The sequence below is a fragment of the Arachis ipaensis genome, chromosome B7, assembly GCF_059453495.1.
Source record: "Arachis ipaensis isolate K30076 ecotype BB chromosome B7, ASM5945349v1, whole genome shotgun sequence".
Classification (NCBI taxonomy): Eukaryota; Viridiplantae; Streptophyta; class Magnoliopsida; order Fabales; family Fabaceae; genus Arachis; species Arachis ipaensis.
The window spans coordinates 122,972,262-123,042,597 of NC_142442.1; the positions used below are offsets into that span (position 1 = coordinate 122,972,262).

The 70,336-nt window shown below is 35.8% G+C and overlaps 6 protein-coding genes and 1 pseudogene across 11 annotated transcripts; 4 read left to right on the forward strand and 3 right to left on the reverse strand.

Moving 5' to 3' along the window:
- The first annotated feature begins 610 nt into the window (after window positions 1–610).
- LOC107610106 (uncharacterized) lies at window positions 611–10,432 on the forward strand. 4 transcript variants are annotated; one of them, XM_016312181.3, is made up of 17 exons: window positions 611–1,004; window positions 1,899–2,019; window positions 2,397–2,806; window positions 3,646–3,778; window positions 3,911–3,963; window positions 4,109–4,205; window positions 5,474–6,426; window positions 6,767–6,892; window positions 7,184–7,256; window positions 7,565–7,610; window positions 7,738–7,810; window positions 8,264–8,329; window positions 8,820–8,897; window positions 8,983–9,155; window positions 9,288–9,334; window positions 9,471–9,666; window positions 9,792–10,432. In XM_016312181.3, exons 3-17 carry the CDS (start codon window positions 2,439–2,441, stop codon window positions 10,148–10,150), a joined length of 2,841 nt encoding a protein of 946 aa, XP_016167667.1. In that variant the 5' UTR covers window positions 611–1,004; window positions 1,899–2,019; window positions 2,397–2,438; the 3' UTR covers window positions 10,151–10,432. The 4 variants fall into 4 exon arrangements, with proteins under 4 accessions (XP_016167667.1, XP_016167665.1, XP_020961835.1 ...); XM_016312179.3 differs by having other exon boundaries at window positions 626–1,004; window positions 1,894–2,019; XM_021106176.2 differs by lacking the exon at window positions 1,899–2,019 and having other exon boundaries at window positions 866–1,004.
- Window positions 10,433–11,279: 847 nt separating this feature from the next.
- On the reverse strand, window positions 11,280–13,241 carry LOC107610108 (uncharacterized). The gene is made up of 2 exons (XM_016312182.3): window positions 13,044–13,241; window positions 11,280–12,635 (listed from the first exon to the last, which is right to left on the reverse strand). Exons 1-2 carry the CDS (start codon window positions 13,108–13,110, stop codon window positions 11,326–11,328), a joined length of 1,377 nt encoding a protein of 458 aa, XP_016167668.1. The 5' UTR covers window positions 13,111–13,241; the 3' UTR covers window positions 11,280–11,325.
- Window positions 13,242–14,296: 1,055 nt separating this feature from the next.
- Window positions 14,297–16,722, forward strand: LOC107610109 (uncharacterized). The gene is made up of 5 exons (XM_016312183.3): window positions 14,297–14,619; window positions 15,226–15,368; window positions 15,595–15,779; window positions 16,262–16,375; window positions 16,468–16,722. The coding sequence occupies exons 1-5, from the start codon at window positions 14,323–14,325 to the stop codon at window positions 16,593–16,595; spliced, it is 867 nt and encodes a 288-aa protein (XP_016167669.1). The 5' UTR covers window positions 14,297–14,322; the 3' UTR covers window positions 16,596–16,722.
- Window positions 16,723–31,658: 14,936 nt separating this feature from the next.
- LOC107607582 (protein PALE CRESS, chloroplastic-like) lies at window positions 31,659–36,591 on the reverse strand (annotated as a pseudogene). The gene is made up of 7 exons (XR_015891991.1): window positions 36,366–36,591; window positions 36,154–36,236; window positions 35,044–35,235; window positions 34,541–34,627; window positions 34,224–34,274; window positions 32,827–33,015; window positions 31,659–32,006 (listed from the first exon to the last, which is right to left on the reverse strand). The product of XR_015891991.1 is annotated as a protein PALE CRESS, chloroplastic-like (transcript).
- Window positions 36,592–53,161: 16,570 nt separating this feature from the next.
- On the forward strand, window positions 53,162–58,315 carry LOC107610112 (glucose-1-phosphate adenylyltransferase large subunit 1). 2 transcript variants are annotated; one of them, XM_016312187.3, is made up of 14 exons: window positions 53,162–53,745; window positions 53,846–53,971; window positions 54,047–54,220; window positions 54,340–54,432; window positions 54,514–54,597; window positions 54,692–54,747; window positions 54,895–54,988; window positions 55,060–55,245; window positions 55,457–55,537; window positions 55,798–55,884; window positions 55,965–56,069; window positions 57,529–57,635; window positions 57,784–57,844; window positions 57,940–58,315. In XM_016312187.3, exons 1-14 carry the CDS (start codon window positions 53,542–53,544, stop codon window positions 58,039–58,041), a joined length of 1,560 nt encoding a protein of 519 aa, XP_016167673.1. In that variant the 5' UTR covers window positions 53,162–53,541; the 3' UTR covers window positions 58,042–58,315. The 2 variants fall into 2 exon arrangements, with proteins under 2 accessions (XP_016167673.1, XP_016167676.1); XM_016312190.3 differs by having other exon boundaries at window positions 53,239–53,745; window positions 53,855–53,971.
- Window positions 58,286–61,143, reverse strand: LOC107610113 (mannan endo-1,4-beta-mannosidase 7). The gene is made up of 5 exons (XM_016312191.3): window positions 60,560–61,143; window positions 60,277–60,474; window positions 59,906–60,028; window positions 59,626–59,819; window positions 58,286–59,041 (listed from the first exon to the last, which is right to left on the reverse strand). Exons 1-5 carry the CDS (start codon window positions 60,869–60,871, stop codon window positions 58,594–58,596), a joined length of 1,275 nt encoding a protein of 424 aa, XP_016167677.1. The 5' UTR covers window positions 60,872–61,143; the 3' UTR covers window positions 58,286–58,593.
- Window positions 61,144–64,591: 3,448 nt separating this feature from the next.
- Window positions 64,592–66,440, forward strand: LOC148553967 (uncharacterized). Its single transcript, XM_088492886.1, has 2 exons — window positions 64,592–65,390; window positions 65,482–66,440. Exons 1-2 carry the CDS (start codon window positions 64,592–64,594, stop codon window positions 66,438–66,440), a joined length of 1,758 nt encoding a protein of 585 aa, XP_088349012.1.
- Window positions 66,441–70,336: the final 3,896 nt, after the last annotated feature.

The following is a 70,336-nucleotide window of genomic DNA, read 5'->3' on the forward strand; positions in this document are numbered from 1 at the left end:
GAGTTTTATTGTCTGTGGTAATGGAGTGGGGGACTCCAAACCTTATAACAATGTTCTTATAAAGAAATTTTTGACTTTGTTGGGCTGTGATGGTCGCTAATGGTTCCGCCTCAATCCATTTAGTAAAATAGTCAATTCCTACTATGAGGTATTTTACTTGTCCTAGAGCTTGAGGGAATGGTCCGAAAAGATCGAGACTCCACTTTGCGAATGGCTACGGTGAGGTGATGATGCGTGAGAATCTTTTCTTTATTTTCTTATTATTTTAGATATGAATTTATTGAGTCTTATTGAGATTTTAGTGTCTGAAACCTATTTGGATGCTACTTTGAGTCGCTCTATTGTTTTAATTATTTCAGGTGAAGTTTGGATTAGTTCGGCAGAGTTCATGTTAGGGGTGTTCAAAACTGATCTGGACCGAACTAAACTGACGAGACGAACTGAAATAACCGAAAACCGAACAAACCGAAAAAACTTGTTTTGCTGTCTGTTGCAGTTCAGTTTGGTTTTCAGTTCTGACCATGAAAATTCCAACCGAATCGAACCGAACCGGTTTGAGTGCTACTGCTGCGCGAGTGCGCGTCCCTAACCCCCAGTCGAAACCTAACCTAGCTCTCTCTTCTCCAAATCTCGCCCTCTGCGCACCCAGCCACAGAGCCACCCACGTCCTTGAGCCTCGAGGCCGGCGGCAGCGGCACCCCCGTTCCTCCCACCACCTCGAAGCTTTCCTCCCAAGTCCCAACGCCGAAGCCTTCCTCTTCGCGGACAGAGCAGAGATCCCCCACCGCCGGTGCACCACGAACACGAAGCCGTCGCACAACAGGCCAGCACCCACTGACCCAGCACCAGCAGGCCAGCACCACGCCACCACTACCCAGTCTCAACAGTTCAACACAGCACCCACTGACCCAGCACGATCAACAGTTCAACACAGCACCTCCTCTCCCAGTCTCCCACCCAGCCACCGATTCAAGTAAATAAAGGAGCCCGAGCCATCGATTCAGGTAATGTTTACCAATTGCTGTTTACTGATGCATTGTTGCTACTTGTCTACAGTGCCATACGTGATAATTTTTCTATATTATAAATAGATAGATGGTAATCTAGTGTCTAAGTTAAATGTGAAAGAAATCAAGAATATAGTGTTAATGAAAGTCAAAATATCAAGTAGTAGTTGAAGTATCAAGTATGGATATTACTACTGTTATTAAATTAAATTAAATTAAATAGGAAGTTTAGAAGGAAATATATTTGGATTTGGTAGGGGAAAAAAATGAGTAAAGCGAATCAGATGCAGACAAATCCTATAAAATAAACATGGGCAGCCAATAATTAAAGCTTGTGTTGGTTTTGGGTACATTCAACTTTTTCATTTTTTTTAAAGAACTTTTATTATGATTTTCATATATGAATTGCCTATGTCTTGGTACAATTTTTGTTCCACTCGTCCCAATGAATTGTTAGTGAATTGATTTTTGATAGTTTAGTTCATTTTGTGTGTCATGCACACTTCATATACAAATGACGCACACCATGTGCTTGATAAAATGTCTCAATGATAATTCAGTAATTGTTTGTGGCGACTACATAAGATAAATTAAGTATTTTTGAAATTGGCAATGCTGTTAAAATACAATGAATATTGTGAAGAAACCGGCTTGATCATATATGAATTGGTTTTGTCTTGCTAAGACTTTGGTGCAGTTTGTTTTAGTTTCTTTGATTCATGAGTTGTTAATAAATAGAATTAAGGGTTGGTGATGCTTTAGAGCTGGAATTGATTGATTGATTGTCTCTTTATCTTGAGAACATGTAATGCTTCATCCAATCTGGAACCTTCCTATGCTTTTTATCAGCCCTTGACTCTGTCTGTCTCTATATTTCTCTTTTCAGAGCAGATTTGGCAGATTGCTCATATATAACTGTTGCTGGGTGGGATCCAACTTGCTAATTTTCAGATTGGTTTCTCTTGTCCTATCTCACAAAAGTTGTACAAGGATAGATTGCTCCAATCAAGGGGTATACCATTGCAAATAGAGTACATGTCTTCAATAACTTGCTGGTGCTCTGGGCTAATGTCCAATTCTTCAATTACTACTGTTTATTTTGTTATCCTTCACATGGCTTGGCCTTAGCTAATTTTTCATTTTTTTTGGTGTGTGCTATATATTACTTATTTTGCTACAGTATTCCTTCTGTTTTGGTGTTCCCGCCCTTCCCTGCTTGAGATGGCTCCTTGAACTCCTGTTCCCTACCTTATTTACATACCTTTATATTTTAGTAGATGTTGGCTTTTTGGTGTTATTTTAGTAGATGTTGGCCTTTGGTGTTTTTATACTTTTGTATATTTATTTAATAATGACTGGGTTACCTAGTAACTATGTTAACAACAACAGGGGAACACGTTTAGAGTTCAAGTCTCTCTAAAATTTGAGGGAATGGAAGCAGAAGAGCTTTGCATCGCTGAACTTTTTGGCCTCAAAGGAAAGAAGAACACTAAGAAGAACATGAAAACAAAACCAAAGAAGGATGGAAATGTTCCAGAAGATTCTGCACCGGCAAACAATGGTGCTGATGCTGGTGCTACTGCTACAGCTGTAGGCATTGACAATGGCAGTGGTAACGATGTTGGCGCTAGTAATAATGCTACTACTAGTAGCGGGATTAGGGTTTCTTCGTTTGACTATTCTGCTGAGAATTTCTTCAGATACATTGATGACATTGCAGCACTATGCGGGGAAGATCAGAATACTGATTTTCATCACAGTGAGGTTCAGAGATTCTCTTCCTCCCTCACATTTTTAAGGTACTTAATTTCAATTTTTGAAAAATAAATAGAATTTGTTGTAATATGTTTAAACTTTATAATTATTATAATATTATTAGAGGTATGTTTATTTTAATTGCATATGAATCAGATAGAAACTGTTTTGAGTTGCTTCTAGATTGAAGTTATACCCATTGATAATGTTAAGAGCGTCTTAGTGAATAGCTGAGTTCTCATTTGTAGCTGAGTCACCTATCTTAGTGCTTGTTAGAGTTAGTTACTTGAGCCATTAGAGGTAGTTATTTGGTGATGTTTCAGCTACAACTCTAGCTATAAACATGTACACATAATCTCAATATTTATAATCATAATAGGGTACATTTTATAAGGAAACAATAATTTTGTATGTGCTTGTAGAATATTTAGGTGCACTTGTTTTAGCTTCTATATTTATTTTTTATTATTTAAATTTGTTTTGGACAAAGTGATTTTTAACTACTAAAGGAATCACTTTTCAGTTTAAGAGAAGTTAATTATTTCATCTTTTGCTTTAAAGAATGTTTCAGAAACTTTTAAATTTTTGAAATAACAAGAGTTGAAGTTAAGTGGTTAAGATAAATATTTTCTAAAAAATTTTTATTTGTTTTGGTAAAAGTGATCACTATTTTCAGTCAAAAAGAAGTTGAAACAAATGGCAATACAAGATTTCTTTTGAAATGCATGTAAATTGTTTTGAACTTACTTTAGATAGAGATATCCCGAGAATAGAAAATAGTGATGTAGATGCTGAAAACAGCTTGATAGTCAGAGTTTGTTTGGATGTGTTAATTTGAATGAAAATAAGTAGTTCTTAGCTTGTTTGTTTTTCAAATGTGTAGAGAATGGAGAGATTTTAGGTATCCACCAAAAAGCATTAGGTTTGGTTACATAACTGAGAGATGTCAGAGCTCTGAGGAAAAAGATGCTGGAGCCATAACATTGCCTCAGTTCTCATCAGCCACTGTTCCCCAGGTATAAGCTGTTTGTATCCTTTTATTTGTTTCCTCTTCAGAGCTCATCTTATCAAAATTCTTCTTGATTAGTAACAATGTTACAGGTGTTGTGTTGCAAACAATTCATTATCTTTTTGTGTATCGTTCTTAGTGTGATGTGCAAAGCAAAGAGCATCCCGTGGATACCAAATTGCAGGAATCCAGGTATCACTAGTATGTTGCCTATCTGTGGTCTTTTGGTCCATTGACATCAGTATGGGCATTACTGCCCACTTTGAAGTTCCTGACAAATTATTGTATTCCATTGCTACTCATCATTTAACTTGGCCAAACACTTCAAATGCTGTAGATGCAGAGACTTTGTGATGTGTGTTGGAGGCCCTGTATGGGCGTTAGATTGGTGTCCTTGGATAGATGAAAGGCCTGATTGTTCAGCTAAATGTGAGGTACTTGGTTTCTCTCTCCCGCCTTTCAAGCCATCTATTTAGCTACTTTTTATTGGCTTACTATTGTATGGGGAAGTTTTTGAAGTTTGAACATGAGCTAAATGGTGTACTCTGTCTATTTGTTGGTTTTGACATCTAACATGTCAAGGTTCATTGTCTATTTGAAGTCTCATGGGATGGGAGAGGTTTCCCATCCCAGATTATTAAATAGGGATACGTATCGTGTATCAAAACATCAATTTTCTGTATCGTATATCATATCGTATTCTATTGTGTATCATAAGATATAAACAACAATAATAAATAAAATTAAACCTTTAAATAACCATATAATTCATGTCTCATAATAATATCCAGAAATAAAAATGACCAGAAAGTAATTAAACTATGGATAAGTTTTGCAATTCAATTTTCAAAATGATCAATACACAGCAAGCGAAGTACTAGGCATAAGGCAAAACAATATCAAACATAACATATTGCCCTCCAACAATAAAATAATGACAAGAAACAATTCCACAAGTCATTAGATATTAAATAATATAAAGAAAAGAAGTCAAAGATTCAATAAAACAAATAATAACGCATCTGAGGCCGAGTGAATGGTGCTTCACTTGCAGAAGAATGATGCCTGTGTGCTTGCAGTTGCAGAACGCCGCAAGGAAGAAATTTACAGTTGTTTTTTCCCTCGATTTTAAACACTTATATAAAATTGGAACTGAAGAGGTAAAGAGTCGGCTGCAATTGTGGCTTTGATTGAAAAAAAAAAGGAGCGAAAAAAATAATTTTTTGCAAACTGGGACGCGTTTGACCTGACCTAAAACTCCCGGAACCCAGCCAGTTCCTGAATCATCAGTTTGCAAATTGCAATATTAATTGCTATTCAAGTGATTCAGATGTGAATCAAGCGATTCAGGCGTGATTTTGATAATTCCAGCGATTTGTATTGTATTTATTGCGATACTAACCATGTGTTTTCCGTCAACTAGATTTATGAAATAGATGGATGAAAGGAGTAACATGTCTTCCATCATAGCAGTGCAATTGACAAAGCTTTTTAATGCATTGCACTATCATATGTTATATTGTTATACTTGATACAGATAAGTATTTGGAATTATTATGTTACTACTTTCTTGGATGTTAGTCGGCACTTGCATGAGCTTTGCTCTTCTAAGAAGTTATTAGGAATTTAGGATATAATTTTTGTACTTTTTTATAACCTTGACATATTGTATATTGGGTGACAATTTTTTATTCTGTATTAGTTTGTTGCTGTTGCTACTCATCCACCTGGTTCTTCTTACCACAAGATGGGTGCCCCACTGACTGGTAGAGGTGTTATACAAATATGGTGTCTTCTAAATATCCGCGAGCAGGATGAAGAAAAATGTTATTTAACAAATAAGGGGAAAAAAAGACCTAAAAAAGACAAGTCAACAAAGGTGACGAGGCCTAGAGGAAGACCTAGAAAGAATCCCAAAGGAAAAGTAATTGATAACACAAATAGTGAAACCCCCCAGTACATACCAGCCCTAGATGTTCAGTTTCCAGAAAGTTCTTCTGAGCTTCCTGCTTCGGATGGGGTTTGTTGGAACAATGAAGAAATATTACCTATCATTGACATGAGTAGAAGAGGACATAAAATAATTGAGGCCTCAAGTGAAAAATCAGCACAAATAAAGAGGCCTAGAGGAAGGCCTAAAAAGAGTTCAAAAGAAGCTACTGTATGTTCTTCAAATTCTGAGAATCAAGCTGTGCAAGCTCTTGCAGTTCAGGTTCCAGAAGATTCAGCTGAAATAAATTTTTCAGGTGCAGCTGATGGAAATCGCAATGAATCAGCCTTGCAACAGTGTTCAGTTGCAAAGCAGAAACAAACCAAGAAAGCTGCTTCTGCATGCAATACTGTCTTGGAAACTCATGTTAAAAGTAGTAGGTTGAAAGCTAACCATAGGGATGTGGGATGCAACGAAGATGCGGCACTATTGACACAGGTTGAGAATGACTCAAGTCAACCTCATGGCAGCTCTGCAATGGGTAATGTAGTCGCCCCTAATTCTATTTCAGGGAATGTGACTATGCCAAAACTTGTGTCTTGCCTAGCTCATAATGGAAAGGTGGCATGGGATGTGAAATGGCAACCGCGCAACATGTATGACCCAGTAAGCAAACACCGAATGGGCTATCTTGCTGTCTTGTTGGGCAATGGATCTCTAGAAGTGTAAGATATCTGATGCCTCATCTCCTATTGATATCATTGTTCTTGTTTAAAAATTTTACAGGTAGTTGAAAATTTGGATATTTTTCATAATTCAGATGCAATTTGTAGAATAGCACAGCCCCCTATCCTGAAATTTAATTTAGATTAGAAATATCAAAATCGGGGTGTAATTTATGTTTGGAGTTGTTCAACTCTATTCTATATGGTTATTCATCTCTTCTCATATGTTATGCTATTTCCTTTTGACATTAAATCTCTTTGTATCAGATATTTTCACAACTCTTTTATGGGATGCTCCTTGTTATTGTTGCCTTATCAACATGTCAAGTTTCAATTGCAGGTGGGAGGTTCCTCTTCCTCGTGTGTTGAGGGAGATTTATAAGCATAGGGAGGGCACTGATCCTCGTTTTATAAAATTGGCACCTGTATTTAAATGCTCAATGTTGAAGCATGGTGGAAAACAAAGGCATGCTTCCTTCTTCTTTCTCTTTTTATGGTGTTACTTAACTTGTTCCTTTTAGGGGAAAAATTGTACGAATTCAATCACTGAGGGGCAAAATAAATTAACATATTTAATTTTAACTTGGCTGATTATTGGATAAGTAAATTGGAAGTGAGCACATTTTAAAAAAGTGCTTCAATTTAAAACATTCATGCCGTGCTGCCTAAGGTAGTTGAACTTGCTTGATGCCGGTAATTATAAGTTTCCTTTTAGCCTAGTCACTGATTTAATTTCATCCATTGTTTGATATCACAGCATTCCGTTGACAGTGGAGTGGTCTGTCATGCCCCCTCATGACTATTTACTTGTGGGCTGCCATGATGGAATGGTATAATTTTTGTTAACTATTCTTCTATTTTCCGTTCTTCGCTTCTTCATTATTTTATTTTATTTTGTTTTATTTTTTCATAGTAGGTTTGTAAGATTAAGAAAAAAATTCATTCATGATGTTTTATTGGGAGGGATAAAGAGAATTCATTTTGATAATATTACCCTTATTTATTATATATTTTTGTAATTTTGTATTTATTGTTAAATTTGTTTCTCACCATCATTGTTCAGTTCAAACATAAGTATCTTGTCATCCCAATACTCTTTATAAAGTATATCTGCTAATGTATTTTGCTTTATATTTAGGTTGCTTTGTGGAAATTCTCTATAAAGACTTCATCTAAATGTGATGGTAATGTTTTTGTTGCCATACTCATGTTTACATATTTCGTTCTTAGGGAAGGTACCTGTGTTGAAAAACAAAGTCATCAGATTCACTAGACAATAATTATTCCACTGACCCAATTTTTTATATGCAGATACAAAGCCTGTGCTTTGTTTCAGGGGAGATGCAGCTCCTATTAGAGCCATCGCCTGGGCACCGTTTGAAGGGTTAGTAATGATTGAAACCAATTCAATAAAGACATGTTATTTAATTGCATTTAACATTTTTCTGTTGCTATGTTGTGTCTTTATAGGATTTGGAAGAATTAAAAGACTATAATTGAATATTTGTTCTATATTTTTATTTTCACCTCTGTATTTTCCCATTTTGTTAAACTGACAAGATTCTAATTGATTTCCAGCTTCAACCTAATATAATCTAGTTATTTACATAGTTTATGAAACTTATTGTGTTCGTGGGCTTTTGAAATTGTTGTGGAATTTTCCTTTTTCATTTACTGTGCTCAGACAACTGATTTCATTCATGTAACTGTCCCCTTTTCTTCTTGATGAAAGTCTAATAGTATGGTTTGTAAGTCTGCCTTATTCATTGTTTACCTGTGTAATGTTGATCAGGATAAGCAATTTTATTGTATCTTGTTTTTTGTTGTTTTATTTTAGTGATCCTGAGAGTTTCAATATAATAGTTACTGCTGGACATGAAGGCCTTAAGTTTTGGGACCTGCGGTTAGTGCTTTTTCTTTTCCTTTTTGTTTTTTTTTTTTTGTCTACTTTGTAACTTTTGACGCATTCAATGCACTAGAAGCACAATACCTTTTCTCATGAAAATTTTCCTTTCTTGATTCCTTGACCAGATTTTATTTAATTTTAGGTTTATTCTAAATTTCTGTCTTTTAATCGTTTATATCACCTTCATCTTAGAATATAATTTTCTGTATAGAGGATATTGTTTCCAAATATTGGGGCAATTATATTATACGTTGTAAAACTTATCTAAGATTGGCAAACTGGTGAACACTCTTCAAATGGCACATTAATTGCGATTTCTTTTTGTATCTGCGTGTGCATGAGTAATTAGTTCTCTCCTTGGGTAGAAAGGATGAATATTGACATCTCATTATGTCAAGGCGCATATCTCGCTACAAACGGTCTTTAGCTAGATTTGTGTAAAAACCTAGTTCAGTGTTCTGATTTATTAGTAAAAATGTGTTTGTAGTAATCCATTTCGTCCTTTGAGGAGTATGCAACCTGTGCCAAGAAACATATATAGTCTGGATTGGTTGCCAAAGCCAAGGTAATGCATAATTTCGACAGGACAGAATTGCTGTATGACCTCATCATGATGATTAACCTAGAGTTGTTTTGTTTATGTTTTATAGTTGCATCATTATGTCCTTTGAAGATGGGACAATGAAAACCATTAGCTTGGTGAAGGTTGCAAATGAATTCCCTGTAAATGGAAAAACGTACAATGGGAAAAGACAACCCTGGTTGCACACTTATTCACTCTCATCTTCTGCCATATGGAATGTTCAAGTGTCACGTAACACAGGTACCTTTTTAGTGGTTATATTCTTTGCAAACAAGCTATCAGTTAATGGTAATTTGTGACTCTCTAAGTTATCTAAATATCATGATGAACTACTTAAATAATGTGTTGTCTCTAATTATCATGTTGTGCCAGGCATGGTTGCATACTGTGGTGCAGATGGTACTGTCTTCCGTTTTCAGGTGAGTAACATTTTGTTGGATATTCCTCAAACATGATGGTATTCCTCAAATTTGTAGCAGTTCTTGACTAATGCTTTATACAAATTGATTTTCTTTGCCCTTCTGCCCATTTCTTACCTATGTTTTTTAATGTCAGCTTACGACTAAAGCAGTAGAAATAGGTGATTCACACCATAGTGTTCCATTCTTCCTCTGTGGGTCAGTAACTGAGGAGGACTCAACTCTTGTGATCAATAGTTCAGTTTCAACTGGTCCCTTTCCATTAAAGAGGTCCATTGAAAGGGTTCGGCATGCTCAATCTTTTCGAGACTTGCTGAGAAAACGTGCAACCGGTGAGATGGCGAAGGCTTGATTCTCAAATTTTTGGTTTGCCTTTGTAAATTTGATGCTATACTTATCTGATTTTCTGCAATAATTTCTCAAGAATATTTACCAATTCTTCAATTTGTTGTGGTAGCGCTCTGTGGTGATGACGATTTGGGTATGGCATCGGAATCTGAGGAAGCATTGTCTTCTGTGAAGCAGCCTAAAAGACGAAAACTGACTGGTAGTGACAAGAAAAAACCAGCAGAAAGTAATTCTCTTGTTAGCAAAGATGATGCGTCGGCAAGTAATCTCGGGGATGATACTGAGAAGGCAGATTTTGGTAATATACCAGAAGTCTTTCCTTCCAAAATGGTAGCTTTGCATAGGGTGAGATGGAACATGAACAAGGGTAGTGAGAGATGGTTGTGCTTTGGTGGAGCCAGTGGAATTGTACGTTGTCAGGAGTTTGTTTACACTGATATTGATCGGAGATGGGCCTTGAAGAGGTGACAGCATGTTTCACTTAAAATTTGAATACTTAAATGTGAATAGTAGTTGTAAATTTAGAATACATTAACAGTAGAGAAAATTAGGGAATAATATATAGTAGGGTAGCCATGCGGGATAAAGAATTTGCCCTGCTTAGTTAATTATGATTTATGACCAGATTGAACGAAATATCCAATATATCCAATCCAATCGAAACCACTTGTAATTGGATGGGTAAAAATATCCGATCCATTTCAAATTGTACCGCAAATAAAATTAGTGTTAATGAGTTTTTGATCCAAATCGCACCGCAAATACCTACTCTTTTGTCTTAAAATATAAAGTAATTTTAAATTATTTAATATAACATTTTCTAATAGAATTATTTAATCTAATTTTAAAAATATATTAATAATACTATATTATGTACAAATATGTCACCAAAAAAATATTATATACAAATATTCATAAAAATCCACATGAATAAAGTTTAAGAATAATATGCATAACCTTCTCAAGAAGGAGATTCTTGCTCTGCTGTGTCCAATTTGAAAACAAAAAGCAGCATAGAAGCGAAAGAAAAGCCTAACAATGATAACACTGCTGGTGGCGGATTTCTGGGCTTGGCATGTGCTAGTTTTGAATATGAAGACGACAATGACAAATGATACTTTTGATGGAAAATCACTTTGTTCATTCCAAGTTATTTAGTTTTATTATAGAAAGTTTTATTTCGTTTAGAACATTGTGTTATTATATTGCGTAACGAAGATGGCATGATAAGCTTCATGTATGAAGCATTAGTATTAAGGCTGAAAGAGAACAAGACGAAGTGATACTATTTAAGTGTACAATAAGATGGAAAATACAATTTTGAATGAATCTTTAAACTTTAATGTGGTAATTTTGTTTCTTGCCATAAAATTTTGTAAACATTTGGTAAAGGGCAATCAGGACACACTGTTGAATGATCTTTTTTACTTTCAATGACTTTTCTTTTTTGCCATAGTTGATATATTATACTCTTAATTTTTTAGTAGATGACTGGAATAATACATTGCATAACCTTCTCAAGAAGGAGATTCTTGCTCTGCTGGGTCCAATTTGAAAACAAAAAGCAGCATGGAAGTATCAGTTTCTACACAAACATCGAAACCTCAATTCAAATAAAGAACTGAGAGGTCATATTGATATATTCAAACAATTTTCTGCACAAATTCTTGAAAAGCATTCTCTCCTTTGTGCGTAGAGAGGTAATCTACAAGCAATTCCACGGTTGTAGCATCTGCTGCAAAACCTTTGTCTTTCATAATCTGAAAATATTTTATTGACTTCAGAACAGTATTTCGTCGTAGTAATCCTTGGATGAAGACATTATATGTGCAGGAATTGGGCAGGCAGCCATCCTCTTCCATATTCATCAGCAACTCTTCAGCATCAATCAGAAGTCCTTCACTACATAGACCTTGGATCATTATTGTATAAGTATATACATCAGGTTTCAAGCCTTTTGCTGGCAGACAAGAGAAGAGTTCTAGTGCATCATTAAGTTTTCCGGCATGGCACATCCCACGAAGCACCACATTGTAAGTTTCAATATTAAGATCCAAATTATTCTTCTCCATTTCTCTAAATAATGATATTGCATCAAAAGACAAATGACATTTGAATAGGCCATCCAATATAATGGCACAGCTGCATAGATCAGGATATTGACCAAATTTGTGCATTGTAAAAAACAATTCTTTAGCAGCTAACGGTTTACCCACTTTGCAAAATCCTTGGATAAGAGTATTCCAAGTCACAACATTCAGATTTAAACCTTTATTGATCATTTCATCCAAGAGATAAATAGCCTTATTAATCCTTTTGATCTTGCACCACCCATGGATTAATGAAGTATAAGTGTAGACGTTTGGTACGCATCCCTTGTGAACCATCAAATCAAATACTTTCATGGCCTCCTCCATTTGATTTTCGGAACAATAAGCAGCAATCATTGAGTGATAGGTGACAACATTAGGCTCCTTTCCCATTCGAACCATTTGACCAAGTATGGCTCTAGCACTCGAAATCTTTCCCTGTTTACAAAGAGAATCCATTAAGATATTAAAAGTATGTGTATCGGGCATAATTCCCTTTTGTTTCCTCTCGCTGAGTAAAGACGCAGCCTCTTGCCATCTGCTGAAAGTACACAGTCCTTGAATCAAGCGATTGTAAGTGATAGTACAGGGTTGTATACCTTTCATTGTCATATCTGAGAATAGACTCAAAGCATTGGATACCAGCCCATCCTTGCAAAGACTATCCAGAATTGCGTTATAACACCCAACATCAACACTTGCTTTGCAGTTTCTTGTTTCCGTCTTCCTTAAAATGGCAATGGCAGCAGGGGTGTTGCCCATCTTGCACAATCTATTTATAATTGCTCCAAAAGTGTGGGCGTCGGGTTGATATCCCATGTAATCCATGTGGTCAACAAACCAAATAGCATAATCCACATTTCCTTCAATACAAAGACCATTAACAATTGTGTTAAATGTGACCACATTGGGCTCCAAGCCGATTTTGAACATCATCCCCACCACAGAGAAGGCAAAGGGAGTGTGATTCAAACGGCACAGGCAATTGACAACAATACTGAGTGTATAGATATTAGGTTTGAGTCCTAAGGAGAACAAGTGTTTGATTAACGAAATGGCAGCTGTGTAATGCTTCATCTTAACAATAGAGCTAAACAAAAAGTTAAAGTCATTCACGCATGGCAAGGGGTTCATGGAAAGCATTTTGTCAAACAGATGGAGAGCAGAATCAAGGTTCTGGAGATTCCTAATAGAATTTACGAGATGGGTCCTCTCCTTGATGGCATCAATATCAGTGGCATCAAGAAAGGGTTTGGGATGAGAAAGAGTACCAAGTTGAGATTGAGATTGCTGCCAAAAGAAGCGCAGAGAAGCTCTTGTTGATGAACGCAACATCATTGATGAGTGAAGAACGCAGTGGGCAGTGAGCACACCATACTTGTGAAATACAGCTGCAAACTTGGAACAAAAAAGAAACAACAAAGCTGATAGATCAAACTTTTGTCCACACTCTCCACACCATACTTGTATTCACTAGTGTGAGTTGACCAAGATTAAACTGATTGTTGGGACACATTTTTTCCTTCCCCACAATAACTGTTCAAAGTGCCCATCACTTCTTTTTAGCGTGTATCATTAATCATTATCATGCTTGGATTTATTTATTTAGGAATAGAGTGACAAATAAATATTAGAGAATTTATATTTTAAATAGATTAATTTTTTTAAAAAATAATTATAGAAATTAATTTAAAAATAGTGTATTTATATTTATTACTTTAAAAAATTTTATTGATATTTTTTAAATTAATTTATCTAAAATATAAATTTTAAAAATTTATTTATTATTTTATTCTTTATTTATTTCATGACTTTTTTTTTTGGTTATATAAAGGGAAAAATGAGTTTAGCTGTTCCCCTACAGTATTAAGATTATTTATAAAATATTTAAATTTTTATTTTAATAAACCTATAATAAATATATTTAAAATTAAACTTTATATATTTTTATAAAAAAAATTTAATTGACAACTATAACACGTGTCTATTAAATCCGAAAAAAAAAAGAATGATCAAAATACATTTCTATACATAGTTTTTCATTCCGGCAATAGTTTGGATAGATGCATTAATTTTTATTTTTCAAAAATACATCCTTATCTTTTTCTTTTTTTGTTTTTTGGGACACAGATCCTCTGAAAAATACATCCTTATCCTATATATATTATTTTTCTTTTTGGATATTATACAATTATTATTTTGACTCAGAACCTTGGTTTTTTTTTAGTGATTTTTTTTTTACTCGGTTGTAATTGGTAGAATTTGAACTTAAAACCTTTGAGGTGGGGGAGAGAAAGAAATGCCATGTGAATTATGGCTCATTGGCGTTCAGAACTCTGGTCTAGACTCTAGAAATGTGTCAATTTGCCATATTGTTCCTTCTCCTTGGATCCAATAGGCTTTTTTAATTCTTTTTGTACATCTAACTGGGTTTTATTTTTTATAATAATTAAAAAAGGCCTTTTCTCAATGACCCAAAACTAAAACAAAAAAAAAAAGGAGAAAAGTGGAACACTGGAAAGTGGAAACTGCAAAGTGGAAACAAATGCAATGCGTGCAAAGCGCAAACAAATTACAATGGCCAGCAATGAAGCAGCAGAAGTAAAAGAAGAAGAAGAAGAAGAAGAAAGAGAGGATGCAACAATGGCGAAGTTGGGTTCCTATGGTGGCGAAGTGAGGTTGGTGGTTGATGGAGAGGAATCAGCTGCAGAAGAGATCATGCTTTTATGGGGAATCCAACAACCAACCCTTTCCAAACCCAACTCCTTTGTTTCTCAGTCTTCATTGAAACTCTCCATCGACTCTTGTGGACACTCTCTCTCCATTCTTCAGTCTCCTTCTTCATTGGTACCCCTAATCATCTCTCTCTCGGTGTTCTTCCCTGTAATTTATTTTGTTTGGTGAAAAATCTTTGATTTTTATGTGGTTATGAGTTTTAACTTGATGACCCTTTTGTATTTTTGGCTCAAATTTGATGACCCTTTTGGTATGATGCTCTGTTAGGGATAATTGGCGGTTAAAGTTTGAAGCTTGTGATGATGATAATTTATTGTGGATTGTGATGTTCATTCATTGATAATTTAGTTGTAAGCTATGCTTCTGTCTTCATGCATAATCCACGTTTCTATGCTATGATTATGATGTGATTTACAGATAGTTTGATTTAGTAGCCAATCAATATTGAGATGTTATTATGTTACTGTGTACCAGGTTGGAATATCAGTTTTTAGATTGATCAGGAAAAAAGATTAAATAGCATGAGTTTAATTTGTGGATTGCTTCATATTTCATGGTTTGGGATTCAGTGTGTATAAACTTGGAGCCTCCTTAAACAGCTTTTATCTTTTCAAGCTACTGATTAAAATTTATTTAGTTAGTGAAATTGATGTACCATGAATTGTTTATTGTTGAATTAAGCTCACAGTTATACCTATTTAAACTTTTGATTTTAAGGGCACGCCTGGAGTAACTGGATCAGTGATGTGGGACAGTGGAATTGTATTGGGGAAGTTTCTAGAGCATTCTGTTGATTCTGGGATGCTTGTTCTTCAGGGCAAGAAGATTGTTGAATTGGGATCTGGTTGTGGGTTGGTCGGGTAATTACGTTCTTACTATCAATTTGTTGGTGCCGAATTGCTATAGTTTGTCATTTATTTTCTTTTAAATTAGCTTGTAACCTGTTTGACGAAGATTTATGAACTACAAAAGTAGAACTATGATCTCTTGTGTTGACTCTTGTCTAGAAACCAGTGAAGTATCGATTTTTCGGATTGTTCTTACTCAGTTTATAATAATGAACTGTTCTTATTTTGTATTCCTTAGTTGCATTGCAGCTCTTTTGGGTGGTGAAGTCATTCTTACTGATCTGCCCGATAGGCTGAGGCTACTTAGAAAGAACATTGAAGCCAACATGAAACAATTTTGTCTACGCGGATCTGTGACAGCAACCGAACTCATATGGGGAGATGATGCTGACCCAGAACTCGTTAAGCCCATGCCTGATTATGGTAATAAAGATTCAACTATTGGCACTAGAAAACTTGTAGGGATATAGCAGTCATTTTATGTTGCCGCATGATCTCCATCATTTCTCCTTCTTATAGTATCCCTTATTGTTCAACATCTGTGTTCTGTGTCTCATGCATTACTTAAAAGTTTTTGTTGGTAAAAATACTGTCATCGATCACTACTCAGTACTCACATATTTATTTGCAAATATAACTGTTTTGTGGTATTATTATCATGTAATAATTTCTTTACAACTTATGCCTCCATGGTCTTATGAATATAGATGTTACCAAATTCATAATATATAATTTTGCCTAACGCTAGGGGTTTATGGCTTTTGACATGATTAAGAAAGATCCATTTTGGTATATTAGAGCACTGGAGAATATAAAGATAAAGAGTGCCATAAGATGTTTCAAGATTTTGAGTTAATATACCAATCGATTATCAACTCAATACTTATTTGATGTCTTCTTTTCAGTGCTTGGATCTGATGTTGTTTACAGTGAGGGGGCCGTTGAGGATCTGCTAGAGACGCTAGGACAGCTCTGCGGGCCTAATACAACTATCTTCTTGGCTGGCGAACTTCGAAATGGTGAAGGATTTGTTCCTTTTAACTTCATTTTTGGATCCTAATCCTCACAAGTATTATGAGTTCTCAGATCTTTTTTTCTTTTCTGGTTTCAGATGCCATTCTTGAGTACTTCCTAGAAGCTGCAATGAACAAATTCAGAATTGGTCGCATCGATCAAAATCTGTGGCATCCTGATTATCGCAGCAACCGAGTTGTTCTTTATGTTCTTGTGAAGAAATGAAAGTTTCAGAATTAATGAAACTATGTTACTTTATAGTTTATACTCTACTGGTGTCTGGTGTGTGACCCTCCTATGCTAGAATTCATTGTAAAGATATTCTCCTTCCATATATATTTTTTTGATATCATGCTCATTTTGAGAAGCTTAACAATTTTGTTTTGACAGATAAAAGTGGACTGTGATCTGTGAACCATTTCCAGTGAATTCATTCACAACCACTGTTAAGAAGACACAATATTTTAATGCTTGATGGAACAACTAAAACTCCAATTCATTCACCTTAGAGACGAATTTGTATGCAAAAAAATGTTGGGGATGAAAATTTTTTCGGTCTATACCTTACAGACCAAAATCGTACTTAACCCAAATATTTAGAATAAATGACCATTTGTACCCATGAGAGATGAAAACGCTGACATTTGTACCCATGAAAGCTCGAAACTAATCTTGTATCCATGATAGATGCTGTCCGTCTGACAAAAGTGCCCTGACTTGGATCTGAGTTTGGTTCGTGGGTTTCCGAACCTACGTGGCACTCCCATCCCATCCTCCCGGCGCCCCAAAAGCCATATCTGAGCCAATCATTCACCATCATCATCTTCATCTTCTTCACCATCATCCCCATCCATCACTGTCTCTTCCCAGCCACCATAACCTCCATCACCATCACCTCAGCACCGCCATAGCCACCTCCCTTCACCACAACCTCCGGCCAACCATTCACCATCATCATCTTCATCTTCTTCACCATCATCCCCATCCATTACTGTCTCTTCCCAGCCACCATAACCTCCATCACCATCACCTCAGCACCGCCACAGCCACCTCCCTTCACCACAACCGCCGGCGACAACCCACACCGCCGCGCCTCTTTCTCTTCTTCTCACTTCCGCTGAGCCCAGAAACCACAGCGTCAGCTCCTCCTCTCCACCAAAGCCCAGAGCGGGAGCAGCCACCTTCTCCATTCCTAGGTCTCCTCTCGTCTGCCACCAAACAGCCGCGACACCCAACCTTCTCCGCAGCGTCCTTACGGCGTTCCAACCCGTCACCATTCCCCTGTCCGAACCCTAGCTCCACCAACCATCACCGTCGGCCTCTACGAGCCACCGCAACCCTCTTCCCTTTTCTCCCCTTTGCGTGTTCTCTGTCTTCCTCAGCCACACCAACGAACCAGCCACCTTTTCCTCCCTCTCTCTCACTGGCCGAACCGCCGTGCCGTCGACGAGCCACAGCGACACCGACGATGAGCCCCTTTCTCCCTTTCTTCTTCCTTCTCTGTCATCCCGTCTCACCATCGCGAACCAGCCTAGCACCGTCGCGATTCCAGCTCCGTTTTCCGTTCTTCCATGGAACGACCAGAACAGGGTGCAGCCCCTGTGTCTTTCATCCCCTCCGTTTTTTCCTGTTTCATGGCTGCGTTCACTCTCCGCTGCTGCAATTGAAGCAGGGCCACTACCAGGCCGCCGCTTCTGCCCCGGCCAATTCAGCCATCATCTTCCCTTTTGATTCATGCTGCTGTTTGAAAATTTTGTTGTTTTGATTCATGCTACTGTTTAAAAATTTTGGCTTGTCTGATGCTGCTGGGAGCTTTTGGGGAGGGGGTGGGAGTGCCACGTAGGTTCGGAAACCCACGAACCAAGCTCAGATCCAAGTCAGGGCACTTTTGTCACACGAACAACATCTATCATGGGTACAAGATTAGTTTTGAGCTTTCATGGGTACAAATGTCAGCGTTTTCATCTCTCATGGATACAAATGATCATTTATTCCAAATATTTAATATAGAACAAAGGCTACTTAAATTCTAACATGTAAATTGTAATACAAAGTAAAGTCCAGTGTTGATCAAAGAACTCCTAAAGCTAGATACATATTTACTTTCTAATTATCTATCAATAAGAATTCAAAATTAAAAGTTAGTCACAAAAATGACTAATTTATAGTTCAAATAATTTCATTATTGTTAAGTGTTTAACATTTCGTGACATAATTGGACATACTACCAAAACAGACTCCTAAAACATTTGACACTGTAGCAAATTCTTAGGAAGAAACGAAAAAAAAAAACTGAGATAGAGAACATCCAATGTTCTGAAAATCGAATCGGATCGGTCGGTCCAATCGGATTAACTGAAAACTGGTCACCTAACCAGTCCGATCCACCTACAAAATTGTTCTGCAAAAAATCGGTAGAAAACCGATCGAACTGATAATTAACCGGCGAACCGAGTAAACCGACCCGGTTTTTGAAAGTACCGGTTCTCTCCCCCAGGTTATGAAAACGGTGTCGTTTGGATTTAAAAAAAAAAAAACGCTGAAGAGCCCCAATGATACAGATTTTTAGTAAATAAAATATTTTTTATTTATTTAAAAAAATCCTCGAAACTGATATTTTTATTTAATTAAAATAGCAATTTTCTAATTTAAAATGGTACTTAAAATTACCATTTGAACATCTCTTATTCTCTTATTCAACTACTTACAGATCATTGAAATGTGGCATTCTAATTTCATTTTTGAGATTAATTATAAATCAAATATATCACACTAATCGTTGTCCTCTCTTAGTAGAAATTAGTTGTTCAAGCCCCTCCACTTTATCTACTTGTTTGTTTGTTTGCTTGAATCATTGATGGTTTTAGAAATGCATATATTTTGTTGAGGAATGCTAGGTAATCAAAGATTAATTATAATATAAAAATGTCACGTAAAAATTTTTATTTTTTTGATAAATAAGTTAAATTAAAAAATTTTAACAATTTTTATTATACAACTCATATTTTACATATAGACTATTAAAAATAAAAAATAAAAATAAAATACGAACAAAAATTAAAAAATAAATTTTTAAAAATAATTATTAATTCGTCATATTAAAATCAATAAATAAGCATACATATGAATATTAAATAAAAAATATTAAAATAATTAAAATCATAACCTACTAGTGTATATATGAGATAATTTAAAGAATACGATAAGATGCATAGTCTAAAATTTGGTAATATTAATTATAAAAATTTATTAATTATAGACATCATATGTATGAAATTATGAATATTATGAGTACAAAATTATGGATATTATTAATATAAAATTATGGATGTTATGTGTATGAATTTATGGATGTTATAAGTAAATTTATCAATTGAATAAATTAATTTAAGAATTTGACATTTTTTCAAATTCAATTATGATAAAATTTAAAAATATTTGTGTTAATTTGAAGTTACTTGTGCAATAACTAAAAAATGATATGTGTATGGATGTAATATCTAATAAATATGAATTAATTTTTAGATGTTAGTTGTATGTAATTATAGATGTTATATATATGAACTTATGAATGTTATATGTATAAACTTAGTTAGTACAGTATAATTATAAATGCACATAAAAACAAAAAAAAATTAAATCAGTTTATTACCATACCTCATCAAAGCTAGTGTGGTTTTTCATATCAAAAATTAGTTGAATGACAACAATCTCATTGGGTGAGTTCGTCTAGCCTATCCTAACTGTGCTTATAATTGAAATAGAATTGTGATTTTTGGCCTAAGGGAGTAAACGACCTTTATGATCCAGATTAACAATAATGAAAAACTTATTATACCAAGCTTTCACATTTGCCAACGCTTGTAATGATAATAAATGAATTAAAGAAAATAAAAATCAATTACAATTAAAATCATTTAATGAATATCATTATTACTGTTTTTCTATGATGCACTGACACGGACACGGGATACGATACGACACGGAACACGGGGACACACGAATTTTAAAATCTTTTAAGACACGAGACACGATATATATATATAATATAAAGTATTTTTTAGATAAATTACAATGAATTTTTGATATTTTATTGGTATTAAAATATAAAAAAATTAACTATTTTTAATGTCTTCTTTTAACTATATAAAAGTATTTAAAATATTTTTTGTTTAATAAATAATAATATATATTATTTCTAAACTCATTTCAAGAATACATCTTAAGAATAAGGCTAGACACGCTGAAACATGATGGTATTTAGGTGTGTCTAAGTGTGTTTGAAAAAGAATTTTTTATTTTTTATTAAGACACGGTTGGACGCGGCAAACACACATATCGGACGAGTGTCATGTTCGAAATGTGTCCGATATGCGGACACGGCAATTCAATAAAGTGTCCGTACTTCATAGTTGTTTTTAATTGTTATTAGTCTTTATTGTATTTTTAAATATAACACTCAAATTATAAGAGAAAATATTAAATAGTGATTACAAGAATGCCTAATAATTAAGAATATGATATTATAATTAATATCATTAATAAGTGGAACCGATAAAAATATGATAAGTGGATTGATAGGAGAATGAGATAAAAAATCAAAATATTATTAAATTATATAAAAGAAATAAATTATGAAAAATTTTGGCTAATTATAGCTAAAATTTTTTTGTTACCAAATTTTTTTCATTTTATTTGTCTTGTAATGGAACTTTATATTATATATATGATTTAATTAATTAAGCAATGAAATCCATGTTATTGACCATGTATTTATATTCCTCGTAATTTATTGATATTATAGATCAGGCTTAATTTAGTGAACATGATATATGTATTTGGTAAACCCCTCTCTCTCTTTTTCTTTCTCTTCTTCTCTCTCGTTTAATTATAAGATTGATGCCGAGGTTGATGACGATGCTAACATTAGGTGGAGAATGATTCTGAGAAGAGAAATTTGCTAAAAAAATTTAATATGGGTTTAGAATGTGATATTTTTAAATATATTTTTTTTATTTTTTCCTCAAAATGTAAAGGACTGGCTAAAAAAAATAAAATTAAAAGGTCTGATTTTAATTTTAATTTTTTAATTTTCTAAAACTAAAAATTAGAGAGTCTGATTTCAATTTAAAATTGTTAAATTTTTTAAAATAAAAAATTAGAGAATCTGATGGTAATATTTTAAACTTTTTAATTATATAAGAGTAAAATGAAAAAATTCAATTTCAACTTTAAAAATATTTTTATTTTTAAAATAAAAAATTAGAAGGTCTAATTTCAGTACTATTATACAAATATTTAGCAATTGAAATTTATAAGACACTTTTAACAATTGCAATTATCTAATATAGTTTGAAATCTAAATTCTAAACCTACTCTTCTTATGAATATCAATTTTATGTCAATTTTATGTGCATTAAATTCTTACTCTGTCAAAGAAGAAGTTTTGTAGAATCAAAATATGCAAAAGAGAAGAAACAAATTTTACTTAATAAAATAAAGTTAAAAACACTTCACAAAATTTTGAAGTGTGTACAAGTATAGGAAAACTCCATAAAAATTCAGAGTAAAAATTATAAGTTATAAAAGAGAAAGAACTTGATAAAGCAAAAACTAGAAAAGAAATAACTTTGATAGAAGATAAAAAATTAAAAAGTATAGAATTATAAGGGCAAAAAACTAGAATAAACCAAGGGAAGTTGCAAATTACCTAAATAAGCCAAAGTGAAATTCGTTTCTGCAATGAGCCAAACCCTATATTTATATAATTCAAACCAGTGTGGTTCGAACTCTATTCATAAGTAATTCGAACCAGAGTGGTTCGAATTATGAAGAGGGAAATCCATTCAAGTAAATCGAACCAGGGTGGTTCGAATTACTTGGGAGGAAAACATAGCACATAATTCGAACCACCCTGGTTCGAATTATATAGGGAGAAGCTGCATCAAGTAATTCGAACCAGGCTGGTTCGAATTACACTAAAAGAATTCGAACCAGTCCGGTTCGAATTAGTGGTAGACAGTGCAGTATATATATGGTTCTAAACGTGAGTTGCTCTCATAGAGGGTGTAATATGGCTAGTGAGGAGAGTTTCGGGGTTTTGGTTCACCATAGAGGATCCATTAAGAGAAAAACTCGCTCCGGTGTGAAGTTCACAGATAAGGATCCTCTCTGTATCGTCGTGAAACCAACGACGAGCTATGATGATCTTGTTAGATCTGTGCTGATGAAACTCGGTCTGGAAGGTGCGAAGCGAGTGAAGAAGTTTTTCTATCGCATTCCAATCACTGTCTTGCAGGATACGGTGAAGTATGATTGCTTCACGATTGGTAGTGATGAGGACCTGCAAGTCATCTTTCTATGTCGGAGGCAGTTTCCCGAGGTTAGGACACCAGAGTTGTTGGCAAAGTTGGTTGATGTGGTATCCAGCTCAGGGGGTTCGAACCGGAATGCCACCACTGAAGCAGCGGCAGCCGGTTCGAGTTCCAGGCCGGCCGTTGCTTCTTCGTCCGTCCCTGTGTACGAGCCAGCGGTCGAACCAGTCGCCTCCCCGTCTTTTGCTGTTGATCTGAATGATGGAGTAGGCGACGTGGTAGGATCAGTTGATATTCTGCCGAACGCTTTACAGGGAGTTCCACCGGTTGGCGTCGGTGACGGAGTGTTGGGTGATGTAGAGGAGGACGACGTCGAGCCGGATATGATTGAGGATGACAGCGGCGACGAGGTTGGAGCGACTGAGCCTGCATTGGTAGTCGGTGGTTCTAGTTCTGGCACACAGCAGTATCCACCACATTTTTCCTCTTTGGACCTAGATGCCATAAGGCAAGAGGGTGTTTCAAGGCACTCTGTTGGATTCGGAGCTAGAGATGCTGAAGGGACTGCTGGTTTGATAGAGTTCCAGGTTGGTCAGCAATTTCAGGATAAAGACGAGGCCCTATTAAGTGTGAAGATTTACAGCATCCGGCAAGGGGTACAGTACAAGGTTGTGGAGTCTGATCATCGCCGTTATGTGGGCAAGTGTTCTGAGTTTGGGAATGGGTGCACATGGTTGATTCGACTAAGTCTGCGGAAGCGCAAGGGCATTTGGGAGGTCAAGCGGTACAATGGACCTCACACTTGTCTTGCGACCTCCATCTCGAGTGACCACAGGAGCTTGGATTATCATGTGATTTCCGCGTTCGTTATGCCAATGGTTAGGGCTGATGCATCCGTCAGCATCAAGGTGCTCCTAAATGCCACGGCAGCACACTTCGGGTTTAGGCCGACTTACAGGAGGGTCTGGATGGCGAAGCAGAAGGCAATTGCCCTCGTATACGGTGACTGGGATGAGTCATACAACGAGCTCCCCAGGTGGGTTTTGGGAGTCCAGTTGACGATGCCCGGTACTGTTGCAATCCTACGGACGAGCCCCGTTCGAGTTAGTGGACAAGTAGACGAGTCTCAAGCTTTTTTCCACAGACTTTTCTGGACGTTTCCACCGCTCATCCAGGCATTTCGCCATTGCAAGCCTTTAGTTAGCATTGATGGGACCCATCTGTATGGGAAGTATGGGGGTACTTTGCTCATCGCGATTGCACAGGACGGGAACTCCAACATTCTACCCGTTGCATTCGCACTAGTAGAAGGTGAGAATGCAGAGTCTTGGTCATTCTTTCTCTCCCACCTTAGACAGCACGTGACACCGCAGCCCGGTCTTCTGGTTATATCGGACAGGCATAACGGCATAAAGGCTGCGCTTGAGGCTCCGGACGGAGGTTGGTTACCTCTATATGCATACCGTGCATTCTGCATTCGACACGTAGCGGCTAATTTTGCCCTTACCTTCAAGGGCAAGGATGCACGTAGGCTTCTAGTGAATGCCGCATATGCCAAGACCGAGGTTGAGTTTGATTACTGGTTTGATATTCTTCGGTCTGAAGACCCGGCGATGTGTGAGTGGGCGAACCGGATTGATTATTCCTTATGGACTCAGCATCGTGACGAGGGACGGAGATTCGGTCACATGACAACGAATATCTCGGAGTGTGTGAACTCAATCCTAAAGGGTGTCAGAAACCTCCCTGTTTGCTCTTTGGTGAAGGCAACATATGGAAGGCTTGCGGAACTCTTTGTTCGCAAGGGTAGAGAGGCTGAGGCCCAGATGGGAACCGGACAGCAATTCAGTCAGTACTTGGTGAAGTGTATAGAGGCCAACTTGAAGAATTCGAGGTGCTTCACGGTGACTTTGTATGACCGGGATAACTCTGAGTTCACCGTAGCCGAGACCACTCCGACGGGCTCTTTCTCATTAGGTACCTACAGAGTATCGCTTGCGTCCCGGACCTGTGACTGCGGGTACTTCCAGGCACTTCATTTCCCGTGCCAGCACGCACTTGCATGCTGCGCCTACTCACGGGTTACCTGGTCCTCTTATGTTCACAGCGTGTATCAGATTAGTTCAGTGTTCCGTGTGTACCAGATGGGATTCACACCGCCGATACCGGAGGGATTCTGGCCACCTTACGACGGGCCAACCGTGATCCCGGACCCTGCCAAGAGGCGTGCGAGAGAGGGTCGTCCGAGATCCACTAGGATACGGACGAACATGGACGAGGCAGATCCGAATCGGCCAAACGGAAGCCATCTGAGTAGGTCCCCATGTCCTCCAGTCTAACTACAAACGGAAGCCATCTGATGTGAACCTGGTTGCCCGACTTGTCCGCAAAAAGCTGCGTGCCCAACAACATCATGATGTACGCACGGGCATAACGACGCACAGTATCCTCATCAGCTCCCTCCGGGCACTCACCAAACGTCTCCTGAAACCAGCTGCAGTTGACCGCGTACTTCTGAACCTGGCTAGGAGGAGGTACCACTCCAAGCAACTCCTCGAACCAAACCCAGGCTGGACGGCCACCCTCGATGTATATATGGAACTCTGATAGGCAGCCGCTGACGTAACGCCCGTCCACTGGCAAACCCAGCTGGTATGCCACGTCCTGCAGTGTGATAGTGCACTCTCCGAACGGCATATGAAACGTGTGAGTCTCCGGACGCCATCGCTTTACAAACGCACTGACAAGGGCCTCGTCCAACCGGAACCATCTATCGTTCAGCCTTGCAAGATGGTAAAGACCAGCCATCTGCAGGTACGGAACGTATCTGTCATCCAGGACCATGCCCTGCTGCCGCCGCATGCTCCTGATGCATCGCTGAGGCTGCGGAAGAAATGAACCGCATTCTTAGAACTAGCTTAATTACCGGTGACAAACATAATCAACACGATAATTGATAAACCAAAAAATCTTACTATGTATAGCCGCTAAAAAATACCAAGAACGAGAACCATTTGCATAAGAAACTTAAATTAGAAACCACCATAGGCTACTGACATGAAAGATCTAACATTATAAAACCACAACTAAACCGCTTACATAAACCACAACTAGAAACCACTAACGTAAACCGTTAACGTAAACCGCTTACATAAACCACATACATAAACCAGTAACATAAACCACTAAGATAAACCACTAAGATAAACCACCAACATAAACCACTAACAAAAACCACTAACGTAAACCGTTAACGTAAACCGCTTACATAAACCACATACATAAACCACATACATAAACCACTAAGATAAACCACTAACATAAACCACCAACATAAACCGCTAACAAAAACCACAAACGTAAACCGTTAACGTAAACCGCTTACATAAACCACATACATAAACCACTAAGATAAACCACTAACATAAACCACTAACATAAACCACTAAGATAAACCACCAACATAAATCACTAACAAAAACCACTAACATAAACCATTTACAGAAATCACTAACATAAACCACTAAAATAAACCACCAACTAAACCAATATCTTACACGCATGCCAAACCACAAACTCACATGTACCAGTAAAACAAAGTTATTTCCGTACTAACCTCTTCGTTGATGACCCCAGCTATATGGGCGACTCCGTCCAAGCGATATAACCGCGCCGGATCGTCCCCCATGAGCAGAGTATTGCGTTCAGTTCCTTCGCGGAGAGAATCTGGGTCGTTTTCTCTGAGATTTGGTGGGGCAGGGGGAAGGTGAGAATGGTTCGAATGAGGCTGATTCGAACTCCTTATATAGCCCATTCCCTAGTAATTCGAATTACTAACAACCTAGCTTAAGCGTAATTCGAACCAGGGTGGTTCGAATTACATGACCTAATTTACCCATAATTCAAACTGGGCTGGTTCGAATTACTTGCATTCGTAGTTCGAACCAGGCTGGTTCGATTTACTTTCAATTTTTCTTTTGAAATTCGAACTACTCTGGTTCGATTTATTTGATGATGAAGTTCGAACTAGCCTGGTTCGAATTACATAAAAATATGATCTGGCTCATTGCTGTATCGATTTTCATTTTAGCTCATATAGGTAAATTTGGAATAATGTTGGCTTATTATAGTGTTTTGCCCGAATTATAATGAATATAAAGAACATGTAGAAGGAAACCTACACAGGAAGTTACTGGAACGGGTGAGAGAATAAGTGTGTTCCTTAGTAAAATTTTTAACCTTCTATCCATCATTTATCGTCATATTTATAGACATCTTCAACCAATCAAGCCTGGCCATGTGTTGACCTTCATATACTCTAACAATAACTATTCCCCACCAATCACAAGCTTGATAACTGCTCTGCAAACTTCATTTTCGGCCTTCTTCTTGTCAATGCTAATTTGATCGAATTCCTTTAATCGATCTCTCTATCATTGACACAACTAATGTCGACCAACAAGTACTATAAATTTTTTAGTGTTTTTCTAAACTAATTGTATGGTGCGATTTGTGAAAATCATATCAATGTGATACACATTCTATACATCACATATGTGCATTTCACCTATTGATTAGCATATAAAATTTTTTTTTGTGGAATTCGGATGAGGATGATAATAAAAATGATAATTATAAAAAAAAATGTAGTTAGTTCTGTGACTTTTAATAATGATGATGATGATAATAAAGAAAATGAAAAAAAAAATTGATACCACTATCGATGAAGAAGAAGAACATGACTAATTTATATAATAGGAGTTAGGATGACTATATAACTTGTGTTAGTTCATATTAATACTTTACTAGATAAACAAGACTGGAATAACCAAGACTGGAATGGGTACTTTTGTTTTAAAGCCTTTTGACACTACAAAAAAATTATTAGAAATTGGATTAAGTATTTTCTCACCATTTTTCTTTTATCAAAAACAATATAAAGAAGGGAATGAGAGTTGAAAACAACACTTCAAGCCCAAATGAATAGAGCTGGCAATACTAACCTATTCGTGGATATCCAATCCAACCAAATCCGTTCGGGCAGGATTGGAAACCAACCCATAGCGAAGCAGATTGAGCTGCAAGGTAGGATTGGGCTAGGGTTTATGCCTAACCCTATTATATGCAGTTAAAAACTATTATACATATATATTAAAGTTGATGGAGATCCAACCCACATCCTCTTTCTTCTATAATTTTAACATAAATTTTATTATGATTTTGTTATTTTTAATTTTAATATGAATTTAATTTTATATTTTTTATTTTATTAGTATGTTTAAAAATCATAGAGTAATTAAATATTATGTTTGATTGGAAAAATTAATTTGTTGTGAATCGAGTCCGATAGGATCGGGTGGGGAATTTTAGAGTGCGAGTAGAGTTAATGTTAAGAGATTCTCAACCTGCACGTAGGATAAGACAGAGGATTAAAAATAACTTAAATCTATAGGTAGGGTTAGTATCAGGTACCAGAGATCAAGGGAGTGAAGAGAATTGAGATTAGTTGCAGTGCAGAAAATTGTTCTGCAGTAATGATAATACAAATTTTATGAACTAGAGAATTGTATAGTTGTATTACAAACTGAGTATATTGATTACAGTTAACAATAGCTAAGTGCTCTATATATAGAGAGGAAGCTAACTAACTAACTAATAGAAAACAAACCAAGAAAGTCAATTGATAAAATAGATTGGTCTTGAAGTATTCTTGGTTTTCTTGAACACTAAGTTATTTCAGTAATCTTACTCTTATACTCAACACCCCCTACAAACTCATGGTCTTCTTGGACAAGACCTTGAGTTTGATTTTGAAACGATCAAAATTAGAGGAAGAGAGAGGTTTGGTTAAAAGATTGGCAACTTGATCTACTGGTGGTATGTGAATAACAACCAATTGTTGTTGATTTACCCTTTCCCGAACAGAATGTAGATCTAGGTCAAAATGCTTGGTTTTGTTGTGTAGAATGAGATTGGCAGTGAGCATAACAGCACTAATATTATCACTGTAAATGATTGGAATGCTGGAACATCTAATATGAAGCTCAGAAAATAGGTTCAGTATCCAGCGAATATCAGTTTCAACAGCAGCGATGCTTCTGAATTCAGCTTCTGTACTTGATTTACTCATGAAATGCTACTTTCTACTAGCCCAAGAGACTAGATTAGTCCCCAAATAGATGCAATAGGCCGTGGTGGATCTTCTATCGTCTATATCTAATCCCCAATCTGAGTCTGCAAAGGCAAAGAGTTTTAAGTCGGTGCTTCGAATCCTTTGATCCATGGTACCAACCAAGTATCTTAGGATTCGTTTAACACATTTCCAATGAGAGACAAGAGGATTATGCATGAATTGGGACACTTTATTTACAGCAAAGGCTATGTTTGACCAAATATACCATTTCCAAAGGTTTATGAAATTGGTATGAATCAGGTTGATGAAAGGGTAGGGCATGCATCTTGGACATACAGTAGTATTTGCACAAGGAAGAAGTTGTATCATTAATTTGGTCACTAGAAAGATTACATGTATTTAAGACTAAAGAAACTGTTTTGGGTGCACAATGGCTCAATTTTTTGTACCAAACATCAAAATTATTACAATTTGCACTAAAAACAAAAGGATTAGATGTAATTGTAGTTGATTTAGCTATTGCAACTCTTTCAAACTCATATACTCCTTGCTTAGGTGATCCATGAAGAAGGATCTATTTGGTGGCATGGGATTTCACATAGCAAACATTTGGATGAAATTCGAAGTAACAGTTGTTATCAACAGTAAATTTTTTTTTTTTTAAAGTAAAAAAGTTCAACACATTAAAGTGGAGCAAACAGTATCAAGCAAACAAAAAGACAGGCAACTCCCACAAACTCCTTGAACAGAGGAAGATTATGAGAAATTTCTAGTGAATGTAGTAATTGTCTTAAAAGAAATTTATGATTGTTATCTAAAGAAATCAAATATGAGTGTCCAATATGTGCAATTGGTGTAGAAGTATCATTACCTAATACCACCTGTTCTGTTCCTTGAAAGACTGAAGAGGAAATTAAACTATTCGGATCTAATGTGATGTGGTGTGAGGCACCAATATCTGGAAACCAAGAGGATTCTAATGAATTTGCAGGATTGGATTGTGGAAGGTTGAAGGTGGTGGTGTAATTGAAGATGATGCAGTGGAATTAGAGTTGTTGCTAGAAGTGAAGTTCTGATCAAACCTGTGGAAGCAGTTTACTGTAATATGGCCAAACCTTTCACAAACCTGGCATTGTGGACTATTGGAGGAGTTCCAGTTTGTTCTGCCTCCTCTGAAGGTTCTACCTCTACCTCTTCCAGCAATAAAGCCTCTGCTAGTTCCTCTATTGTTGAATTGGTAACTGACTTGTGTAAAATTAGATTGTACAAGGCCAAGATCAGGTTTCTTAAACCTGGTTAGCATGCTTTCATGAGAGATAAGCATAGTTGATTAGTTTCAGCATCACTGAGGCTAAGATTATCTGATTTTGCATCATAGAAATGTATATAGCATACTCTTCATTCAAACCATTAGTAATAGCCTCAAAATGCTCATCAAGAGTCAAAGGATTGCCCACTGCTGCTAAAGAATCCATCACCTTTCTAATTTTCTTGAGATATTCTGAGGTTGTAGATCCTCCTTTCTTGATGCCTTTTAATTCAATTTTGAGCTGTTTCACCTTTATGTTCGAAAACTTGCCAAAGTGTTATTGAATCTTGTCTCAAATTTGATAAGCAAATTTACTGCCAATTACCTTTGTTTTGAAGGAATTAACAATCGATTGCACCAGCCAAGTTGCAAGGAGATTATCATACAATTTTCATTGCTTGTATTTTTTGAGGCAGTGTTGGAAGCTCTATCTGCTTTTGTATCATACATTGATGACACTAGCTCTTTCTGGAGATGATCTTCAAGATCATTTGCTCCAATTGTAAAGAAAGCAAGCTCTTGCCATGTGAGAAAATTGACTTCATCCAACTTATCCTACTATCGACAGAAATTTTTTATTTCCATGACTGAGTAAAGAAGAATTGTTACTGTCCATCATTCGAGTTGAATCAGATGTGATCTCTGATGATTTAGATTCTAGATCGGAGCCTTACTTTGATACCATGTCAGGTACTAAAGATCAAGGGAGTGAAGAAGAAGAGAATTGAGATTAGTTTGTTCTACAATAATAATAATGTAAATTTTATGAACTAGAGAATTATATAGTTATATTACAAACTGAATATATTGATTACAATTAACAATTGCTAAGAGCTAAGTGTTCTATATATAAAGAGGAAGTTAACTAACTAATTAATAGAAAACAAACCAAGAGAGCCCATTGATAAAACAGATTGGTCTTGAAGTATTCTTAATTTTCTTGAATACTAAGTCATTTCAGTAATCTTGCTTATACTCAACAATTAAGATGGAGTAAAAATCCTACCCTATCCTACTTATTGTTAGCTTTATAACATATGTAATAAAATTGATAAAAATCAAACTCACATCCTTTTTTTTGTAATTTAAAAATAAATTATATTATGATTTTGTTGCTTTTAATTTTAATATAGAATTAATTTTATATTTTCTATTTTATTAGTATGTTTAGGAACTATAAAATGAGTAAATATTATGTTTGGTTGAAAAAATTGATTTATTGTGGATCAAATCAGATAGGATCAGGTGTAGAACTTTAGAATGCGAATAGAGTTAGAATTGAGAGATTCTCAACCCATAAGTAGAATAAAGTTGAATTTTAGAAAGAATTTAAATTCCCAGGTAGGGCTGAGATGAGGTCTAAATCCTTCCTACTCTATCCTTCCATTACCAGCCACTCTTCATTTGAAATGAATCAATGAGACGCAGACGATAAGCCGTAGACTCAACTGCTTATTGATCTAACTATTCAATTCTCTTACTTTTTGTTTAAAACTTCGACCAGTAAATTGGCATGCTATGGTTTCATATCCTTTCGAAAGGGAAAAAAATATGTTATAAAATGAAGCTAATTGATTGCAAACTTAATGCATAACAAACTCTTATATCAACACTATATACTATAAGAAAAATATAATAAAAAGAAGGCTACCACGTCAAACCAATTGCTAAATCTAATAGGCTTCTACTTGGCGTATTGTTTGTTGCTTCTCTTGTTGCTTCAATCTATTTGCAACAGATTGTGGATCGAATCCTGCTGCATTTTCCACTTCACTTCGATCGGCTCGAACCTCTTGTAGCAATGCATCCACCTCTCTTACGAAGTCTACCCTCAATAGAGCACCGTCGTCTTCAAGGGTCGGTCGCAAGGGCCCTTCAAGCTTGATACCATGCAAGATTATTGAAATTAATAACTTTTGTATTTATTCAGATAGAGGTGGGACTCAAACTACAAATTTTTTGTAGTTTACACAATAGATAGGCTGCGTATATTAGGTGCAGCCCTTCCCTACGTTAACATGGGATGCTTCTGCATCAAACTGCCCTTTAGACAATAGATAGTATCTACACTATTCTTGTCTTTAACCAGATTTATGTATTCAAGTATAAACAGATAAACTTGAATAAAGTTTAAGCACTTACTATTGATGCCTAATTTCAGTAATTACTGTGGACTTATCGTAATTTTATACATTCCTGAGACTCAACCTTGAAACCACTAAGAAAGGCACGAGCTTTCCAAAGTAGACTAGTATTTGGTCATATAAAACATGAACTTAGTTTAGATTTAGTGTGGTATATTGGTATTAATACTTTATTCAGTGGAACCGTAGAATTTAGAAAAACAAAAATTCTGTTTTATAGGGGTGCAACAAATTCATTCTGGAAATAGAACGCATACAATTTTATCCCTGAATAAAATAGCATTGGTCCTGGAGAAAGATCAACTTGTTCTAACAATATTAAATTCAAGGACAAAATTGCATGTGGTTTCTATTTGAGAAACAAATCTGTTACAACTCGAACTTTTTCAGAGGAAAAATTGTAGTTTTTCTTTCTTCATTATCGAGAAAGAGAGAGAGAAGAGAAAAAAGGAAAAAGGGGGGGGGGGGGGGGGATGTAGAGATAGGGAAGAACTCGAACTTAGGGAAGCTACTATACAAGCATATCATTTGACTAAAGCCTATAGGTGTGGCTTACCTTATCAATGTCAAAAGACTCAAATCCTGGTGGAATGAGAACACTGAATGGATCCTCCCGTGGAAAAATATCAATCATGATCTTTTTACATTTCTTCAGCCATTCACTGAAGTCAAAGCCATCATACATAATCAAAAGCTCGTTGAGTAGTGTCATTGCAGGGGTAGCCTCTCGACTCAAGATCTCAGTCTACAATCAAGAACAGAAAATAAATAAATAAAAAAGAACAGAAACAAAAATTTTGGGGACGGGGGTATGTAAAGAAATGCAATATGAGCCAAAAATCATATGGTTTATGCATTAAAATCACATCGGTTGATCAAGGGAAGACATGAATTACTGGATTGATTGATAACCTTAGGTATACTAGGGAAAACACGGGCTCTCTTTTTAATGGCGGTGTTGTTAGGATTAGATACAAATTTCCCAATGGACTTCAAGTTTACAAGTGTAAGAAATTCAGGGCAGTTTGGAGATTACTCAAAATCAGAATATTGGAAGGTTGAGTGGGACCTTAGGTTCTAAGTTCTAACTAACTTGTAAAGGGAGTGAGGAATGAGAGACTGCTAGTCTGGTAGTAGAATATATGGGTGCATTGTGTTTTTCTGTTATGGGGGAAATGTATTTAGGCACAGTAGGGTGTGGAGACAAGGTAGGAGATTGGTAGGAATTGGCTAGGAGAGTGAGGCTGCTACAGTGCCTCATTTCTCCCTTTGCTAATTTTGATGTGTTTTTCTTCCCAAGCAGTAGAGCTGAAACCCAACTTTAGTACTTCACAGTGAGTAAATAATACACTATACCTATTCTCTCCCTTTTCTTGTGTGATTTCTTACAGGTGCGCATCGCATCAAATTAGCAAGAGCAGCTAAAGTTACAAGGTATGAACATTTAGAGTATGAGAGTTACAAGGCAAGATAAACTATGATACTGTCATAAAATTCAGCAATTGTAATTCAAACCTAAGAACTAGCCCATAAGAGGAGGGTTATCAAAAGTACTTATTAACTGACATTAACTGACATTGGACTGTAAACACATTCAAATATTGCATACTTAAAAGAGGGACACTTTCATCTGGTAAGAGGGTGGTACCCAATAACATTTATTTGTGTATGTATTTGCTATGCAGGAGAAGCAGCAATTCACAGTCAAAATGGCTATAAAGACCTCATATTGCATTAAAAATCAAGGAACAATCCATCGCAGCCAAAGTAGAACTATCCATCAAGTTATGTAGAAAATCAGGAGCCTCCACAGCCTTCTGAGTGAGCAAGTCTCTCCTTCTCTTCTTTGTGTGTGTGGTGAGAAAAGAAGGATGAGGGCACAGAAAGTTAACAGAGTTCTAGAACTCCTAAAGAAGTTATGTAGTAAGCAGAACAAAAAAGAAGAGCAGTTACCTCAACCCTTCTGTATAACAGATCCAGACTTCTTATAGCATCCTTTTCCTCCTGTAAAGTGGTGATCAAGTAACATGAAATTAGATAGCAGGATCCATGGATTAAACAGAAGAAAACATAGCACTAATGCTAATATTCATTTTGGATAATCCATCTCAAATTAGGAGAAGGAATTGAAAGTTGAAAGTTTTACATGAGAACACATCAAAGGAATCGAAGAGTCTGAGTTCTTGGGTAAGCAAAATCAGAAATATGAATAGAATCAAGTTCACGAGAAAATGAAACTTCCAAATGTTTTTTAACAAAGAACAACTTACATCACGCTGGGCAAGATCAAGCCGGTTCCATATGACCATTAAAACAAGTTCATTGAGTTCTCCTTTCTCAGCAGCTTCCTCAATTTTCTACCAATAATAAAGACAAAAGTGATCAATCATTCACACTAGTATCATTGAATCCTAGTTAAAAAGACTTAACACCAACTAAAACATGTCAAAAATTGTACACGCATGCATGAAAAAGCCTGACTGGTATGAAAATTTCCTTACGATTCTCTTATATGCACAAAATACACGTTATAAAGAAAGCGACAACTTTAATAACCATAAATTGTACATAATTGCAAGGGATGAAACTTTTATGCAAAAAAGATGTTAAAAAGGCTATTAGAATGAGATACATGTCAGACATAATGGACCCACTTTCCCTTCCATTTCTTCTTTTTCTTATTTACAATTTTCCTTTAAATTTAAATTTATGCATCGAAAACAAAAACTGCATTTCCATGATGATAAAAGATATCGTTTCACCAAGAAATTACCTCTTCAATTTCTTCTGCAGCTAGTATAAAGCTTGAAACCAACTTCCGTGCTTTTATGACATCTTGTTCAGGGTATCCCTTCAGTCGCATGCCAATTTCCCTATATTCATCCATCTTTCTTTCTTCTTCCTCATCTTCTTTGCGTAACTGATGCAATTCCTTTGTCTCTTCACGTTGTCGAGCTTGCCATTCCTATCTTTGTGATGGTTAGTGAAATCTATACAAATAAAACCTTCAAACAATTCAGCATACATGAATGGCCAAGGGACAAACTGATGCCATAATATTTTCATAGTTCAAACTAATTGGCCAAGAAGAAAAATGTCCATTCATGCACTATATATATGTTGATATAATGTTTATCCAACAGAAAATGCAGTTAAAAATCAGAATCATTTGATGATATATATGCCCTAAACATATTCAGCAAGGATGTTAAGAGCAGTACATAATTGACCAACAAAACAAGAACTCAAGTTTGAGTGGAGCTATAGCATTTTTTCTTTGAAGATAAAACCAATTTAGTTACCTTTCCCCCATTCTAGAAGCTTTTTGGGCAATAAAAAAAATCTAGCTCCCTGCTAAGTTGCTAACAAGAATACATCCTTTACCAAATACATCTATAAGATTCAAACACTTTTGGGCAAAATACAGCATTTACCTTATTAGAATTTGCGTCATATTAGCCCCATGGTTAGAGCGGTTGACACCAAAACTGCTATATTAAAATAGCAGATGAAAGGATGGCCATTTTTTTGGAGAAATATATGTAATATCACACTGTTTATACAACATATACAAATGTTCAAAATTTTAAAAATACACACAATTGAACCATTCATTATCAATAACCGAATGTCATAATCCCTACCACAGTCTAAAAAATCAATAAATAAACATACAATTAACAACAACATCCAATGCATAACAACATTAAATCTTAATTAAACTTGAGTCTCTAACATTAAGAAACATTTTAATGATGATAATGCCATTGCTTTAAAAAATAAAAAATAAAAAATAAAAAAATAAAAAATATGCCAAGGGAGCAGCAGCCACAATGAGATTAAAAAACGACAGAGAGTAGAAAAGTGCATTAACAATACATACATCATCATAGTACTCCTTTGGCATCCCTTCTAGAAGCACCTCTACCTTTTGATTTTCCTTTTTGATACACCTTACTCTTAAACCTGCACCCAAAACCCCAACCAAAAACCAAAAACAAAAATCAGAATTTGAAATTATGGGGTAACTAAACATGCCAAAAAGAATAAAAATTTGTGGTTGCAGTGACTAATCTGCAGCTGAATTGCATTTACATGATGTAAAAGGTGGGAATAATAGAGGAGGATTTGTAATAAAAAGGGATGAACAATAAACGGTGGTATCTAAGGAGAGAGAAGAGCAAGTTAGAGTGAGAAGCTTCATCTTCTTTTTTTTTCCTTTTTTCCTTTGTCAGCAAAGCCTTTGTAAAGTTAAAATGTTAAACCCTTCACAGGCTCCAACCATGTTTTTGGGCTTGTTTTTCATTACAGGTTATTCCCCCCCCCCCCCCCAAACAAAAATAACAAAAACAAAAAAACCTAAATACTTAGGAATTATTTGTTAGAATATCAATAATTTCGGAAATGCTAATTCAACAACAAAAAGGTATTTTACAACCAATAACTAGAATTGAATTGTCCAAATTATCCTTTCATTGGAAAAAAGAACAAAATTTGAAAAACAACAAATTTTTCCCCATGTCGACTTCTTCTCTTATTTCATTTTCCCTCTCTCCAACTCTCTCTGTTCCTCTCACATTGAAGCCACAATGCTACTGTCATTGGCACCCTCACTCACTATTGTCATTGTCACAAATAACAAGTTTTTTATTTGTGAATGGTAATAATATATAAATGTCTTTCAAGGTTACACCTAATGATAAAATGCTTTAAAAACTGATCATATCTTGCTGGGCTGCTAATAAAGGGTTTTTTTTTTTCCTTTGATAGAAGAAGGAACTTATTATTGTGCAGCAGTACATAGAGGCCCCATTTGATAACTATCTTTGGATAGGAATATAGATAATATGACACCCAAACCTATTTAAAGGAGACAGACAGAAACAGGAAAAATGTCTCTGTCCTAGAAAAGGGAGCAAAACACTTGTTTCTATCCTCATTGTCTCATTGTTTCTATATTTTATACCCAAGACACTTGCCAAACACGGCTAGAGATATGATAAGGTATAATAACAAGAAGAAAGAAAAGAAAACGTGTATTTTCTACAAGATTGATCTAAGTGACAAGGCAAGTCAATTTCTCCTCATATCTATTAAAGAAACACCTCTAAAAAGACCATTTGTTAAACACCACATCGAATCTAAGAATGAAATCGTATCTCAGATGTAAAATGTCATCTAAACAGATCAAGATCCTCATAAAAAATCAGCTTTCCTTTTTGAAGACAGCACAGAATAACAAAAAGTAAAATTTCCCACAACCTCTGAATTTCGTAAGAACAAACCAATGCAATTCCTTGTGACAAATCCAACTCTCTCTAAACATGTCAAAAGAGCCTGTTACACAGATAGTTCGCAGCCGCACATTCCAGAAGAAAACGAAACACTGATTCTGAAGTACAGCAACACATACACACACACACACACAAATACACACAAGGCTGCTAAACGAAATCTCCATTGATAGATAGACCAATTTCCCACTTTTAGCAATTGAAACGAAAATTTACTTCTTCAACATCAAGCAAGTTCTAGATGTATTTTAGTTGAAATTGACGAAGCCTTATGATTGTTATTGAATCACAAAGCAACTCAAAGAATCACCTTTACAATGAAACTATAAAAACACAAGTACAAATATAACTATAAAATAACTTAGATTCATTGATGATTGAATGACTTTGAAGAATCCATATAACATTTACCTGGCTGCACATACGTAGCACAAGCAAGTCCTCGCTCCAATGCTCCATTAGTCCATTAGGTGTGTTAAAGTATAACCTGTACTCACTTCCATGAGGAATGCCAGGAATATATTGATAGTTATATTAACACTAACTCTATATACAAATTAAATCCACTGTTCTATTTTCTCAGTTGATACTTAGTTTACTAAGGAAAATAGTGAAACATAAATAAGAAAATTAAGAAGGAAATAAACCATTCCTCAGTTTTCACATGCACCAAATCCTCAACGAATTGAGGGTAACCATTGCTTTCGTGAAAATTGCATCTTTCTTTCAAAATAATTAACACCAAACACAAAAATCAAATTTCAAAACGTAAAATTCTATCAAGCAGTACGCAATTTCTAGTTTTCTTACCTTTGACGGAGGAAGTGGCCAAATGCTTTATGCGGGTTCTCTGAAGTAGAAGCCGAAGCTCTTACGGTTGGCGTTCTTGATGGGATGAAAGTAAGGGTTTGGGAATGGGAGTGGAGAAAGGAGGAAGTAGTGGTTGTTGGATGGAAGAGTTTGATTGGAACAGATAGGGTCGACATTGGTGTGAAGATGGAGAACCGAAGCAAAGGACAGCACTGCACAGCGGCGACGTAGCAATGAAGAGGGAGGAGATGGGAAGGGAGGCGCAGGCGGTGCTGTCGTAAACGCGAGCAGGAGTCGCCGGCGGTGTGATAAGGGAGAAGAGGGAGAGCTGAACCGCGTGGAGGGAGCCGACGGAAGAGAGGGAGGAAAAACAGCGGAGAGTTTGGTGACGCGGTGGGGGTAGTTTCCGGCGCCAACTTGATGACTCGGATGGGTGAAAATGGGGAGATAATGATGATGGAAGACACCGGTAGAGTATATGATGGAAGATGATGAAGGAGGATGATTTTTTTTTCAAAAAAAAAAAAAAAAAAACAATGGTAATTATCCATCTTTTTAATGGGTAAATTTGTCTAAAGGTTAATTATTTTTTCCACGAAAAACAATTTTAAAAATACTTTTAACAATTTTGAACGGGAAAAAATATTAACGATAATTTTAACAGTACTTATCAATTATTTTTACTAGAACGTGTTCACTGTTGAGCAAGTTTCTTTTCATTTTTATTTATTTAAAAAGCTTTTAATGGATTTTTCTAAATTTTTTAGTAGGATATAATTTCAATGCAGGGATTAATTTATTGTACATAATTATTAAAATTTATTAAAAATTAAAATATCTTATTAAAATTATGTTAAGGCTAAAGACAAATTAAAAAAAAAATACACATTTTATAAATGAATGTTAATGCATACTGGAAGTACAATACTTACAATAAAAATTTTATGTATTTATATACTTAGAAATATTGAAATTTTAATTTATGATATTATTAAAAATTTTACTATCATAAATTTTATATTATAAAAAATTAGTCAATTAAAATGATAAACTATTCTTATAAATCTATATAGGTGGATTTTTTGGTGGCATGATTTTAGGTAGGATTATACACGGATCTGATTGGATATGATCTAAAATTCTATCCGATCCACACTCTGTCTATCAGATCGGATACATTATTTGCGTCGGATATCAAATATATGCAGAAAATGTTTAAAAGTTTTTTTCTTTAAATTTCAATAAAACCTATTTTCAACTTTTTAAACCTATTTACTCCTAAAATATTATCAATCGAAGTTCTCTTCAATAACAAAAAGAAAATAATAACACAAGATCTAAGAACAATTATAAATTGAATTACAACATAAAATTAAAGCTAAATTGGTATTTGTTTTCTCTCTCCTTATTGACTCTTCTAATATAGATCCAGCAACACTTGGTGGAGTAGGAATGCTTCCTACTTCACACCCACTTGTATTGTTAGTAAGTACTTGCTTATCAGCCATTACATTTTCCAAACAATCCTACAATTAAATAAATCATATAAGTTTACTGTTTACACATCAATAATATTGTTTATTATCAATATATCGTTTTTTCTAATTCATATTAATTCAAGATTGTACTTCAAAATTATTCTCTCTGTTCTTCAGCAACTCAGTTCATCATTGATCTCAAAATATTACCTAATGAATGATTAAAGTAAAAATAAAGGTTAAGTACAATTTTGGTCCCTAAGGTAGGGGCTGAAAATTTTTTTCGTCCCCGGCCTTTCTCAAAGGTTTAACATGGTTTTAAAATCGTCCTTCAGACAAAAATACCATTCCCATTCTTCCCCAAAATTAACCAGAAACGTTGAAGCTGAACCATAACCCACCACCACCACCATCATCTTCATCGAAGCATCAATAACAACAACAATGCAACAAGGTAATAAACATTAAAAAAAAGCAAAAACAGAAGCAGAAGCAGAAATAATGGGATTAGAAGCAAAACCAAAACCAGAAGCACAAATAACCAGAAGCAGGAGCAGAATAAAATTGAATTAGAAGCAATCCAGAATCAAACCAAAAACAGAATCAAACCAACAATAATAACCATTTCCTAAAATCCGCTAATAGAAAATCAACATCTAACTAAACTAATCCAAAATCAAACCAAAAATAGAAATTGAAAGCAAAATGATAACCTGAATTATGAAAATAGAAAACAGAAAACATTCTTCTTCTTCAATGAAATCAGAAACAAAAACAAAAGAAATAGAAGTAAAACAGCATCGTGTTCTTCTTCAATGGAATCAAAAGCGTGGAATAGGTTCTCTGTAGGCTCAAGTTGTCCGCGGCGCCCAGCCCAAATCCACCGCGGAGACTCCGCAATCGCCGCCGCCACCATCGTCTGCCTCTTCCTCCTCCCTTGCCGCCAATGTCGCATCAGTCTCGGACTAACTGCCTTCTTCATATTCCTCGTCACCAAAGGCCGTAGATGCCTCGCCGCTGGTGGACAACAAGAGTGTTGTGACAGCTCCTCGCCAGGGGTGAGCTCTGGTTGCAGGAGGTCCGAGACAGGGAAGGAGAGAAGGAGGGAAGAGGGTCGCGGTGGCTCTAGGGTTAGTGCGAAGGGGAGGAGCAGCGGCGGCGAGGAGCAGCGGCGGTGGCCCTTCCCCTTCCTTTCCCCACCTTCCCTTCCCCCTCTTCTGTCCTCTCTTCTCTTCCCTGAACTGAACCAGCGTGAATTGAATTCCTTCCCCGTTTCTTCCTTATTCAATGTTTTGTTCTTTTTGTTTTTTTTTTTTGTTTTTTTAGTTAAGGGTATTTTTAGAATAAAATTTAAAATTTGGTAAAAATGACGATTTTTAAACAAACTGAAACTTTCGGGACTATTTTGTAGCGAAAAAAAGGCCGGGAACGAAATAAATTTTCAACCTCTACGTTTAGAGACCAAAATCGTACTTAATCCTAAAAATAACTAATTAATATCAAATTGCTAAATTTAAATTAGTTACTTAACGAAGACGATGGAGACAATGAAGGAGTCAAGGAGACGTGGTCTGGGCGTCTGGCAGAGTCGATGCAGGAGACACTGTCTGACGGAGCCGATGAAGAGGACGACGAATGCTGGAGGAGGACGACGAATGCGATAGAGGAGACGACGAATGGTCGACCGCAATGAGGAGACAAAGAACCACCGCGAAGGAGACGATGACGGCACAACGCGATGACCGGCGATGGAAGAGACGAAGCACCCACCTATGGAGAAGATGAAGACGCGACAAGGAAGTAGACGTACCTTTCTGAGGAGGTGAACAGCGCCGGTGACGGAAGCGAGGCGAGCTCTGAGTCAGTGAGTTCGAGAGAAGAAGAAAGACGAGCCTAGGAGAGGGAGAAGGAGAGAGGGAAAGTGGGGAACACTGCACCCAATTATATATTTATTTGTTAAAGGTGCAGATCCACGGATCAGATCCGTGGGTATCAACACAATATCTGCTATCCGATTCTATTAGAGTGTGGATCGGATAATATATGCAAAATGTGAATCGGATACGGATAATTACCGCGGATATGTGAATATTATCCAATTCATGTACAGTTCTAATTTTAGGTGCCTGATGTTTAACTGGCCAATGATGGCATGCTGACATGTGGCAAGTGGTGAGTCTTACCCATGAGTGCATCAACGCTGCGTCAAAAGAGTTTAGTGTTGAGCGCTAGGGGTGAATGCGGATCGGATCGGATCGGATATGGCTAAAATTTCTATCCAATCTGCACTAAAATCATCGGATCAGATCGGATTTAATATCCGCAGTTTTTTAACTTGGATCCAATCCGATTCGCACATTTTCGGATCGGATCGAATATCGGATATATCCGTAAAGCACAAAAATATTTTTAAAAGCTTATTTTTATTAAAAAAAATATCAATAAAATTTATTTTTTTATTCTTTTAAATATGTTTACTTTTAAAATAATATTAAACATACTTTTCTTAAATAATAAATTAAAATAATACAACATATATGATAATTATTAGTTGAAATAAAACATAAAAAAATATTTACTTATTTATTTCTTTATTTTTGCAGAAACGCAGATATGTGGATCGGATATGCAAATACATATACAAAATTCACAATCTGATCCTATTAATGTGCAGATCGAATCCGATTCGTGAATATCCCATTGAGCGCGGTAAGTTTGTGAGCTTTACAGGGGCATTGAGAGAATTTTGACTTCAAAAAGGTGAATACTATGGTGCCTAACTTCCTAAAAAAGACAAAGAAATAATATTTAATAAATTTTAAATATTTTACTTTTATTTTATATATTTTATTTTTAACTTATAAAAACAAATTAGATAATTTAAGCACCACAATGAAAGGCATCATAAAATCCACCCTTCAAAAAAAATGGTGGTGACATGGGCTAGTTAAAGTGTGACTACAGTGGACAAAAACACTTGTTTTAAAAAATGGTTGAATGTGCAAAAACCAAAAAATATGTTAGGCAAAGAATAAATCTGATTTTTATAAATGAATTAAAAGCTAAGATGGAGAGGGTAATGTAGAGGGAAAAAAAATTAATGACGAGACTTTTATTCATTTTTAGATTAGATTGATAGATTTCTTTAATCATGAAATTTAAAAAAACGAAAATAATTCTTTAAGATTTGAATTGAAAAACCTGAAAAAAACGTGTTAGTACAAAATTTTCTTATATTAATTATAAGTAAAATTGGATTCAATTACAAAAAATACTAATTCACCTACCGTTGTAATTTTTTTTTAAAATAATAAATCTTTTATATATATAAAAATTTAAATATTTGAAGGTAAAAAAATTAATAAAATAATAAAATAATAAAATAAAAAGTTAATTATTATTAATTTTGTAATTTTTATAAAATATATTTTATTATCTTAATTTAAGAGTAATTAATTTTTTATTTTATTATTTTATTATCAACTTTTTTTTTCTTTAGAAGATATTGATTCATAAGGGAAAAAAAATCCCAAATGTTACCTGTTTTCCATTGTATTTCACAAACAATAAGCTTTAAATTAATTTGTAAAGAGAAATGTGAAAATCAAACCATTTTAGTAGCATTTTTTATAATTAAAATGTAACAATGATGTTAGAAACTTATCTTGTAACCCACTTTTTTTTTTTAATTTTAAAAGGTGCAAATTTTGCAACAATTTATAATTAAATAAAAATTACAAAACTAATACAGCATTTAATAATAAAAAGCTAATAACGATAAGCTCATTTTTTGGGGCAGTAAAATTAAATTAGATGAGACACTAAGTTAATTAATATTCCTTTACTAGCAAAGCGAAGTTTGAAACTAATTTCAAAATATACAGGTTCCGTCTTTTTCTTCGTGGCGGTGTTGTCTCTCCGTGACGATGCTGTCTCACCCATCATTCACACGTCAGAAAAAGGACAGACCCACACAGCCACACTGAACCCTATCAGCTACTGAAATCCACGTTCTCCATCGCCCGGATACTCTCCGTCGGCCATATGGTGTCGTAGCTGCCGGACTAGTCTAACCTTTTCCTCCCACTTCTCCCGTCGGCGTCGCTCAGGTTAACGTAAGCTATGCTGATGGTTCTTTTTGGCCGGCGCACCTCAATTTTGTCGTAGTTGTTTGATCTCTCCTCGCAGTATTTTTCTATTAGCAATCTCTCTCAGTTAGAAGTTTAATTAATTTTGATTAGAGATTTAAACTATTTATCCCTGTCCATTAACAATTTCACCGTACTTGATCCAATTAACACCTCTGGACTACTCTCTTCAAAAGTGGCACGTGTTCCTTTCAGATTGGACATTTGTCCTTGGCCACTTTAGCCACTGTTTTAGTCTTGGCACCACAGACGACATCACCATTTATATAACACATAATAAATATAAAAAAATGTTATTTGTACATCAAAATCAGCCACTAAAATCAGTCACCAATGTATTTGTGTATAAATATATGTGTGGTTTAATTTATGGGAAAAGCTCTACATCCATGTAAAAAATACATGGCTGTTATCCAAGTAACTTCCTCCACACACGCGTTTCCCACCCCACAGTCGTTTATTATACACGCGCCTCATATAACATATCGCATTTTCGTTCTTCTTCTTCAACCTAATAAAATCCATCGTTCTCTTCTGTTCTCGTTTTTCTTCTCTGATCGCATTCTTCATTATTGATCTGCATTGAATTCAATGTGATAAGTTCCATCGTTCTTCTTCTTCGATCTACACTTTTGAATGGAAACAATGAATGATTCAACTTCAAATCAGTTGAATGAGGTTATTACGTTGAGACAACTAGGGAATGATTGCTGCATGCTATCACAATAATCTTAAACATTGAACAAAGTAAAAGGAGGCCACCGAACCGAACAACATTCATTTGGTGAACCGAAATCACAAAGGCCACCGAACCAAACAATGTATATGTGGTGAATAAATGGTGATCAACTTTCAATCAACAAGAATAGTATTTCTCTTCCTCTTCCTCCTCTTCCTCACATTCTACTGCTTCTTCACCAGAGAGAGAAGGAGGAAAAGATAAAAAAATACAGTAGCAACAACAACAAAAGAATGACGATATGGTTTCAGGGTTTAGGGTTTAGGGTTTATGGGTTCAGGGTTCAGTGTACAGGGGTTCAGTGTGTTTCAAACTTTCGGTTTGTCCCGTGTATTAATTTTGGTTCACCGTGTTCATGGTTGAGGGTTTAGGGTTTAGGGGTCTAGGGTTTAGGGTTTAGGGTTCAGGATTTTAGGGGTTTAGGGTTTACGGTAGGGTTCATGGTTTAGGGTTTAGGGTTTAGCATTCAGGGTTCGTTCACTCAGTACTATACAATTGTATTGTGTTCGGTTCACCATGAGTACTATCTTCGGTTCACCATGAGTACTGTGTTTGGTTCATTCTGCACTATTTAAAACTCTTCTTCCTCACCTTCTACTACTTCTTCACCAGAGAGAGAAGGAGAAAATTTGGTGAACCGAAATCACAAAGGCCACCGAACCGAACAATGTACATGTGGTGAATAAATGGTGATCAACTTTCAATCAACAAGAATAGTATTTCTCCTCCTCTTCCTCCTCCTCCTCCTCCTCCTTCTTCTTTCAAATTTGCACTCGTAGGTTCTTCTTCTTTTTCAGTTCAGTGGATAGTGTAACTAGGGCTTTAAAATTGGTTGTTACTCTGTTCAGTACTTCTTTTGCATGGAGAAATACTATTCTTGTTGATTGAAAGTTGATCACTATTTATTTACCACATGTACATTGTTCGGTTCGGTGGCCTTTGTGATTTCGGTTCACCAAATGAATGTTGTTCGGTTCGGTGGCCTCTTTTTACTTTGTTCAATGTTTAAGATTATTGTGATGCGTTTCGGAAGAATATTCCAAATCGCACTCATTCAACTGATTTGAAGTTGATTCATTCATTGTTTCAATTCAAAAGTCCAGATCGAAGAAGAAAACGAAGAAGAAGAACCACAAAGCTAATTACGTTTAAGTCAATCCAGATCCATAACGAAGAACGCGAGTAGAGAAGAAGAAGAAGAACAAGAAAGAAAACGCGAGTAGAGGAGAACGGTGAAGCCTATAACGCGAGAAGAAGAAGAAGAACTGAGGAAGAAGTAACGTTTTTTCCTAATGAGCGGGCGCATATTTTCACTCTCATTAATGCGCGTGACTCTATTTGGAATTGGGTCAACTTGATTACATGGTTACATGAATGTGTAGCGCGCCCCTTAATTTATTTTCATAATGTATTTGTATTCCAACATGTATTTTATACTGGTGGCTGATTTTAGTGTACACATAACATTAACCCTAAAATTTATATTACATAAATGAAAATATTAAAGAGCGTACAATACCTTTAAATCCTCATAACATATTGTTTGGTTGTTATTAACATTGACATATATATATATATGAGACAATGAGTAATAGCTCAAATGACATAGACTCCCCATACTCAATTAAAAGGTTGCGGGTTCGAGTCTCTTATCTTTCCAAATTTTTAGACAATGAATAATAGTTCAAATGGCATAATCTCCCCATACTCAATTAAGAGGTTGCGGGTTCGAATCTCCTATCTTTGGTAAAAAAAAAAAAAAAAACTCCATCCATTATTTGATAACATAACAACGTTTAATACAAAAAACGTTGATATGGGATATGAAATCATAATATACGTCAGAGTAAATAAGATTTTCTTAAAAATAGCAAAAGAAAATTAAAATGGAGTCGCCATCAACATTTTACTTTGATTGGAAAAAGAATATTTTTATCTTAAAGGGGCACTTTTATTTGAAAAATGTTGGGTGTGAAATAATTCTATATTTAGTTATTCATAAGAAATTGTAATAAGAATCCTACAACAATCTTGATATATCAATCTTGATCAAAATGTTACCTTAAATAAGTTGCATAAATTAACTAACTAATAACAATATTTTTTACATTTAGAAAATGATTTCAAATTTAGAGGTTGTGGATGCAAAAGTAAAATTAACGTGAAAATAGAGTCAAAATCTTTTAGTTGAAAACAAATACAACATGCTAGAGAAATGGGAACGAATTGGTGTTGGAGATCTAAGGAAGGAAAATAATGTCCCTTTTTTAAGTGGTGTTGGAAATTTTCAGATGAACATCATCTATTAAAAACCAATGCCGATGCTGAATCTGAGTATTTAATAATTTTTGTTATGCATAATACTTTTAGATATAACATAAGGTAGCATTCTTGTATCTCTTTTTGTAAATCAACTCATCTATTTGACTTTATAATTGATTTAAAAAATAATTACTTTATTATTTGTTGTTAATATAAAATTTTTATGAGATTTTTTTTTTCAGGAGAATCACTTAAAACTCTCAAGGAGTGGTTAAGTTTTTAATAACTGCAGTAATCATAAAGAACAAATTTTTTTTTATAAGGAAAAATATTAATAATATGAATAGAAAGTTATTATACATATGAAATAGAGTTTAGAGAGATCTCTTTATGTAGATTATATGTAGTCTCAATTAGGTAGACATCAGAAACAAGAAAGCTCTCTATTAAAATAGGAGATGGCGAAAGGGAAGGAAAGAAAATATGACATGCTTAATGGGAAAGGATTGTGGTTAAAATAAGAGCTGTGCAGCTGCCCTTGCAGTCAGATACAAATTATGGACATCCGACTACGGTGATCTCAACTGATCTTGCTCTCTCCTTAAGCATACTATTGAATTGAATTATTAGTGACTCATTATTTATTATAAAATTATTGCACATCAATAGTCACTCTTGCTTTTTGCCTCCTCCCTTTTCAATCAACGGCATAATTTTTTATATATTTTTATTAATTTTATTTAATGCTCATAAAAATCAATTTTGGAATGTTTTGAATATTGTAAAGTCACTTATTGATTTAACGTATATTTTTTAAAATATTACCTCAACTTCGTTATAATTTAATTTTTTCAAGGAGCGAGGAACAATTGCTACTGTCCGTGTCATAAAATTTGGTGAAGAACTTGAGGTTTGGGACACATGAAAGTATGTTTAGTGAGGCTTTTCTTGGGATTTGGGTTTCTTTTAGATTTAATGCATTGCTTTTGATTAAAATCTCAATTGTAGACATTTAGTTGCATCTGTAAATTGTGATCATTGTTGCATTCCATGTATGGTTATGAGCTATGACCTATGATTGATAGTACTTGGCAAACTTTTGATGCTTTTCACTTGTAATTCTGATTCTGTAGGTAAGATAGCAAATTTTTAAGTTGTGAATTAGATTCTATTTTTTAATATTTTTGAACCAATACAAGACTCAGCATTTGAGACTCTACACATGTTTGAGTTAATATTCTCCATTTGATTGTGAGATGAGATTTTATTTTTATTAGATGAATTTATGAAATTCAAAAAGGCATGTAAACTTGCAAATAAAATTATTTCAATTTTGAGTATTTATCAAATTATAAATTTCAAAGCGAAGAAAATTGATTGATAAACATGTATCTCACATCAAATACGGTTTCGAGGCACTATTTACCAATTGAACTGATGAAGCATATAATTCAATTTTAATGAGTATTTGTTTTGATCATAATGAAAAAAAAAAGAGAAAGACAAGAGCAAAATATAATTATTTAATTTTAGCTCCATTTCATATTTTAATATCTTGCTAATGCATGCTCACTTTTGTTCCTCAAGATACTGCAGTTGCAGTTGACATTGTAAAAGGAAGATGTAGTTTATAAGAGTAGTTGCACATTAAAAATTCACCATTGTTATCTTATATACATGTTAAAATAGTTGAAACAACTTACTTAATCTGAGGTTTAATTGCTGTATTATTATTCAATTTTGTTTATCGATGATTAATAATTTTATTGATATAAAAATACTGTAATTGAAGTGTTTTTTAGTGAGCAGATTTCATACTTTGCAAACTTAATTATCAACTCAATTAAAATACAAAATTAAATTGTCAAAAGTTGAACAGCTATAAAATTAAATTCTTAAAATAAAAATTATATTACATAATCAAATATTGAAAAACATTCAACAAATTAGACTATTTTATATTTATATTTACCAAGTGATATGTTATCATAAATTTTTTCAGTTATATAAGACTAATAGTTAGATTATTTAAAAATATAATGCTAATTTAGTACATAAATCAATAATACGTAAATATCTATGATTAAAAACATAATTTATAATTTAAAATTAACAAATTTATAAAAAAAAAAAAGTTGTCCCTGCCCGGGCTTTTTGCTAGTAAAATATAACGTCAAGTAAGTGAGTTTTAGTGGTAAGTTGATTAGATTGTTTTTTTTTGGTCAAGGATTAGATTGTTTAACAAAGCAATAGGTGTTTTGAATTGCACCTTGGGCGTGGAAAACAGCATGTCCACTAGACCACTACCACTGCTACGGTAGTACGGTAGTTTCATCCAGAACCTAGAAAAGAAAATAAAGAACTTTATGACATCATTAGTTTTTGAAGTTTCTAGGTAAAACATTTAAGTTGAAAAAAAAAATCAAAATAAAACGTTGATGAATAAATTTATATTAATATATAATTCTATGCCACCTTGCAAGTAAAGTTAGACTTCTTTTAGATATATTGTATGAGAAATGTTAAGGGTCAGTAACTTTTATGATTTGTAGTTATTAAATAGCTATCAATAATAATTTTAATAGTGTAAAATTAGTGTGAAATTTCATCTAATGATTTACTTTTTTTTGTTAATTATATGTTGGCTAGAATTTAACAAAGTTGTTGGCCCCTAGACTTTTCTATATTGTATTATTGGATATAAAATTCATTTACTTTTATTGGAAAATGCATACAAATTACTCTATTACCTAACATACCAGTGTAATGTTAAGACAAAAAAAAATTCGAGTGTAATGTTAGGAATACCAAAGTAATTCTTAAAATTTGTTTAGTTGTTATTAAATTGCCAAAAAAAAAAAATATTTTGAATATATTTAACAAAATTTTAATAATAAAGGTAAAATTATTAAAAAATAAAAATAAATTTTAAAAGTTTTAATTTATATTTTTTTAAAAGATATTTTTATTTAAAAAATATTTTTATATAAAATATCTAAACATAAAATTATTTTTATTTTTTTAAAAATATTTTATAAAAAAATCACTTTACAGAAAAACTTAGGTAAACAAGCTCTTAATCTAACAAGAATAAATCTCTACGTACAAGTTAATTAACCAAACAAGTCCAATAAATCATTTATACTCACGTGCATACGACGATCTTCTTCGCGCCCCTGCTGCATGTTCTTCTTTTTCTTCGTTATCGTCGTTACCAACACCGCCACCTCTTTCTCCTCCTCTTTCTCTTTCTTTTCTCATTGGAACTTCTTCTCCTCCTTTCTTTTCTTCCATCTCCTACATCATCTTCATCATCATGATTATCATCGTTATAGCCATCGTTGTCGTCTTCTTCTTATATGTATCGTCGTTATCGTTATCATAAAATTTTTGTTATATTGATGACGTTGCCTGATCCAAAATTAAAGAAAACATTTTTGTGTATTTGTAGCAAAATTTTTATATAGGAGTTCTGAATCTGAATTGATATTGTGATGAATCTGTTTCATTCTCGTTTTGGTGTATTTTAGAAAACTTTCGGTGTATTTTTATTCTGATAAGTTCTACATAATTCAAAACTCTTCCTCTTCCTCTTCTTTATCTTCTGCTGTTTCTTCTTCTTTTTCATCATCATCATCATCTTTTTTTTTCTTATGCATCTTTTTTTTCTTGCTTTACCTTCTCAAGTTTCTTCTTGTTTTACTCTCTTAACAAGAATAAAAAAAAATCAAATACAGAAGAAGAAGAAACACATAATGTTACAAAATTACTTGGAAGAGGATGAACCTATATTCATTCAACTAAAAGAAAGAAAGAAATAAAGAAAGAAAAACAAATGATTAAAGAAAATATTTTTGTGCATTTGTAGCAAAATTTTAGTGTAGGAGTTCTGAATCTGAATTATTATTGTGATGAATCTGTTCCATTCTCGTTTCGATGTATTTTGGATAATTTTCGGTGTATTTTGGAAAATTTCCAGTGTATTTCGAAAAATTTTCGTTGTATTTTTATTTTGATAAGTTCTACATAATTCAAAACTCTTCCTCTTCCTCCTATTTATCTTTTGTTGCTGCTTCTCCTTCTTCTTTTTCATCATCATTGTCATCTTTTTTTTTATTCATTTTTTTCTTGTTTTACTCTCAAGTTTCTTCTTGTTTTACTCTCTTAACAAGAATAGAAACAAAAAAATTAAACAAAGAAGGAGAAAAAACACATAATGCTGTAAAATTACTTGGAAGATGGTAAACCTACATTCATTCAACTAAAAGAAAGAAAAAAATAAGAAAAAAAAGAAAAAAAATACATTAAAAAATATTTTTGTGCATTTGTAGCAAAATTTTCATGTAGGAGTTCTGAATCAGAATTGCTATTGTGATGAATCTGTTCCATTTTTGTTTCGGTATATTTTGAAAAACTTTCTGTGTGTTTTGATTGGTGTATTTGAAAATTTTTCGGTGTATTTTTAATTTGATAAATTTTGCAAAAATTTAAATTCTTTTTTTTAAAAAAAAATTATGAGAGAATAAAATAAGAAGATAAAGAAAAAACAATAACAGAGCGGCAATAAAAAGAATGACAATGAGGATGAAATACATGGAAAAAAATGAGGAGAAACATAAAGAAGGAGGAGGAAAAAAAAAAGAAGAGGAATGCAGGATACAAACGTTAAAGAAAGAACAATATAATTTCATATATGCCTTATGTAAGTAAATTTTGTTGGGATAAAATTAATTTATTTAGATTTATTTACGAAAAGACTTATATATCTAGCGGAGTGATCTAACAATCACCAAATGTGGTATTAGTGAGGAATGATGGAAGTTTAATTAGTCATGTAGAGAGTTGTGTTTGGGAAGGGGGACAATTGGACAAACCATGGTGCACTCAGCACTAAGATTGGAATAATCATGGAAGAAGACATACATGTCATAGTCAACGAAGCTCGTCAACGGTTGAGAGTTGTTGAGACATATTGAGCGTTGAAGCAACAGCAACTCTCAAACCCCATGTCCAATGGGCATCGACATGATCACATGATGTGTTCCATTTCTTTTTCATCATTTCCTGGTTTGAAAAGGTGGCAACCTTTCATTCACATTATTAATATCTGTATCGCATTCATAAACAGAAGCAACTCTCTCATCTTACAAGTAACGAGGCTATATTGCTGCCCCTTCGATAATGGAAGATATTTTTTATATATAAATGAACAGAAAAATAATATTTTCTTGTGCTACACAAACAAAATAAGCCATTGATATAATTATAACTTATAAGTTATAACGTCTCAACTCTTAATTAGCCGCACCGATAAGAAACGCCACCTTTTTAAGTTCACATGCATGTGTTCTCATGCTTAATTTACAAAATCAATTTCCCTAATACTTTTACAATCGCTACGTTACCCACCAGCTAATCAAACATCTTTAACGTTTATCTTCATCATTTACTAATGGAAATTAATTAAAAGCCAAACAATATAAAATATTAAAATCACAGTTATTGTTTTGTTCCAACTTCCATGCGACAAGTAGGAGCTGTAGATGGTAAGATGGATCTCGCGAATAACAGAATAATACATTTGTTTTGTGAAAGCATTGATGCCATATATTTGTAAATCATTACTCTCTTGAAAAGATTATAAACAAATAATAATTTCATTCTTATTTTTTATAATACCACTTTATATATGATTATTTTTATATTATATATTGTATGAATTTATAAAAAAATAACATTATTAAAGCTAAAATAACAATATATATTTCCAGATTACAAATATTACTTTTTTTTAAGCAATTGTTTTATGTTTTTCTTAAAATAGTAGTGTTTTCAAGAACAGCCAGATTAGTCAAATAACAATGTTGCCCTTAGCTTAGTAATAATATTAAATTTGATTCGATTAACGAAAAGAGGACAAATAGATATGCATTAATATTCAATTTAACTAAATATTATTTTTAACGTGCATGAATTAATTTTATTTTTGTATCTATTTTTTAATTTTTTTTGAATAATCTAATTTTTAAAATTCATCAAATTTCCAAATTGCAAAATTGTAAATAGGATCCAATCGTCTTTATAACCAAATCAAACCGATCTTTTATAATTTGATTCGGATTGATTATATGTTAAAAATTGATCCAAAGTTCCAAACAATGCACATAGCAAAGGAAGAAATATATTAACCCAATACAAGAGAGTTTCTTTAAAATAACAGATACATTACATTACATCAAAAAAAAAAAAAAAAGATGAACACGTAATTGATTGATACGGGGCCAATCCTAGAAATTTGCAGCCACTGCTGAGTCAGTGTCAGAGAAAAGAGAGTTGCAGGTTTCTCGTGACCGCTTCTGACTTTTACTCCATTCTCCATTTACATTTCCGAATTGGGTGCCAGTTTTCTCTTTCTTTGAGCTGCATATTCTTCTGTTTGATTCCTTAACTCCCCTGAAAAAAAATTGGAAAATTTATGAAAAAGGTTTAGCTTTTCTAGTTTTCATCAGTAGCCCCAGGTTTGAGACTTTGAGTTGAGCCATGGATTCAACTTGTGCAGCACTGAGTGCCACCAATCTAGTTCAACTTAGTAACAAATTTGGAAGAAACAGAGCAACTCTGTTCTGGGGTGAATCTAAAATAGCCCCTCAAATAAGAACAACAACAACGTTCTTGAGTGTTCAATCAACCAAGCCTGCAACTGCACACGCTGTTCTCACATCAGATGTGAATCAAGAGTCCACGGTAAATTACTATTACAACTGCATTGTAACAAAAATTAATCCTTTTTTTTTCCTTGATATTTTGATGAATGGATTTTGATTTGGGTGCATAATAATTTAAGGCATTCCAGGAGGAACATAATTTTGAAACCCCTGAAGCAGACCCAAAAGGTGTAGCTTCTATCATTTTGGGTGGAGGTGCTGGAACTCGCCTCTTTCCTCTTACTGGCAGAAGAGCCAAACCTGCGGTACAAATTTCTGAGAGTGGTTTTTGTTTTAATTGTTTCATGCAAGCTTTCTGGAAATTTGAATGGACTTTGCAGGTTCCAATAGGAGGGTGTTATAGACTCATTGATATCCCTATGAGCAATTGCATCAATAGTGGCATCAAGAAAATATTCATTTTAACTCAGTTCAACTCTTTCTCCCTCAATCGTCACTTGTCTCGCTTATACAGCTTTGGAAATGGCCTTAGTTTTGGGGATGGTTTTGTGGAGGTCAGTAGCAATAAATGTTATTGGATTTATAGATATGAACATGTTCATACTTACAGCAATTTATCAAGGACAAAAGCATGAGGGTGGTATAATAGTGAATCGTATCGTTCTCGTAACAGGTCTTGGCTGCAACTCAAACACCTGGAGAAACAGGGAAGAAATGGTTCCAAGGGACAGCTGATGCTGTGAGGCAATTTATATGGGTCTTTGAGGTAAAAGCTTACAGTGTTTAAAGTACTGCTTTGATATGGAAGAGGGTGAATGTGTATGTGGATTGCCAATTTGTGATGCAGGATGCCAAGAACAAGAATATTGAGAATATATTGATACTTTCTGGTGATCATCTTTACCGAATGGACTATATGAACTTTGTACAGGTACAAATTATATGATTCCTAATCAACATTACATATCTACATCAACCATTCTTAGGATTGAGTATTGTAAAGCTAATGATGACTGTCATTGCAGAAACATATCGACACAAATGCTGATATCACAGTTTCGTGTGTGCCCATGGATGATAGGTACATCTACTTGACTACACCTGATTCGGTCTGATTCAATCTTTTACAATTGAGGCATACCAATTCATTTGCAAGATGCAAAAATTTCACAGGTTTTGTTATATACTTATTTGCATTTGGAGTTGATTGCTGTTGTCTTTCTTGCAGCCGCGCATCAGATTATGGGCTGATGAAAATTGATAAAACAGGACGGATTGTACAGTTTGCAGAAAAGCCAAAGGGATCTGATCTGAAGGAAATGGTATGCTAATGGTATCTAAAGCCTCATATTTCTTACATGTTGCCTTGCTAATGCTTGATTTATAACTGCAGAAAGTTGACACCACTGTCCTCGGGTTATCTGCAGAAGAAGCAAAGAAACATCCTTACATTGCATCAATGGGTGTCTATGTCTTTAGAACTGAAACCCTGCTGAAACTACTAAGATGGAGCTGTTCTTCGTGCAATGACTTTGGATCTGAAATAATCCCATCTGCTGTGAAAGATCACAATGTCCAGGTAAGCGAATAATATAATTTTTATTCTTTTTAAAATCTTACATTAGTAACCAAAATAAACATACTTATGTTTTTTTTTTTTACCAAAGATAGGGAGACTCGAATCCGCAACCTCTTACATGAGTATGGAGAGACTATGCCATTTGAGTTATTACTCATTGGCAAACATACTTATGTTTAGCAGTAGCTTAATGTTTGCTTTTCATTCTCAGGCATATTTGTTTAATGATTACTGGGAAGATATTGGAACTATAAAGTCTTTCTTTGACGCAAATTTGGCCCTTACAGAGCAGGTTTGTTAAAACCTATCCTTTGATTTCTTCTAATTTTTCCTCATTAACTGATTGTTTCCATGGTAATAAATTCGACTAGAATTAAGTGGGGTGGGTGATTATAAAGTCCAGAAATGAACGATTATCATAGTTATATTAAAAAACAGATGGAATCTTTCAAGATGATGAAAAGCATAATATATGATTCAGAACTTGGAATGTTTCACAATTCAGAAAGAAAACTCTACTAAATTTTTAATCATATATGTTATCATTTGCAGCCTCCAAAATTTGAATTCTATGATCCAAAGACTCCTTTCTTCACTTCCCCAAGGTTCCTACCACCCACTAAAGTAGAAAAATGCAAGGTATGACAGCAAACTATAAGATTGCTTGATTAGTTTCTGTTGTTGGTGGTACTTTTTGAATGTGCAAACGATTGACACAGATCGTGGATGCAATTATTTCTCATGGGTGCTTCTTGAGGGAGTGCAGCGTTCAACATTCTATTGTTGGGGTGCGCTCACGTCTAGAGTCCGGTGTGGAGCTTAAGGTAAATCTGATTCGCTTTTCACTCCTCTATACTTGCTCAATATGACAAGACTATAAGTCTATAACTATAATACATCTGTCAAGTGCTTGTTTGGACGTCATTAAATGCTTGTTTTGGTGTTATTATCTTGATAAAAAAAATATATTTTTAATGAAAAAAAAGATTTTTTTTTTTAGTGTGTTTGTTAAATTTCTAGTAGTAAAAGTAAAAGCACTAGAAAAATAAAAAAAAAATCTTTTTTAAGAAGATGTAATTTACATCTTTTTTAAAAGATCTTTTTTCTTAAAAAAAAGATGTTTTTCATATAATTAAAAAACAAAAAAGTACTTTTATATTGTTATACGCAAATATAATTGATAGATAAAAAGATTTTTTTGTATGAGATATCCAAACATAAAATTACTTTTACTTTTATATAAGATCTTTTAAAAAAGATAATTCGAAAAAATATATTTTTTTAGAAGCTCACCCAAACAAGCCCAAATCAATAAAAAAAAATCTTTTTTCAATGAAAAAAGATCTTTTTTTTTATTTTCTAGTGTGTTTGGAAAATTTCTAATAATAAAAGTAAAAGTACTAGAAAAAAAAATCTTTTTTGAGAAACTACAATTTACATTTTTTTTAAAAGATCTTTTTTTCTTAAAAAAAAGGATGTTTTTCACATAATAAATGAACAAAAAAGTACTTTTATCTTATTTTATCTAAACAAAATTGATAAATTAAAAAGATTTTTTTACATGAGATATCCAAACATAAAATCACTTTTACTTTTGTAAAAAATCTTTTAAAAAATTATATTTTTCGAGAATGGCGCCTAGATTCAAGATCAGGGTGCTTATTTCACTTTGAAACAGGTTATGTTAACATTATTTCTAGATGAGCCCTTTGGCAAAATGTAAATTGTAGCTTCTTGAGTTGATACCTTGAGTTAGGGTGAACGCGGATTGGATCGGATATGGCCAAAATCTTGATCTGATCCACACTAAAATCATCGGATTGGATCCAATATCGCAATTTTTAAGTTTGGATCCGATCGGATCGGATATCGGATATATTCGCAAAACACAAAAATATTTTTAAAAGCTTATTTTTATTAAAAAAATATTAATAAAATTCCTTTTTCCTGCTCTTTTAAATGTTTACTCTTAAAATAATATTAAACATACGTTTCTTAAATAATAAAATTAAAATAATACAACATATGTGATAATTATTAGTTGAAATAAAACATAAGAAGAATATTTAATTATTTATTTATTTATTTTTGCGGATCCGCGGATATGCGGATACCTACATAAAATCCGCAATCCGATCCTATAAGTGTGCGGATCGGATCCATATCCGCAATTTTCGGGTCGGATTTGGATAAATACCACGGATATGCGGATCGGATCCGATCCATGAACACCCCTATTGAGTGATGGATATTTTTAAGCCTTTTATGACCTTTGGTTTTCAGGATACCATGATGATGGGTGCTGATTATTATCAAACTGAGTCTGAAATTGCATCCTTTCTAGCAGAAGGAAAGGTTCCAATTGGTGTGGGAGAGAATACCAAAATCAGGTTTCATTAATATGTCTCTTAAATAACTAGTTTGATTCATATATTATTGGACTCTAAAGCAACAGTCGAAGAAACTCGATTACTTGCCATAACCCCAATGGTTCCCTACATTTTTGTGTCTGCTAATTTCATACTCAACATTTTGAAGGAATTGTATCATTGACAAGAATGCCAAGATAGGAAGAAATGTGATTATTGCAAATGGTGATGTAAGTGCTGCTTCCGAAAATTGCTGTAAAAAGATTTAGTTACTGAGTTTTTATCTAGACTTGTCTGAATATATAAATGTATATTGATTTCTCAGGGTGTGGAAGAAGCAGACAGGCCTAATGAAGGATTCTACATTAGGTCTGGCATCACAGTTGTTCTAAAAAATGCAACAATCAAAGATGGAACAGTAATATGAAGCCCTTCAAATCATCAAGCGTGCCTCTTTGTCTAAGACCTTATTTATAATTAACTCGCTGAATATTTGTAGATGTAGCATTGGCTTCTTGTATATTAGTACAATTTAGTTCCAGGAAAGAACTTATTAGTTTTTGAATAAGTAATATAGCCAGAGCTTATTTCTCTTGATCATAAGTAATAATTACGTGTAACAAATAGGACTACATGTTCATGATATAAAATTCCAATAATGAGAAGTCATATGTAGTAGAGGGATACTATATTATTATGAAGTAACAATCCATGGACAGAACATGTTTACAAATTGCTGATCACAATTACATTTGTAAGACTATGAAATTCAGAAGTCACTAGTAATTAGTAAGAACATAAACAATAATATACCACTCATCTTTAGTGGAGCGGAGGGACACTATTGTGAAGAACAATTCATTGTCAAACAATGCTTACAAATTTGGCAACTCTTGTTTCCTCGGTCTCACTCTCAGCTTTTTTTTTTCTCACTCATAAAATATATAGTAATATGACATATTGCATGGTGAAGCTTATCTCAGTTTCTGGCATCAGAGCCACCATGCCATTGTGAGCTTCTGATTTCCCTTGCTTTGTTCCATTTCTCAATGTTTCTAAGTCTGGCATACATCTTGCGAATTCGGTTCAGCTTCTGAGACTCTTGAGAGATCAAAGCAGCCATGGAGGGGTTCTCATCTAACACAACCTCATAACCGTCTCGGAACGAATCCAGTCCTTGAGCCAGAAGTTGCCAGAACAAGCCGCCAACAGCGGCACCACCACCACTTGCCGATGAGTATATGGCAGAATACACGGTGTTGTAAAACCTTTCCCTTGGTTCTAAGTTAGAACCAAAACTCTTTGTTGAAACACCAAACTCCCCAACTAGTATTGGCTTGTGAAGGGTGTTTTGTGCATCTTGGATGTGCTCATTTAGCCACTTTCCCAAGAAAGATATTTGATCTTCATAGCTTGAGCTTGATAACCTGCTCATGGAAAGTAGCATACAACCACTTCATCGTCATGGTAATAGCCATATCACTAATCTATATAACTATGTTAGAAGAATTTTTAATGTGTACATAGTTAACAATAACAATAGTATGATCATTGATAGATCAAAATCTAACAATTCTAAGAATTTGTTTGGTGAATTTTTAAGAATATATATTTTTTAAAATATCTTTTAAAAAAGTAAAAATAATTTGACATTTGAATATCTCATATAAAAATATCTTTTTATTTATTAATTATGTTTGAGTATAACAATATAAAAGTATTTATTTATTTATTATGTTAAAATATTTTTTTACGCAAAAAAGATTTTTAAAAAAGATATAAATTATAATTTCTTAAAAAATATATTTTTTAATTTTTATAGTGTTTTTATTCTTATCATAAAAAATTGTTAAATATATTAAAAAATATTATTTTTTCTTTTGAAAAAAGTTTTTTTTTTTTTTTTTACAATTTAATGCTATCCAATTACGGAGTAAATTGTGGCATTCATAGTAACAGTTTGCATTATTTGATAAAGTAATAATGGTAGGTGAATAATAAAGAAGCAGACCATTGATCAGGGTAGGCGTGGACTGTTGCAAAATCAATGGCGGGGATTTGGTTATTAGCAATAAAATCTGTTCCAACTTGGAAGTTGGGATTAGAGTCACTCTTTGATTGACCATAGAAACCCTCAAGACCAGCTTCTAGCAAGTGGTTTCCATCTATGGATTTCAAGTAAGATGCCATCTCACTAATCCAACCCTGTGAAACCATTAAACATTAGGTTGTGTGTCGGTGACGAAACTTGGAATCCTAATTGCAAGTGATGCAATCTCGTTAGTTTATACCTGAACTGTATTTCCTGATTGATCTGATTTGCACCTAATCTCGTTCATAAGCTCCCAAGCCATTATGGTTGGGTCATCTTTGTAAGCAACACCAGTGATGCTGTTACGTCTTGTAAGTACAGTCTACAATAACAAAACATAAACAAAAACTTGGATTCATCCAACACTTTTTACCAGGCCATCACGGAAAGCTCTTGACCAGAACATAAAATAAAAAGACATTACATCCAACTTAAAATTTAAAAATAATAAATTAATAGTCTTTCATCTTGTAAATTCCTCATTCTTCTTTGCAGACTAACTTCATACATTCCTCACGCTTGTAACGTTAACTGAAAGGATAGGCAAAAATAAAGCATGGTTATGATTACCTTGATATGATTTTTGTAGTATCCCTTAACAACTGAATTTGTGAAGAAATCGTCCTCAGAATAAATGGACTGTCCACCCTCATTCCTTGCCCACTCCACATATTGCTTCTTCCCTCCAAAATTCTCATAGTTATCCACCAAACTCAACACAAGCTTTATCCCATATTTTCCGGCTTCCGCTATTACAAAGTCCAACCCCTTTTAATTTCAGTCCAATGTGAAATGAATCAGTAACAGATATAATATACTACTACTAATTGAAGATTAAAAGATTAAAAAGTACCTGGAACATTTGCTCATTATAAGAACCAGGAGAGTATTGAAGAGGTTTATATCCACCATCACTGAAAGCCCAAGTTCTTGCAATGTTAAGGCCATTATTTGAAGCCTCTTGAAATGTAGAGGAGACCTTGGTCCTCTGAGATGGATCAGAGGCCATGTACATGAGCCAGTAAGCATTGAAACCATGGGCATAGTAGGGGCTACCATTCAGCACAAGCTGCACCCCTCTTGTCTTCACAAAACCATCTGCTTCTACTTCAACTGCCACTAACAGAACCAACAAACCAGCTCCAAAGAACCACTGCTTCATCATGGTGCTTAATTGTTTTACTTTGTGTTGTTGTGATCTCAATGTATGTTGGGTTTTGAAGCAAATGAAGATTCTGTCCTTGTTTATAGAGCAAGTGTCTCGGTTGGAATATATAAGATTTCACATCAGTGAATAAAGGTGATCCAAATGCGAGAAAATTACAGAAAAGGGGCGTGGTGGTTAAGCAAGAGGAGAGGGTGTCCAATCCGTAATGGCCCGACAATGAGGGTGGGCCTTGGAGAACATGCACATGACCACAACCCTCACATGATACTGTCCCTCATGGTCATGGTATGCAATTATGCATACCTATTTGGGTACGATAAATATCCGAGTCATTTACTTTTTATGTATTCGTTTCTAATTTATTATTTTGTCAAATTATCTAGCTAGATACTCATGCAATTATGCCATAAAAAGTTCTAGTAAACGAGTATTAAAGAATACTAATTAACGTTAATGATCTTTACGTTAGAACTCGAACGTAATTAGCAATATTATTAAATTAGATTATTATAACTTCACTAGTGCTATATGGAGGGGATTCGTCCTGCCTAGGGTCGAATTATTTTCGTGGTTTGTCTTGGTTGAGAGGGTGAATACTAAAGAAAGACTATGCAGATTAGGGGTCATTAACCAGCTTGATAATTCGTGTGCGTTATGCTGTAAGGCTGTTGAGTCTATTTTTCATCTGTTTCTCGGGTGTGAGATCACTTGGCAGGTGTGGGGTGCTTGGCTGTACACTTTTGGAAGAGACTGGACCGTATCAGGTACACTAAAGCAACACTTTGAGAGCTGGACGACTGCCGCACAGAGAAAGGATGAGAGGAAGAAGTGGTTGGTTGGTTTCTTTGCTGTAATTTGGACAATTTGGCTGGAAAGGAATAATCGAGTGTTCAATAATAAAGGCTCAAATGTCGTGGAAATCTCCAACAGATCCTTTGTGCTCTCCGACGAGTGAATTGGGGGTGCTCCCTTTGGTTGTTGATGGCAATGCCGAAGATGACTAGGGGTTGTTTACTCTCTTAAGTTAGTAGTTCTATTTTATTTTATGCTCAGTTGTACTTATGTTTCTTGGTTTCTGTTTACTCCACCTAGTGTGTTGAGCTTTTCATTCAAAAAAAATTATTGAAATTAGATTTTTTCAATTAATAGTATAACTGATCTGGTATGTTCTTGAAGGTATTTTTAATTTATTTTATTTGATTAATTTAAATATGTTAATTAATTATTTATCTATTTGATTTAATTAAAATAAATATTAAATTATTTAATATTTTATTTGATCACATTAACTATAATTAATAAATAATATAAATAATTTGATTTGACTGAAATAAATAAATTAATTTTATTTTAATTTGTATTTTTTTATTTTATGTATTTTAATTAATAATTTTTAAAATTGTGATAATTTTTACATAGCATATTTATAAAATACTTTTATTTATTTGACTTATTATACTGAGCCAAATAATTATAATTAATTTATTATATTAATTATTTTATTTAATTAATTCAAAGAGTAATACTATATATTTAAATTTTTTTATGAATTAAGTCTATCTAAATTAAACAATAAGATTTAGAGTAATGCTATCTATAATTGATTTTTGTTGATATTAGACTAATTTTATTAAACTTGATTAATGAAAATACTTAAATGTGTAGTATTATTCTAATTGAAATATATATTATTTGATTTAAGTTATTGTCACGTTAATATATAAATTTTTTTGATTTGACTGAAATACATAAATTAATTTTGTTTTAATTTGTATTAATTTTTTATTTTATATATTTTAATTTATAATTTTTAAAAGTGTTATCATTTTTACATAGTATATTTATAAAATATTTTTATTTATTTGAGTTATTATACCAAGCGAAACAATTATAATTAATTTATTATATCAATTATTTCATTTAAGTAATTCAAAAAATTGAAATATATATTATTTGATTCAATTTTTTGTCAAGCTAATATTATGAATCATTATTTACCTAAAGTTCTTATTCATTTTCTTCTTTGATCTTAAATATTTTAATTTTAAATTTTAAATTTTTATTCATTGTTTATATTTCTTTTTTATTTTAATATCAAATCTAATATTTCTATTAATATTTTTTTGTAATTTATTGTCTAATAGTTATATGCTCATCATCAATTATATAATTATAAATATTTTTTTAATTTATTAAAAAAATAATTTCATTAATTCCTTTTTTATTTTACTTATTTTTGTATTTTATAACTTATTCACAGTAAAAAAGTCATATATGCTAGAAGAGAATCTCATTTTTTTACCAATTATTCTTCCATTTGGTAATACATTTTTTTCCTTATGATGCATTATTTCTACGTTTTGATATTTTTCTATATACTATAAAACATTATTATTCATTATTGTACTCTATCTCCTCAATTTTTTTATTTTTCATATTTATTTGTTTTTATATTTTTTATTATAAATTTTATCATTTTTATCCTATACAAGTTAATTTATCATAACTCTTTTCACATGTTGATTCTTCTAAATATCTAAATTATATTCCATATGTGCTTAATTTCATTTTTAATTTGGAAGATTGGGTGATAAAATAACATTGATGAAGGTTGTTGTGTGTTCGGTAGGTCGGGTACCGGACGGTTCGGGTTAGGATCCTGAGGTCAATGCTTCGGACGGTGGAGGAGCTCGTCTGGCCGTGGTTTCCTGGTTCCGGGTGAGCGAGGTCCCGAGCACTTCTGATGGGAAAAAGGGGGGGGTGCCACCTGCAAAGACACTCCGACGCCCTTGTCAGAATATGTGCAGGCGGAGAGGGAATGATGTGTGAATGTGACGTACCTTGGGGGGAGAGCCAGTCTCCCCCTTATATACATGTCAGTGGTGGGCCCTTCGAATGGGCAGGCCCATGTCCTCAAAGGTGCTGTCCCACGGCTGTGAGCGAGCCGTACGGGACGCGTGTCCGGGTCGGGTGGAGGACGCACCATTGGGCCGGCGGGGTCTCGGGTTGGGCTGACCCGCGCGAGTCTTGGGCCAGGCCGTAACAGTGCCCCCGACGCGTCAGCGATGACCGTGGAGGTCATTGGTGGCGCGTGACGTTAACACTCATGCGTTGTCGTTGGGTCGGCTGATCGTGGGAGGGACGCGTCCCTTGTGTGCGTGTCTCTTGATCTGCTGTGGTATTTGTTTGCCGTTTCGTTCTCCGCGCTGGGCATTTAATGCTCATAATGATTTGAAAAAACCCGTGCGCAAAGACTATCTTGCCTCTGCTTCCTTTCGCGCTTTTGGGGGTGGTTTTTAAACAGTTTTCTCCCTATCCACCCCCACTCTTATCATTTCCAACTTCTTCTCTCCCTAATATCCAAAGTTTCCTGCGCGAACTCCTTCCTGCTTCAACTTCCAGCCCAGATTTCTCTCATCGTTCCAGGTAATCTTCTGATTTCTCTCTTCTGGTGTCTGCGTTATGCTCTGTTATTGTGTGATTTGTTGTTTGTATCTACTGCATGGCTGGTTTTATTTTTGTTAAGGGGTTTTTCCAGTGTTGGGATAGGTGGGTTAGGAGAGGGGTACCATTCCAGGATAGGCTTTTTTGGGTGGTTTGTGAGGTGGGCGTAGTTTTTAGCCGTATCTGGTCATGATTGAGTTGAAAAGGCGTAGTTTCTGAGTTTTTTCGGGCTCCCGACCTCATAGACTAACGGAGTGGTACCCCGCTGTAGGTATGCCTCGTGTTGTCTCCCGGTCTTCCGGATCCGCTGCGGCTTACGACCCGTACGCTTGGGTGACAGACGATATAAGGAGTTCACCCAACCAGATGGACTTGGAGGAATTGACGGAGTTCCGGCAAGCCGGTTACCTGTGTGGGGGTACTGACGAGGAGGCCAACTACGAGGCCATTGTCCCGCTTCCTCGCGAGCGTATTTATGAGCTTAATTTTCATTCTCCTCGCGTCCCCGATTGGATTTGGTTTTACAAGTCCATGTTCACACAAGTCGGTGTTCGGATACCGTTCTCCGATTTTCAAATGGCGCTGCTGAACCGGATATCCGTCTGTCCGTCTCAACTTCATCCGAACAGCTGGGCTTCGATCCGCTGCTTCGAGATGGTCTGCGAGTACTTGGAGCTACCGGCGTCGGTGGACGTTTTTCTCTTTTATTTCAACCTTACCAACCCCTCCAAACAGGGGAAAGCAAGAAAAGGGTTTCTTTCTTTCCGTGCTGCCCAGGGTAGGAAGATTTTTAGCCTTTTTGAGGATTCCTACCATGGTTTCAAAGATAAGTATTTCAAGGTTCGTCCTGTCAAGGGTCGCCATCCCTTATGGTTGTCGTTAGAGGGGGAGCGCCTTATCCAGACTTACTGGAGCTTCGGCGCGGGGTCGAATCCTTTTGTGAAAGTGTCGTACAAGAGGTTGTCGGCTGTAGATAAGAATATAGCGAACGTTCTTCTCGCTATCTTTGAAAAGAATCCTGTGAATCCCCACCTTCTTATGGGTGAACGGGAGGCCGGCCGGAGCTATATTCGTGAGTTGCCTTTTTTGTTTATCTATGTTTCTTTGTCGTTGTTCTTCTTCTTTCCGGTTTGACGACTAACGTTCTTGTTCTTTAATCGCAGTGGAAATGTCTGCCACCGTGACCGGTCTCGAGAACCTGATGAAGACCTTTTTTGAGGCTAGTGATGATGAGAATGCCAAAGAAAAGGGGGCCGGCAAGTCGGAGGGTCCGTCAGGGGAAAAAGAGGGTCAGGCTTCCCCTGCCCAGGATACCGAGACGTCGGGAAAGCAGGGCTTAGGGGGTCGAGTTTCCCCTACCCATGAGGAGGGACCTGCCGACGGGAAGGCGACCCTCTCCCCCCACCCAGATAGCGACGTGGAGCTTATCCACACTCCTAAGAAGCGAAAGATGTCTTCCAGCCCGGAGGGGGTCCTAACCGTAATGGAGAGGAATTTTGATGCCTCCAAGTTCATTGACTCCCAGTTGATACCCGGGACGGAAGAGCATTTTCATGCAACCGAACTGTCCGGACAGGCGAGGTGGATGTATCGCACCTTGCTTCGTGGGGCCGTGATAGCTCGGAAGGCTGAGTTTGAGCTATCTGGTATGGAGGCGCTTCGGAGGAAACTTGAGTCTTCCGTTAAGGCGAATAATGACTTTAAGGCTCAAGTTGAGCTCCTCCAGGGTCAGCTGTCCGAGATGGGGGGAAAGCTTAATGCTGCTGAGGAGAAGTCGTCGTTTATTGCGGAGAGGCTGAAGGCGTCCGATGAGACCGTGGCTCGGCTTCTTGAGCGTGAGATGACATTAGAAAATCAACTGAACGCCGCTCAGGGTCGAGTTGTCGCTTTGGAAAAGGAACGGGAGCAGGCCATCTCGGAGGCGAAGGCCGCTAAGGCAGAGGCCGTTGATTTTAAGAAGAAGCTTAAGGTGGCCAAGGAGCAAGGGAAGAATGCCATCTTGATGACCGAAGATGCCCTGAAGGCCCAGCTGAAGATTGCTGCTCCTGATTTCGAGATCTCGTCAATTGGTGTTTTCAAGACTATCCAGGACGGGAAAATTGTCGATATGCCGAGGAAGTGAAGTCTTGTAACTTGGGATATTTTGTAATGTATTTGTTGAACAACCTGTTGGTGCTTTGTCGTTTTGTTTGCCTTGAACAATTTTACGTGTTCGTTGCGTATTTTGACATTTTGTAAGTTATCATCGTTCGATTGCTATGATTTCTTGCTTGTTTCATTATTTTGTCGTGTTGTCGTTTTCGTGTTACCGTTTATTCTGGGCGGGCTTATGTCTTGTGCCCGTCTTGCCGTTTTCGCATTTGGTAGCAGTTCGGACCGATTCGGTCGCGTAGTCATTGAATTGGTTGAGGCCTATGAGCCGTCTGGCTCCCGGGGTGATCAGTCCCGGGGTGCCGTTTTAGATTTTGGTCACGAGGAACAGATATCAAGTAAGAAAGTTTTAAAAAATTTGAACAAGTAAAATTTACTCGACAGTTGGGTAAGTATTTGACAAGGTAAGTGAACAAGTTGAATTAACATGTGGATGGGGCGAATACTAACTCTCTGGCTAGGCTCTCTGGTCGTTGAGCCGGTGGGTCAGGAGTAGAACCTCTTTAGGTTGCTTGCGTTCCATGTTCTGGGTATTTCCCTGCCGTCCAGTTTTTCGAGTTTGTAAGCGCCCTTGCCGAGTACCTCCCTTACCCTGTAGGGGCCTTCCCAATTTACCGCCAGCTTGCCTTCTCCTGGGGTCGGGACGCCGATGTCGTTGCGTCGCAGGACGAGATCCCCTTTTTCGAAGTCTCGTTTGAGGACTTTTGCGTTGTAACGCAGGGCTATTCTTTGTTTCAGCGCCGTTTCTGTTAGGTGAGCCATCTCCCTTGTTTCTTCGATCAGGTCTTTCTCAATCGCTTCGTTCATGCCCGCGAGGAGTAGTCGGGGGCTTGGTTCGCCGATTTCGACTGGTATCACCGCGTCGACCCCATAGGTTAGGCGAAAGGGGGTTTCCCCCGTGGCGCTTTGCTCGGTTGTCCGGTAGGACCATAAGACGGAGGGGAGTTCGTCGGCCCAGTTTCCCTTCTTGCTGTCTAGGCGCTTCTTTAGACCAAGAAGGATGACTTTGTTTGCGGCCTCTACCTGCCCGTTTGTTTGGGGATGTTCTACTGAGGAGAACTTTTGCTTTATCCCCAGGCCAGAGAGGAATTCCATGAACTTCTTGTCGGTGAACTGGGTCCCATTGTCCGAGATAACGACCTCTGGGATGCCGAAACGGGTTATCACCTGCCTCCACATGAACTTCCGGCAGTTGGAGGACGATATGGTGGCTAGTGGTTCAGCTTCTACCCATTTGGTGTAGTAGTCAATGGCCACAATGAGGTATTTGACTTGTCCTGGGCCGACCGGGAAGGGTCCCAGGAGGTCGACTCCCCATTGTGAAAAAGGACGTGTAGTCGTTAGCGAGCTTAGCTCGGAGGCTGGTGCCTTGTGAAAGTTGGCGTTTTGTTGACACTTTGTGCATTTTGTGACAAATTCCTTCGAGTCCTTCATCATTGTTGGCCAGTAGTATCCTGCTCGGACGAGCTTCCTTGCTAGGGCTTTGCCCCCGATGTGATGTCCGCAACACCCTTCGTGGACTTCTCTAAGCACGTAGTCCGTTTGGTCGGGGTGCAAACACTTCAATAGGGGTTGGCTGAGTCCCTTTTTGAATAGTTGTCCCTGTATGATTGCGTATCTGGCCGCCTCCCTTCTTAAAGCTTTGGCCGCCTTCTCATCTTCGGGTAACTTGCCGAGTTCCAGGAAGGTGGTAATGGGATCCAGCCATGAGGGGCTCGCCCCCGTCAGGTGGAGGGCGACCGTTGGTTCCTTCACCATGCCCTGGATGAGCGACCGGTTACCCGATCCTGGCTTTGTGCTTGCTAGCTTCGACAAAAGGTCTGCTCGTGTGTTCTTTTCCCTTGGAACGTGCTGGATAATGACCTCCTGGAACTGGCTCATCATTTGCTTAACCTTTTCCAAGTACTTTTGGAGGAGGGGGTCTCGGGCTTGGTAGCTTCCGTTTACTTGCGAGGTGACGACTTGGGAGTCGCTGCATACTTCGACCCTCGTCACCCTGACTTCCCGAGCCAGCATTAGTCCGCCTAGGAGAGCCTCATATTCTGCTTGGTTGTTTGACACTGGGAACTCGAACTTGGTCGATTGCTCGTAGATGACTCCTGCTGGGCTTTCCAAGATGACCCCTGCTCCTCCGGACGTTTGGTTGGAGGCTCCGTCTACATGAAGCCTCCACCGTGTGCCCGTTTCTTCGGGAGGATCGCCCGTTACCTCCACCAAGAAGTCAGCCATTGCATGTGCCTTGATTGCATGTCGAGGCTCATACTGTAGGTCATATTGTGAGAGCTCGATGGCCCAGGTCATCATCCTTCCAGCCAAATCAGGTTTTTACAGTATTTGCCGAATCGCCTGATCTGTCCTCACAATTATACGGTGACTCTGGAAGTATTGTCTTAACCTTCGGGAGGATATTAGGAGCGCCAGCGCCAGTCTTTCCAGTTTGCTGTACCTCAGCTCTGGTCCCTGGAGTGCCCTGCTCACGAAGTAGACGGGCTGTTGTGTCCTCGGTTACTGATAGATAGAGGTAGAGTGGTTCTCCGGCTCTGGGTTTCCCGAGGACTGGTGGTGCCGCCAAGATTTGCTTGAAGTGGTTGAATGCTTCTTCGCACGCTGGTGTCCATTCGAACGTCATTCCCTTTCTCATTAAGTTGAAGAAGGGTATGGCCTTTGCCGCCGATGCGCCGAGGAAACGGGACAAAGCTGTCAATCTCCCAGCGAGTCTTTGGACGTCTTTGATGCAACCCGGACTCTTCATTTGAAGGATAGCTTGGCATTTTTCGGGATTGGCTTCCACTCCTCTTTGAGTGATCATGAAGCCTAGGAACTTTCCGGCCTCCATGGCCAACGCGCATTTGAGTGGATTAAGCCTCATGCCGTGTTGTCGTAGGGGCGAGAAAACATCGTTAAGGTCACTCAGGAGATCGTCAGGTCGGGCGGTTTTTGCGAGTATGTCATCTACATAAACTTCCACTGTTTTGCCCAGGAGTTCGCTGAATATCTTATTCATCAACCTTTGGTATGTGGCTCCTGCGTTTTTTAGGCCAAATGGCATGACCTTGTAACAATAGATGCCTCCTGGTGTTATGAAAGTCGTTTTTTCCTCGTCAGGTCGGTGCATCGGTATCTGATTGTACCCGGAATAGGCGTCCATGAAACTTAGATATCTGTACCCTGCCGCTGCGTCAACGAGCGTATCAATATTAGGTAGGGGGTAGCAGTCCTTGGGACAAGCCTTGTTGAGGTCAGAGTAGTCTACGCACATTCTCCACCTCCCGTTGTGTTTTTTAACCAGAACCACATTCGACAACCAAGTCGAGTAATCCAATTCCCGGATGAATCCCGCTTCTAAGAGGCTGGCCGTTTGCTTGGCTACTTCGTCTGCCCTTTCCTGCGACATTTTCCTCCTTCTCTGGGCCACCGGTTTAGCCCCTGCCTTTACGGCCAGGTGGTGTGACATGAGCTGGGGGTCTATTCCTGGCATGTCGGCAGGCGTCCAGGCAAAGAGGTCGGCGTTAGCCCTGATCATCTCCATCAAAGGCTCCTTTATTTCGTGCGGGAGGTTCCTGTTTATGAATGTGAACTTATCGTGTTCCTCGCCGACTCTGAACTTCTCCAAGTCTCCTTCTGGCTCTGGTCTGGGTTTGTCGTCTACCCTGGCGTCCAGGTCGGCCAGGAAAACTCCTGACGCCTCCTTTGATTTTTTTCTGAGGGAAAGGCTGGCATGGTCGCAAGCGACTGCCGTTTCCAAGTCGCCCCGGAGGGATCCCACGGATCCGTCATCGGTGATGAACTTCATCACCAGTAGTTTCATACTGATAGCTGCCCCCAGGTCGTTAATGGTCTTTCTCCCCAGGATGATGTTATAGGCCG

What these genes read in the sequence shown, in the direction of transcription:
- LOC107610113 (XM_016312191.3), bottom strand. Translation starts at nt 60,871, where the DNA reads ATGATGAAGCAGTGGTTCTTTGGAGCTGGTTTGTTGGTTCTGTTAGTG. An exon ending in ATAATGAGCAAATGTTCCAG is followed by an intron (nt 60,475 to 60,559) that starts GTACTTTTTAAT and finishes TGAAATTAAAAG; the next exon opens with GGGTTGGACTTTGTAATAGC. An exon ending in ACTACAAAAATCATATCAAG is followed by an intron (nt 60,029 to 60,276) that starts GTAATCATAACC and finishes TTGTTATTGTAG; the next exon opens with ACTGTACTTACAAGACGTAA.
- LOC107610109 (XM_016312183.3), top strand. Translation starts at nt 14,323, where the DNA reads ATGCGTGCAAAGCGCAAACAAATTACAATGGCCAGCAATGAAGCAGCA. An exon ending in TTCAGTCTCCTTCTTCATTG is followed by an intron (nt 14,620 to 15,225) that starts GTACCCCTAATC and finishes TTTGATTTTAAG; the next exon opens with GGCACGCCTGGAGTAACTGG. An exon ending in TCTGGTTGTGGGTTGGTCGG is followed by an intron (nt 15,369 to 15,594) that starts GTAATTACGTTC and finishes TGTATTCCTTAG; the next exon opens with TTGCATTGCAGCTCTTTTGG.
- LOC148553967 (XM_088492886.1), top strand. Translation starts at nt 64,592, where the DNA reads ATGCCTCGTGTTGTCTCCCGGTCTTCCGGATCCGCTGCGGCTTACGAC. An exon ending in GGCCGGCCGGAGCTATATTC is followed by an intron (nt 65,391 to 65,481) that starts GTGAGTTGCCTT and finishes CTTTAATCGCAG; the next exon opens with TGGAAATGTCTGCCACCGTG.
- LOC107610112 (XM_016312187.3), top strand. Translation starts at nt 53,542, where the DNA reads ATGGATTCAACTTGTGCAGCACTGAGTGCCACCAATCTAGTTCAACTT. An exon ending in AGTCCGGTGTGGAGCTTAAG is followed by an intron (nt 56,070 to 57,528) that starts GTAAATCTGATT and finishes TTTGGTTTTCAG; the next exon opens with GATACCATGATGATGGGTGC. An exon ending in TGATTATTGCAAATGGTGAT is followed by an intron (nt 57,845 to 57,939) that starts GTAAGTGCTGCT and finishes TTGATTTCTCAG; the next exon opens with GGTGTGGAAGAAGCAGACAG.
- LOC107610106 (XM_016312181.3), top strand. Translation starts at nt 2,439, where the DNA reads ATGGAAGCAGAAGAGCTTTGCATCGCTGAACTTTTTGGCCTCAAAGGA. An exon ending in GGCAATGGATCTCTAGAAGT is followed by an intron (nt 6,427 to 6,766) that starts GTAAGATATCTG and finishes TTTCAATTGCAG; the next exon opens with GTGGGAGGTTCCTCTTCCTC. An exon ending in GCCTGGGCACCGTTTGAAGG is followed by an intron (nt 7,811 to 8,263) that starts GTTAGTAATGAT and finishes GTTTTATTTTAG; the next exon opens with TGATCCTGAGAGTTTCAATA.
- LOC107610108 (XM_016312182.3), bottom strand. Translation starts at nt 13,110, where the DNA reads ATGATGTTGCGTTCATCAACAAGAGCTTCTCTGCGCTTCTTTTGGCAG. An exon ending in GCAATCTCAATCTCAACTTG is followed by an intron (nt 12,636 to 13,043) that starts GTACTCTTTCTC and finishes TTTGTATTGAAG; the next exon opens with GAAATGTGGATTATGCTATT.